The sequence below is a fragment of the Chenopodium album genome, chromosome 21 (genome assembly GCF_948465745.1).
Source record: "Chenopodium album chromosome 21, dcCheAlbu1.1, whole genome shotgun sequence".
Classification (NCBI taxonomy): Eukaryota; Viridiplantae; Streptophyta; class Magnoliopsida; order Caryophyllales; family Amaranthaceae; genus Chenopodium; species Chenopodium album.
The window spans coordinates 9,425,738-9,476,739 of NC_137854.1; the positions used below are offsets into that span (position 1 = coordinate 9,425,738).

Sequence of the window (51,002 nt, forward strand, 5' to 3'; positions counted from 1 at the left end):
GATAATAATCCATAGTTAACAAAAATCTATGCCTGGCTCTCCGATAGTTAACTAATGATCTATGATTACTTCTTTAATTTAGTCGTGACAAACACAACATTATACCTTCTTAAGCTATTCATGAAACAAAACTTCTTTAATTTAGTCATTATACCTTCTTAAGCCATTCATGAAACAAAACTTACAATAAATTGGATATAGTTGGCAATCACTTGAACCATAAAATAGATGAGGTAGGCCATCCATAAACCTCCCTTATCAACACCCTCACATTATGAGTCAATCCAACCATCACAATCAACCCCTATGTTTATGTACCATTACTCAAATCATATTGACTTACAAAAAAAAAAAAAAAAAATGATTAAAATAGTACATCAAAACATGCTAAACCATTACATTAATATGCCACAAATATAGTCAAAGCATTATTTCTCTTAACATGAACAAGTTCCATAATTCAAACATTGTAAACCAATCAGTCAATCACACAAGAACCATTACACCTTATATACAAGCAATACAATGAATTGACGTCATTTTGGTCAATTCTCTCATTTTACAAAACTAATCCTCGTACTTAATATTTTCAGTGGCCTAATTAATCGAAAAGAAATGAAGTTTTTTACAAATTGCTTCATAAAAAACTAAATACTCCATATATTGAAAGAAAATTGTCCTATAAAAACACCATTCGACAACGGTCTAATTGATGACATTAACAAAGATTTGCAAGATCAACACTATTATTGAAACAAAATCACCACTATTTCACACAGTACAAACCATTCACTTACACATTGACATTCCAAATTTTTAGTTCAATTTCTTAAGTCAACGTCCAAACACCCAAAATATCTGTAAGCATAACAAAAAGGAAGGATAAATAATAAAATAAAAAAAAAAAGATAATTTGTACTTCAATTTACGACCATGACATAGGAGCAATGAACTATTTATCAACAGTATGCGAATTTCGTAAAGTGCACCGAGTATAAGTTGAAAATAATGAATATAATCATCAATAATCCGTTGTAGTCTAGTTGGTCAGGATACTCGGCTCTCACCCGAGAGACCCGGGTTCAAGTCCCGGCAACGGAATTTTGTTTTTATTTAATTTATTTTGTTTGCCATATTCAAACTATTACTACCTCCGTTACATATTAGTTGCAACTTTGGAATATTTTACCTCATTCATCCCATTTACACTTAGGGCCTGTTAGTTGCAACTTTGGAATATTTTATCTCATTCATCCCATTTACACTTAGGGCCTGTTCTCATTGACTGAACTCAGCTGAACTGAAATGAATATTTTATAAGAGAAGGAAATTAGGAGCTGAACTGAACTGAACTGAACTCAGCTGAACTGATTTTCAACGTAAGAGAACAGGCCCTTACTCCGTATTTAATATCACGTACACTTTTGTTTCAAAAAAAAAAAAAAATCACGTGCACTTAGGACATGTTCTTTTACGGTGAAATTCAGTTCAGTTCAGGTCCTAATTTCCTTCTCTTATAAAATATTCATTTGATTTCATTTCAGCTCAGCTCAGTTCAGCTCAGTTCAGTCAATGAGAACATACCCTTAGCTTGATTCTTAATCGTTGGTTTTGTTAAATCCAACCTCTAAACAATAATATATCTATCCTCAACCTCAAAATTCACTTTTTTTTTTGAACCATTGTGCTAAAGGCTTTAAGTCCCCATTCAAGCATTAATAATATATTTATCCTCAACCTCAAAACTCACCTTTTTTCTTCTTTTTTTATTTTTTTTTTAATTTTTTTTTTTATTTTTTTGTCTCGAATATAATTATTTTTCTTGGAATAAATTAATGACAGGAGTGGATAAAAATAAATGGGTAGTTAGTACTCTGTATTCGTGGTGAGTGAAATGGTGAAATTTTCTCCATCTTTACGTTAAAAAAAAAAAGTGTATTTCTCAAAAATTACAAATTTTAGAATCAAGCTGCTCATTGTCTCATATGAGCCTTAGAAAATGATTTTGACTATATACTCGTATAATCTTATTTGGTACGACTTTCATTGTTACTCACTTTGAGAGGTGACCTTATCAATTTCCTCATGCTAGTCCTAGCTTGTCTTTTCAAACACCCAAATTATCACCTTACTTAAAAACTTATTCTACTTTAACAAGTTTTCATTGGTCTATATAGATACAAAAACAAAAGCCGATTATCACCTTCCCAAATTGAACATACGTCAAGAAACATTAATTATGATATAGCAAAGAAGAGCATTCCTTATGTTAACAACTACATACATAGACTAATTTATATTAAGTACCATCTTTTCAATCAATGAATTCATAATTCATCCATACTATTAGTATAAATCTTTTGATGTCACGCGATACGACAAGTTCTAATATAGTAATTTCATCACTACATAAAACCACATTGAGGCATGTATTTAGCCAATAAGAGAAACATATTCGATACAAAATCCAAGTATGAGAGTCCAAGCTAAGACATGACCACTAATCATATTTAACTTCATTAATTAAGAGGATGAGGATTAACTAACACAACTTAATTAAATTGTTATTCTAAAGTGACGCAACAAATTAGAAACGTCCAATGATATATGACAAAAATAAGAAAGAGTGACGATTGATAATTAATCTATGTGGAATTACAACATTATCCACCTTCAAATTCAAAGAAGTTTTGGGTGTAAGTTGAGATTTGAGAACTTTTTAGACTTTAATGACAAAAGGTAAAGGTTTTAAATAAGTCAAGTTGCAACTTTATGATGTATATTTGTATGAAATACAGGTTGATTGTTATATTAATCTAGTGGAGTTCCAATCCGATCTCATTATCTAATTGGCTCCACAACTTATCAAGGTACTCGTTTATATTATAATGGTCTTTTAATACTACGTGTAATAAAATACGGAATAGTTTGTATGATAAAGAGCGGCTACAATTAGGGTTCTCTACCTAATTTGGAAGGTCACTTATACAATGGTAAACTGAGCTACAACTACAATTTAAAGCTATGTAACATTCTCATTTTTATTTCAAAAAAATATATATATATATATAAAAAAAAAAATCATCTTATTTTCACTTGTTTTCTATCGAATAAATTCAGATAAATTATATGCTAACGAGTTTATATAATAAGGTATAATATATTTAGATAAGATACTATAAGGTCAAAGATAGGCAAAATTCATTTAAAGTGAATACTATCTACCCCATGTATCTTGTTGGTCACATTTTGGATGTTTTTCTAATTTACGTGCTAATCACTCTTTCCACAAATTGAACAATAATAATAATATACCGTATAGCCCGTCTTGTGTGCGGCCGGTCACACCGTGTGGCCACTTAAAGTAAACCACTATAACATTGATTAAGTAATCCTTGTACTGACCGAGTAACCCCTATAACACTAATCGGGTAACTCTATAACAATGATGAACTAACCCATTTAACATCTCTCAAAAAAAAGTAACCCATTTAACATTGACCAAGTAACCCCCATTATACTAGCACAATAACCCTCATTACGCTAGTGAAGTAACCCTTATAGTGGCTGGCCATACGATGTGGGCATATCACTTTTAAAAAAGAAGATTTGCAAAAATACAACTAGCTTAAAAATTACTTCTACAACAATTTTTGTTTTTTTGAAAAGTTTGTCGTCATCGTTAACAAATATTGTTTGTCAATATTAAAAACAAAATGTGTAATTTTGAGATTAGGACAAATATATATTTACATTCACATAGATTTAACCTACGTATATAAGAAAAATCTACCATACATAACTCGACACAACTTAAATTGGGTTTAGTGATTGATAATGATTTTTGAACCTAACTTATTAATAGTCTTATCTTAATAAGATGTATTGACTATCTATTGGTCGCTCACTGCATATATTGTTAGAGGACCCAATAACGTTAAAAATATACATTGTACATTGTTGAAATGAAGATGGTGATCGGATCGACGTTGAAAGATAAAGACCACGTACAAATTAAATTTCAATTGTATAATGCAATGTTAATTATTAGGATTATTAAATAAATGGATACATACATCACATCAACTCATCAAGTAGTACTTGTTTTAGTTTTAGTGATGGTTTTTTTACTTGAAATTAGTTGAAACCTTAATCCTTTGATCAAATTGCATCCACCCCTAGTTTTAAGTTTTGGCTGGTTTGACCCATGTCAAGCTACTTTTCCGCTTCTATATATATATCTATACATGTCAGCGCTTTTTTTTGGTGTGGTCAACCAAACTGTGCGGCAAGCTAACACACACCAAAATACTGGCAAGGTAACCCCTAAGATATATTGAGTAATTTCTAATCGACTAAGTAACTGGCCCTGACTGAGGGGCCCTTAACCGACCGAGTAACCTCAATCACACCGGGCACCCACATATAAAAATTTGTGTATATTGATCATAATTTATATAATTAACCATGAAATATTAATATAAACAAAGATGTATTTCTATAGAGTTTTGTATGATTGTCTCATAATATTAATTTGACGGGTAGGGAGGAGGGAGTACCAAATTGCATAGCAAATCCATCAAAAGGGGTCAAGGGGACCTTCATAAAAATTCTTTGCAAGTTGTTGTTTTAACATTTTCTTGGTCATGCTCATGCTTATACACAACCCATTTATTCTCCCACTTCAACCAAATTTAATTCATATGATTATCATCCGACAAAAGCATACATTTTTTTTATTTTTTATTTTTTATATCAATTGTACCAAATTTTAGTGGTTACAGCCTCACCAACTGATGAAGGCACAATATCAAGGGATTTACAAAAGCAAAGCATACACACTTGCATAATTAATTAATTAACTGCTAATTATTGCTAACATTAGTTTGAATTCCCATCAAACTTATCAAAGGAATTACTTGATTAGCAAACCATATTAATTAGTATATGATCATATATACTTTGTATATCATAGAGCACATACAAAATCTTCACAGCTCATTTCCAAATCATCAAGGTCAGCATCAAGCTCGCTGTCGTCGAAATCTAAGCTGCCGCCTAAGAGCAGACCTTCACCAAATAGGTTGGACCCTTGTACTGCTCCAGGCTTCCTTGCTTCCTGAATTATGGCTAATATTTCCTCTTCATCTTGGGATGTTACGTCTGTTTCCGTCGTATTTAAGGTGTTGTCTAGCCCACCATCCTTATACTCCGCGGGCAAATTCTTTACAAACCACGGGTGTTTCTTTATTTCTTCCATCGTTATCCTCTACATAAATAACACCAGTACCGTAAATATCAGGAAATCCAATCATAAACCATAACTATTACTATATCACGAAAATGTACAAAATTATGTTAGCATACCTTTTCAGGATTGGCTACGAATATTCGAGACAGAAGATGGTTACAATCATTGGAGACGCGAACATAATCAGGGATGGAGTAATGTACACTCAGAATCCTCTGCCAAAACAGAACACCATAAGAAATCAGATATAATTAATTACTAGAAATATCAATCATACACATATATATGTGAAGTAACATTTTATATATATATTCTACAAACACCAAAGTAAATTAAGAATTAAATACATACTGCAATAGTTGTTTTGAAATTTCTAGGATCATCAGCATCTTCAAAGGGATATGCACCAACTAGCATGACATATAGAGTGACTCCACAAGACCAAACATCTGCAATCTGTAATTCTTAATGAATTACATACATATCACATTAAATCTGAATTGACTAAAATTTAGGCTAAAGATTAAAAGCATGTTTTTATGCAGTATGTATATATCACTAGTTGTTTCACTACCTTTCCATCATATTCCTTTCGAGAAAGGACTTCTGGGGCGATATAGGCTGGTGTTCCTACTGTCGATTTTGGTTGAGAATGTAGCACTGCAGACTGTTATAATTAACAAAAGTTAGTCATCATTGATGATTGATTATACACAAAATGATAGATTCAGAGGAGTTTCCCTGCCTTAGAGTAGCCAAAGTCACAGATTTTGAGACGCGATTCTGAACTGCCATCTAAGAGAGTGTTTTCCAGCTTAAGGTCTCTGTGACATATTTGCTGCATTCAGAATAAACACTTGCACTATTAGCCTTGTTTATGTGTATATAAAGCTTACTTCATGTGAAATTAAGCATTAATAACAGGACAAATATTTAATATCAGAGAAAGAATTAAATATAATGAAATGTACTCCATAATAAATTAGTATATATACCATGGAATGGCAGTAATTGACTCCTGATACTAGTTGTTGGAAATAATACCTTGCCTGAAAACATCAAAGAAAACTCCCAAAGCTCAGATTAACAGACCTAGCCTGTTCAAAAACCACCTTGGTTAAAAACTTATTTACGATTTCATTTACTCCTTTGGTCTAGAATTAGTTGTCACGTTGAAACATACTGTTACATACTTGAACCGGATATAGATAAAAACCCGAACATTTAGTTGCGTTTTCTGTAAGAACAGCATAGCAAAAAAAGATACAAACCTCATCTTCACTGAATCTTCCAGCAGTACAAATTCTTTCAAACAGTTCTCCTCCAGCAGCATATTCCATTACTATTGCCAAATGCGTAGGAGTAAGGAACACCTGCTCGAATAATGTACCGCGTAAATACTCTGAAATTTCCTTAATCATGATATAATTCCATAATTAAAAATTCACTAATCACGTACCAAACTTCCACTTTAACTTTTCCTACACATTACGGCTAATTGAAATTAAAAAACAGCTTATTAATCCTATAACACATTAATTAATACGTTGGCCTAATTCTATACATGTAATTAAGGTTTCGAGTTCACGTGTGCAAACTGTTTAACTATTATACATTTCATCTTTAGAGTGTTTTTTCTTACAAAAATGCATGTGAAGAACATGGATAAACATTGAACATAAAAGCTAATTATAGCGCGATTTTTAGTTAATTAAAAACATTAACAAGTACAGAAATAGAAAGTTTTTTAGGCTTCTTACCTCTTTGAATCTAATAATGTTAGGATGTTTCACCGATCTATGGTTCATGATCTCCCTTTGAACATGCTCATCAATCTAACAAGATACACAACCAAAATAATTGTTAATTCAACTTTTTAGAGTCGAATTTAGCAGGAAATTATTAATGCAAATCAAGTTCCGCCAAAATTATGATATACAAATATACAATGATATCAATAATTTTGTAAGGATTGAAATTAAAGACAAAAATAAAGGAGAAAAAAGACAAAAGAAATAAGAGACCTTTTGTCCTCTCTCAATATATTTGACAGCAAAGAGTTCTCCAGTCCATTTATCTTTGACAAGCTTAGCAACTCCAAAATTTCCAGACCCAATATTTTTCATATTCTCGTACCTCTCCATTATTGTTCGAAATCGATCACTACAAATAAAAAACACGAGTTTTTACCGACCACACCTTATAAGTGTAAGGCACCTCGATATGTTTTGACCAAAACTAAAACAATAATAATACAGGAAAGAATTAAAGAAGATATACAACAAGAAGAAGATGATAATGGTTGAACCGTTGAAATTTTTTTATTTATTTTGAAATGATCAAACTTCAAATAATGAACACCAAACGAAGTTTATAGTAAAGTCTTTATATGATATATCTATATATTGTTGAGCTGTCTCCTTAACAAACATTATACAAGTAGTATATTTTCAACAGGGGTAGTTTTGGAATATTTTTTTTAAAAAAAAATATTTTTTTAAAAAAAAAGGTGATGAAAAAAATGGAGAGAATGTTTATAGAATAGTATGACACGTGGCGGAAAGCGAGAGGATTGGAGAGGTGAAGGTGACAAAGTGTGTTGCCGCCCATCTTACGCACCAAAGTGTAGAGGTGGCGTGTACTCGCGGTTGTGTAAGATTAAAAACAGTTATTTGGTATGATTAGAAGGTGTAGTTGATTGACTAGTTGGTGACAAGTTGCTAATCTTGCTACGCTTTTGTGTTTCTTGTTGATTGTGACTTCTCGTCCTTGTATACCCGTTGTGGATTGCACATTTTTTCTTGATTCTCGTGCCTCAATTATTATATTTCCTTGGTTCCTCCGTCTCAATTTGATTGTCACACTTTCTTTTAACGCGAGGCAAATAAGATAGAGGGGTATAATTTTGAACATGAATTATGAAGACGTTAATCCCTTATTGAATTTATTGCAAACCAACATCACACAAGCAACTTAATACGGAGTACTTGGCACTATAAAAGTCCCAAGATACGCCAATGAAAAGAGAGAAAAAGGGAGAATGAAGGAAAGAGAGGGAAAGGATAGAAGATGTTCGTTAATCAATCTTTGCTATTAATGAGGCAAAGAAAGTATAAAGTATCGAACCACATAAATGCTACCTTTTCATCTATATTAATGACAATAATTCAGGTATTAAACCAAATCTCAAAGGGTGCCTTAAAAATTCTACACAATACAAGAAATTTTCGACATTATACCAAAACTCATCGTTATAGCGGAGGGAAAAGCCTAATACTAGTATACTTTTAAAATTTTCATCACCAATTTGCGTCAAAATGAGCATATCGAGTACAACTCCAATGACAATTCATTTTGTGTGAAAAAAAAAAGAAAAAAAGGATTTTATCATAATACCTCTGTTTTTTATTAGTTGCAACAAAAAGGGTATTTATTTATGAATAATTATCATAATGCCTCAGTCGATTATACTTAATTAACTAAGAGATACTTTTTTTTTAAAACGCGTATGCACTTGTACACCACTAAACTATGCATATGCAATTTGCCATTCTACTTGTATGTACAAGTAAGTAGTTTTACTACCAATTCTACCACTAATGTTTACTAGCTACATACTCGTAGTAGGTAGTATTATTTTACTTGCTTTTATTCATTGTTTATTTATTTTTGGTAATTATGTGATGACGATCATGTGAGTGTTTGTTATCAAACCATTTATTCATGTGATTAGAATTGCAAATTGGAGAGTTGCTGAAAATAAAGCTTGCTGTCTAAAATTCATTGTACTACAAAATAGACGAGGATAATGGAAAGTGGCTACCAAAACCAAATTATATACGTCACATTCTAGCAAGTGGGTGTACGGTGCGGCTACAAAATAATGTTGACGAATTTGTGGCAAGTGGGTGTATCATTCACAATCTTACCATGTTGACCCTTTTTTTGGAAGGGTAAAAAAATAGGGACCCACACTAGCTAGCCAAGGCTGTGCCAAGGACCCATGAGTTCGAGAACCCGCCCGCCCAAGGGACAAGGTATGTTGGGCCGCGCATTACTCGCGGGCTAAGAGCCTAGTATAGTAGTATGTAGCCCTTATAGTTGCGCTCAAGAAGCAAAGTGAAGCACCCGAATACATCGGGTGTCTCACTTTGTGGAAGGCGGGCTAATGCCATATTAGATTGGTTGTCTAGTTTTGTGGAAGGCTAGCAAATGCTGTTGAGCTACAAATCTTAGGCTTAGCCTGTTGTCTTCGTTACGTAGCTTTGGTATGCTACGTGAAATGAAATTTAGTTTTATATAGGTTTGGTATGGAGCACATGAATTTCTCAATGTTCACATGAGTTATTCTTAAAAAATGTAGTTTGGTTGGAATGGTAGTTATTAGTCTACTAGTTTGGCGGCTCAAATTTATTTAAACCTTAGATTAGATGAAGAAATTTTACAGAGATACTAAACATTAACATGTCTTGAGATTCAAAATAGATTATAACCAAACTACAGTTAGGCATTGTATTTGAGAGTTTTAATATTATTATAAGAAATTACGAGTATATTGGAAATATTATACTATCATATATTCCGATACGTATTATGAGTTTGTCATGACTTTGGCTTTTGGATGTGGTCAAACAATCATAATATATTTCCTCAAAAAAAAATAAAACAACCGTAAAATGTGTTTGGTTATTTGGCTTTTAGTTGCCTAAAAAGTTGGCTTTTTCATCAAAAACTAGTAAGACGAGGTTTTTTTGTGTTGGATGTTGACATTGTTGTATAAAACAGTCAGCAACCAACAGTTAAATTTGCCAAACATATACTTAAGAGTCAACAGTCAAACAATCAACATATAAAAATCAATACAAATTGCTGATCAGACTAAGGAGATTTTGGTATAAAATTTTGGTTCATGTAAAATATAAGATAAAAGTTCATGTAAAAAATGAGATTAGAAGTAGAAATTCTTGGGAACTCCAAGACTAAGGAGTGTTTGAATTGTAATGGGAGAAAAGAATTACATTTGGTTACATAACATTGCAGATTGCACTTACTGAAAATTATGAGTTATGATCATTATATTTTTGTACATGTAATCACATTACAGAAAGAAAATTCTCCTCTTTACCGGAATATCATAACATCTCTTACCAATTTGAATCCTTTCCTACTAAGAATTTTCTGCGAAACTGAGGTTCGAACATTCCTTGAACACATACTAGACCAACATACACAAGTACTCATACTTCCCTAATTCCCTATTATGGCTTGTCTTCGTCTTCAGACGAATTTAGAGCAGTACACAGCTTCATTGAGGAGTTAATACACAAATACAACACTCTTAATAGTCTATACTACTGAAAGCATATCTTACAAATTTAAAGTTCATAGCCTGGGAACTTTGATTTTTCTGGATGAAGAAGATCAAAGAAGAAACAAGCAGCTCCTGCAAGTCCTAGGAAAAGAGAATAAGCATGATCCATCCCACCAGAGTTCTCTGCATTTACCAACTGACTTCCTTTATGATACAAGAAGCTTCCAAACGCCTTTGCTCGCTCAGCATATATGGCTTCTCCTGTCAACTTATAGAGGGAGAGGAAAGCATATGCATTTCCAGCCACCCCATCGTCGAGTCCCACCTTCTTCACAAGACCGCTCTTCCAGACCACTTCCCCTGCTTCTATGGCTCCATCACGGAATTCTCTTTCATTGGGGAAAACCTATATACAGTAACCAAAACCAACGTCCATCATACAAACATTCTAGAACACACAGGCTTGCTCATGAAACACGCGTTTAAACTGTATGGTGTGTGGAAATCCAGAGTGTGTTAATATATACACGTCCTCATTATCAATAAAAACTAGAGGATGAGAAATCTAAACCCCATCATGGGGATGTAAGGCGAAGCACACGCCAAAGCTATCATCCACGACTAGCCTCATGATGTCAAAAACTTGGATGACGATATAAAAAAAATGCTAAAGCTACAAACCTGTGAGGCCTTGCACAAAGTGATAGCCATGCTGGTTGCACCATGAGACCACTGGACCAAGTTATCCCTAGGGTTCCCATCACTTGATGGGTAGTTTCCACTCATTGGGAATCTTTTACTCATTATATACCTCAGCGTCTTCTTGACATCCTCAGCATCATCTCCTGAGAGAGGGAAGTGAAGCAAAACGTGCAAGATCCCTGCAAGGCCATGAGCAGCACCAAAGTATCTCGTTCCATGCCATCTGTACATCAAAGGACACAATGGATTATCGGAGGCTCCTGCTCTACCCCCTGCTAAAATAGCTGCAACAACAGGCATCAGCAGATCATTTGGCAATGCTTCTTCTCCAAGGTGCATTTTTATGAACAAAGCTGCCCATAAAAATCCTGCTCTTCCACATAGAAGATCATATGACATTCCAAAACCCCCTTCTTCAGGTCCAACCGGAAGTGCTTTTTCTTGTGCTACCTAAAAATCATAATACGGCATAAGTTTTTTGTATTATCACAAACTACAAGTACAAAACAGACCCAAGTAACAATCATAATCGGAACAAAATTTCACCAATTTAATCTATATTAGACCAATCAAGCTGCTTAGAAGGACTTCATAACAATAATAATATACTGAATAGCCTTACGATGCCCATTAGGCTGTTATTTCTTTCAGAATACTTCTTGCCACTTCAGCAAAGAAATGTAATAATTGTACTTTCGAGGATACTGTATATTATATTTCAAACAAAAATTGGAAGTGATATAATCATTTAAGGACAAATTGGTTAATACGAAATATGAAGTAATATCTTATTAGTGGCATAGTGCTTTCAACTTGAAATTTAGTCAATCTAGTTAGAAATTATGCATAATCATCAACTACGGTGTATCTAGTCATCTAGATGAGGAAGCAAGTACACAACATTTGCAGCTTTTTCATTTGACTTCTTCCTTATTAGTAGTTACTATGACTTTCAAATAGATGATCTTCCAAGCAAGACATGATTTCTGATGCCCCACACAAGAGATGAAAACATCTTTCCAGTGGCCATCAAGTTACTGATGAAGACAAAATATATAGGATGATAACGAAAGAAATGTAAAACATGCTCAGCAAGAGTTAAAACCTCAATAAACATGTCAAGAAAATGGCCACAGCTTTGATGATCCCCCATATAGTTCATGATGACAGCGCCGAGTGCATAAATTCCTCCTCTACCACTCAGAAATGTTACAAGTCTGCACAACAATAGTAAGTCACAGTCAAGATACCAATTTACATCTTTAGCTAAATCAAATATCTACATTAACGATAAGTTAGCAAGTATAACTGGAAAATATGAAATCATCACAAATATATATACGTCGCCCATCAAACACCATTATTATTGATCAGGGCTATGCCACTGTCAAGGCCACACATACGATTCATTGGTCTGTCTGTTCCACTTCTATCAGCAATCTAAGGCAAAGAAATATCTATCAATAATAGTAATTCTATATATCTATTGTTCAACTTCCAACTAAGTGATGCATCTACTGACATGTAATTCAAGTGTAACTAACCATGCATAATAAAGGTGGCAAACTTAACCAATCCTTATTAACCCAAATGACCTCAATGCCAACCAAAATTAACCAAACAGTCCATGTCCTTGATGTCGGCAACTTTACGAGAAGGAACTTTATTTTCTTCTATATGATGGAGACCAGTAAGAAACGGGCCCAAAACACCACCATTCCACCAATATTGTGTCAAGCTCAAGCCCAGCTGGGTAACTGTCAACTCAGCAGTCAGCACCCCTTTTGTCAAGAGCTCAAATCCTGAAATCAGGAGGTAGACTCAGTAGCAAGTTGCCTCAGCCCTCTCAGTTCCCCCATTAAGAAAGACCTTGACCTTATGATCTCATCCCGACTGATTAGATTTCGTTGAAGCCATAGAATTTACCAAAAAGAGAAATAGAACAACTATTTTGGAACAACTCGAAGATGAAAGCGAGACAACTCTCAAAACAGAGTAAAGATAATTATTTCACAAGAAACCAAATCCTCTATCTCACTTCATGTACTATCCAGTATTATTGGTTTATTGGTTGATATTAGCACTATAAGCACCACTTCTTTTTTTTCAAATTCAAATTACAGAGACATCAACAGATTAACAATTTTGGTTCACGAAGATGAGGTTTGATCCCTACCTTACATCAATAGACTAACAATTTTGGTTAGCAAAAGATAAGGTTTTATCCCTACCCTACCTCAATATTCCTTATTCATGTAGACATGTATAACCCATCACATAATGATGAATTATTACAAGCTTGAAAACTAGCATCACTTTTTATGTAGCCCACCCCATGTCCCATACATAATTATGTACGTACACACTCACCAGATCATTAATGTAATTGAAGCACAGTCCTACAAGGCTACGACTCTACGAGACTACGAGTACAGATAATAAGTTTGAGACTCAAAAATTTCGCTGGTTTCTCACGTGGGAAATAAATGATATTTTATAAAATATCAACGCTGTTGGGAAGAAAATTCTATACATATTGGTAATGTCGCTTATTTTGGCAAGGAGTCTGGGACCACGAATATACCAAAACATGAGATACATTTTTTTATATATGGATTAAAGTCGAGGACTTGAAGGAAAGGGTACACATACGATGATACGAGTATTTATTACCGAGTTATTTATTTTTTATGCTCGCAATTGGAGTAGAAGTAGCACCGTAGCTTGTAGAAGAACCTAAATTAACTTCAACCTTTCCACTTTTGGTAGTGTTTAAAATTCACATTAACCCAACTTTTTTTCCTCATTAAAGAAATTTTCTCAATTTCTCAATGCTAAACTTTACATTCACTTTAAATAGGAAAATTACATAAATTACTCCTGGGACTGCATATAAGGAGTTCTAATTGAAATATTAATCAATTAATTGTTTCTATTCACAGGAAAATTTGTCATACATTCTTCAATCAATATTAATTTAAATAATTAATTAATTTAAACAAACGAAGGGAGTACTTCATACACTTTATGGTTGTCCACTAGGTCTAGATTCCTAGTCAATATTTTTTTTTATTGGAATGATTAAAATTTGTCTTTTTTTAAAAAAAAACGTGAATATTTATTAATTTTCATAGATCAAAGTATCTTTTTACCTGTAATTGTAACTTTCATATGACACATAGACCATTAAATCATCTTTTTAATAACATTACAGCATAATTTTTTAAAATGAGAACATTAAACGTGTAAAATAGTATGTATATTAGTATGAAATGAAGTTGTTACTCCAAATCTTTTTTATAGATTAAAGTATTTTTTACCTATATTGGTAACTTTCATTATCCACAATGGACACCATCAAATCAATCCATATTTTAATTTTAAAGGGATTTTCTAATGGGCATATGTTAACACCTAAAATATTCTACAAACATAATCATTCTAACATATCAAATGAAAAATTTGCATTCTAGTTAATTAATTTAAGATTGAAGTTTATAAATTTTCCTTTAAGACTCACCGGCGTATACGAGATTACGAGTATATATTGTTGTTGATTAACATAGGGGTACTGGGTACACGTTAGATAAACCGAATTTTAAAAGAAAGAATAAAATATAGTCGGCAAACCTTGAAGAATGAGCGATGGAGGCACACGCCTTGACAATATCAGCACATAAAAGCAAGTCCTGTTGAGAACTGGTGGCCTGGAATGAGCGGAAGCAGGTGAAGGCTGTCCCCATCAACCCCGTGTGTATCGTGGGATCTAATTCTTGGCTCTCCACTCTTCCCTTGTCCTTCCACGTCACCTCCACAATCTGTTTAATTAGTAAAAGTCAAATTAAATTAATATCTTCCTTGTCATTTGTTTTCTCTACTCTTTCAGATAATAAAATAAAATATCATAATTTTCAGATAAACATGATTTTCTTGCCTCTTGGGCTCACAAGCTCAGGACTAGAAAGGTACCCTATGCGTAAGGACTTGTTACACCATTTTGTCATGTACACATTTTCAATAGGCCAGAGTATTCGATACTCCACCCTTTTTCTAAGTGTACCACTTTAATCGACACAGAGCTTTAAAATCTTGAGTTGAATGTTTAAAAGAATAGAGGGAATATGTACTTTTTTTCTTTCCTTCCAAAATTTGTAACATGGGAAGCACAAGATTAAAGTATTCATAGAAAGGATGAGAGATGACCACAAGATATATGTGAGTTGCCTATAAAAAGTAATTAAGAAAAAAAAAAAATTAAGAAATACTGGTATTAATATGGATATTTTGTCTGTTTAAAAAACAATACAGTACTTATTTTGAGTATTTGTAAACTGAAATAAGATATTGTAACAATTTGCCTTAAATGGAAATAAACGTTGTAATTTTGTGAAACTTGTTACTCTACCTATAAAATGGAGAAAATCAGGGTTAATCAAGTCCAAAATGAAGGTGGTTTCAAAAAAAAAAAAAAAAAAAATTCCAAAATGAAGGCCTCAACGGGTGAAGAACTGGCAATCTCACGACCGAAACCGGCACATCACAAACACGAAATTATTGAGAGAAAACACAAAATCAATACGACACAACACAAAATCAACCCCGAGCACGACCCGTTTAGATAAAGTGGTCAAATTATGCAATTATGTTACAGTTACACGAAATTGACACGAGATCAAACACGAACCCAGGACTTTTTCCAGCTCTTCACCATAATCAATTAGTTAATCACGTCTGATTTGATTTGTAGTCAATTTTTAAAATCAATTTTAAATATACGAAGTAGTTACACTTCACTTTCTACATAACAAAAAAAGAAAAACTAATAAATGAAGGACTGTTTCAAACAAAAAAATGCAGAACTAGTAAAACAATCAATAATGCAAACCTCAATTCCGAAATTTCCTAAAATGTTCCTAATAAGCTCGGGAAATTCGAAGGAAAATTACACAAAATGTCAACAAATTATGACAAAATCCACAAATTTCTGTAATTCCATCTCAGCCATTTCACTAATGTTACACCAATTTTAGTCCGAATTATTCAATTTTGGACCGATGAACAACCCTAATTAGTCCGCTTTCACTAACAAAGTCAAGCTAAAAACAACACCTCCAAAATTACGTTAATTACCTGATTTTTAAGCTGAATAGCAGCACTCAAAAAAGTATGATCATCAGGGATGAACATGAACTGAGACAACTCAGTAGCCGTCCGATCATCATCAGCAACAACAGAATTGAGCCATTGATTATTCCTCTCTTCACGTTGTTGTCGATGATCACCTTCATCAGATGCACACTCTACAATTGATGGTGACATTTTTATTTTCTCTCTCCTCTGTTTTGAGATTGATAGATGAAGGAAGTTTCTAGTTTATTCTAAAATTCTGTAATAAAAATACTGGGATTATATTTCTGTTGGCGTTTAACATAGAAAATGCAAATGAAGTGGTGTGAGTTTATATAGTGAGAAAGGAAAGGTGGGTAAAAGTAAGGGAGAAAGAATATATGAGACACGTGCCTTATTATCTACGCGTTTGGTGTCATTGCTTTAGAGGTTTGGCCTTTGGTTTTTAGATTTTTAGCCTTGTGAATGTTGTGTATGTGTGGGTTGTGGTTCTGGCCTTGTGGGGTCTTATTCTTATGTCTACCTTTGTATTTTTTCCGTCTCATAATATAATGTCTACGGAATACTAACTACGGGTCTATTCTCATTGACTGAACTCAGCTAAACTGAATTGAACTGAACTGAACTTATTAGAGTTGAACTGAATATTTTATAAGAGAAGGAAATTAGGAGCTATAAGAGAAGGAAATTAGGAGCTAAACTCAACTGAAAATAATAGTATGAGAACAAGCCCTTATGTTAGGGTGTGTCATCTAATTTTAGAAGAGTGTTGGTAGTAGAATATTGTACAAATTTTTTAATAAGACCTCATAGATGGTTTGGCCAAGAAAAGATATTAGTATGGTCACATACTCACATGCTTATTATACTTGCACAAATGTAGAATTTAGTTGGAGACTTGAAGTAACTCATTAAAGTAGTTGTATATGGTAAGGTTAAGTATGTAAAAATTAGATATTATTCATAAATACTTTTTGTTAAAATGAGAGGTGGTATATACTTTTGTCTATTTTTGTTGTTCTTACTTTGATTTTTCATGATAAAATCTTAACAAATTTTTTTTTATATACATATTTTTTAAAAAAGTAATGTGAGATTGTGTTAGAATTCGTATCAATGTGTAGTATTTTATGTTACAATAATTAAATAATATAGAACATATGAATCCATAACTGAAGAATAGAAAAGGTACGAATTCTCGCAGGAGGAAAAGGAGGAAAAAAAAAGGATCATTATTATATTACACGTAACAAGTGAGACTTGTTTTTCTTGTTGACAAGACTCAGTGACCCACCTGTACATGGTATTCTCGCACATACACAGGGCTCACATGCATATGATCCAATGACGATGGATTTTCATAATATGAGTTCTCGTTTTCCTCAACTTTAGAAGAAAAACATTTCAGGAGTAGACCTCGTGTTTTCCGCTCATATTTTTTTTTACCTATTATGACTTTTTTCTTCATCATTGAAATTAAAGTGCATGTGATCATTAGTCATCTGTAAAAGTCTGTAAAGTGTGTAACACATTCTTACATTACAGACACATATATGACAGTAATTATTTTGGATACGTAATCTTATCCACAAATTTAATTTGCTTATAAGTCATGATGATTGAAACAATTAGCTAGGAAAATGATCGAATTTATTTAATGTTTTTTAAAATTGGCAATTACTTCATATTTTTAACTATGATTGATTTAATTTAGAGTTTTTAATTTTCCACTCAATTTAATTGTCAATTATGCTAATTGAAGTACTACCTCCGGTCCAAATTACTCGCAACTTTGAGGTATTATTTGTGAGATATAAAATATTCCAAAGTTACGAGTAATTTGGACCGGAGGTAGTATATATAACTTACTACAACTATTAATATGAACTTAGCTATTAACACATACTTATCTATATAGTTAAATTGACTTAACCTGAACTTGGACGCTAAAGACATTTACTACATGAACTTAATAAATAAACATCCCCTCTTCTTCACCAAAAATAATAAAATAAATAATCGCCAAAATTATCTTGACAAAATTTATGTTGTTGAGTGTCTTTTGTATATTGTTTATGTTTCCTGTTGTCTTTAAATGTTAACTAGCTTTATTTCTGGCCCGTGCAATGCTATTAGTCACGGGTTTATAATGTATTTTTTTTTTATAATACGTTTTTAATGTAATGGAAAAACAAATAGTTTACAAAGGAAAAGAAGGGGTAAAAATTAAATAAACTTGAAAGAGGTATAATTAGGGGAAAATGAACTAAACAACATTTAATGTATATTAAATTTTTTTTAATTTTTTTAATATGTTTTTATTAAATGTTAGGAGGGGATAAAAGGATAGGTTAAATGAGATGACATGTGGCATTGTTCAAGAAGATGGTTTGTGTTTTTAAATAGTAGGTATAGAGGTATAGATAGATAGATAGATAGATTTAATTATAAACTTATACTCCCGCTGTTTCATAATGTTAGTCCCATATGGAATCAATCACATAAAATAAGAAAAGATAAATATTTCAAATTACAAAATAATTCATCATTATTTGACCTTAGCTTATTTATTTTTTTGGAAGTATTAATTGCATAATTCAAGGTAGAGATTTCCTTAATTAGATCCATGTCATCAATCCACAACCAATTATTTCCAAAAAAATTAAGTTAAAAATACAAATTCAATATGGGGAGATGTTTTTGAAACGCCGTCCAAAATAGTATATGGGACTAACATTATGAAACGGATGTCATTTTGCCTTTTTTTCCCTCTCAATTTGTGTGAATATCAATTATTTGACCGAATATTAATTGATTTTTTTTAATTCTAACTTGCAATAATTATGCTTTAATTTGTGCTTAATTTGTGGCATGAGACAGCCAAATTTGAGGTAGTAGTATTAGTTTGAGATTAATCATTCTGTGGTTGGTGTAATGTAATCATGTTCCATCCAAATATTATGCCAATTGATTCTACAAAATTTTGAGTCAAACAATTTTAGGCTTTTAGCCTTGCACCTGAATAAATACCATATATTTATATTTATATTTATATTCATATAATATACTATTGAAATGTCACCCACTTTATTAATTATCTGCATGCTGCATTAGAAGCATGAACCATTCTATTTCTTGTTTAATAAGTGTTCGCCTACAAAGATGTTCCATCTTCTCCACTTCTTCCCCTAACACGCCAATGTATACGAGCGCCTCGATTGAGAGTCTATAAGAGCAATACCCTTTCCTAGCTATACGTCGTCGTTTGTCGATCGCACAATTGCAGTTTCTTAGCTTATTGTTGCAGCTATGGATCATAAAATAGTTGTTCATGGCTTAACTACTAATTAATTGTAAGTTTGTAACACTACTTGAATAGTAATATCAAGTATCAAGCATTTGTTGGTACTTAAAACAAGGATTTAGGGCTTGTTCACATTTTTCAGAAGTGAGTTGAACTGATTAGAGTTGAACTGGACTGAACTGAACTGATTGGAGTCAAACTGAACTGAATAGAGTTGAAATGAATATTTTATGAGAGAAGGAAATTAGAAGCTGAACTGAACTAAACTAATTGGAATTGAACTGATTGGAGCTGAACTGAACTGAATTGAACTGAATTTAAGCTGAAGTGAACAGACCCTTATTACATACTACCACTACTCGTCATGAACAACAGGGAGTTTGTCGTGTGTATAGTATCATAGTGTAAGTGTGACACAGTTACATAAAGCCTAATTTATAAATAGACTCAATTGTGCTTTACATATACATGCAACCTAATACTCATAGATCCAATAATGACCCGTTTGATGGCTAAAAATAATATAATTGGCAACTAAGTGGCAATGATAATTATTTTATTAGTAAGCTTATGAAGAAAATTTCATGCTAGCTTAGTCAAGCCAATGCATGTGGTAATGCAATGCTAGTCCCTTTCAAATGACTCGTTTTTTCCATACTTTTCCTTTACAATCCTTTTATCATTTTAGAGGTTGCATTATGTAGTAATGGAAAATAAGCAACAATAGCACGGTATGGAGGTTGAATTTCATTGATAAGGTAATGATCCATGATTATAATGCAAATTTACATATAACAATGAAGAATTTATATTCACCTATCAAACGTACATAAACCTTTAGAAAAAAGGTTGAATTGTTTATTTGACGAATAGGAATTAACAGTTTGATGCTGCCAAAATGCCCAAAACATACCCATTGTGTCGGACCTGACTTATTAGTCAATTGACTTGGGCTTGGCTCATGCCCAATAGAATCCACCCATTTTTTCATGATCAAAAGAAACGAGTTTGGCCATGACCAACACAGTTAAAATAATCCATGCAATAAAAAGTTGAAAATATAACAAAATTTGACCAACACACTAAATAATGTTGCAACATTTGTGTAAAACTGTTTCATTATCATAAGCCTACTTTAATGAGCCATTGTAAAACAAGAAAACATGTGACTCAATCTTAATTTCTCTCTTTCCTTGGCCCAACCCACTTATATAACTTTATAAGGTGGTCTTATAGTGATGAAATGGCTCCCGTCAAAAAAAAAAAAATGGCGTTATTTTAGAATTCGTGTGTTAGTAATGTTATAAATAGGAAAATGATTGCATCTTGGGAGACGTTTGCTAGACATTACATATAGGAAAATGATTGCATTTCTAAATTTATACGGGGTAGCATATATGGACAACCATTAAAAGCTTATTTTTATAATTAGCATTGCATATGATATGATGAAGTAGTTATTGAATAGGAAGAAGGTAGACGTGATAATCGGATTCTTCGGATTATGTTGATTCGAGTTTGTTCATTTTTTGGGTAATATTTGTTCCGGATGATTTCATGCTTGAATTATGTCATAAGGCTCATAACGTTGTTGGTTCAATTGCCAATATGCTTAAATTAATACAATAATCATCTGCTAATGAGTCAGATTGGTCTGATTTGACTCAAATCAGATCAAGTCATTTCAAACAAAGTTTGGATTTCGAATAAGATTTTCGAGTCAATTATTCGGATAGCCTTAGTTGATTCAAGGATAATTTTGTAAATACGAATAAAATTACTCTTTTTTTTGTTTTTTTTTACAGAGTTTATATTTACTCTTTAATGAAATTAAACTTGCATATAGTACTCCCTAAAAGTAATTGGAGAAAATATAAAATAAAATAACAAAAAAACCTAAAAAAAGGACTAAAAGAGAAACCTGAAGACCGCGTGATGCGGTTATATAGCTGGCACCCTGTTCACTTTCTTCCTCCAATTTCTCCGAATCCAAAGACTCCCATTTTTTCAAATTTCAAAATCCCTAAAAATTACACCCAAAATCAAAACTCATAACAAAAAAAAAAACTTCAAACTCCAACAATGGCGGCGTCAACAGCTAGAGATGAGAACGTATACATGGCAAAACTCGCCGAACAAGCCGAACGTTACGAAGAAATGGTAGAATTCATGGAGAAAGTCGTCTCAGCCGCTTGCGAAGGCGAAGAACTCACCGTCGAAGAGCGCAACCTTCTCTCCGTCGCCTACAAAAACGTCATTGGTGCTCGTCGTGCTTCTTGGAGGATCGTTTCATCGATCGAACAAAAGGAAGAAAGTCGTGGAAATGAAGATCATGTTTCCACCATTAGAGGTTACAGATCTAAGATTGAATCTGAACTTTCCAACATTTGTGATGGTATCTTGAAGCTTCTGGAATCTAAGCTTATTCCTGTTGCTACTAATGCCGATTCTAAGGTGTTTTATCTCAAGATGAAAGGTGATTATTATCGTTATTTGGCTGAGTTTAAGACTGGATCTGAAAGGAAGGAGGCTGCTGAGAATACTCTCTCTGCTTACAAAGCTGCTCAGGTATTTTGTTTTTTTTATTTTTTTGATTTTTTCTGTTCATTTTCCGATTTGATTTGCGAATTGATTGATTTGGATTTTAGTTTTGATTTTGATTCATTTTTTGGTGGAAATTTGGTTGAAATTAGCATCGGATTAATGTTATTTTGTTTAGATTGTTGATAATTTCATCGGCATTGTGCCAATCGCAGTTAATATCGTAAATGTTGGCCGATCTAATTGTTAATTTGAATTAATTCTGCAATAATGTGATTGATTGATTCATATTTTGATTCTTTGTCTGAAATCTTGTTTGATATGACACTGTTGATTGGTATAAGGAAACGTTGAAGGAGATCATCAGAATTATTGATGTGAAAGTGATTGGAAATCTTTGTTTTGTGTTGTTATGGGACCTTTGGTGATAGTGACATTGATTTTTGTGTTGGAATTTTGTCAATTTGTTCAATCTTAAGATGCTAATTGCACTAATCTTTACAAATTGAGGCAACATGTGTTAATCTTATTTTTGTTTCGTAATCGAATTTGTTGCTGTGTAAAGGTGTAACCAAAGGGAAATAGGAATTCGAAAAGAAATGTTTAAGCGATTAGTACTGAAAAATGTATAATTGACCTTTAGGGTTGGCAACCTTAGAAGAATATCTGAATTGCTTTAGAGGTAAAATGTGATGAAAGTGATTTTAATGTGTGTGACTAATTATAATAAGAGTATATGTTTATGGGGATTTTCAAATTTGATGGTATAATGGATCACTGTCCCGGTGATGGCTTTGTTTTGTTCTTTGTTTGACGTATTTTTGTTATTGATTGTGGACTTGTGGTCGCTAGTTAGAATATGTTGTCTTGAACTTTGAACGAATTCGTTTGTTGAATGTCCTGTTTGGTTAATTGTTGTGAGTTTGGTTGTTGATTGGCATGGATCAAGGGTATTTAATGTTGTTTGCCATCTTATGAGTTGTGACTAATGCCTTTCTTTTTCATTTAGCAGGATATTGCGAATGCTGACTTGCCTCCAACACATCCTATCCGTCTTGGTCTTGCACTTAACTTCTCAGTTTTCTACTATGAGATTCTCAACTCTCCTGATCGTGCCTGCAACCTAGCTAAACAGGTAATTTATAACTAGGGCAGAGATACCCCTTCTTAATTTTAAGACCAGAAAGAGATACTATGTTCTCGCTTGATTTTCAGTTTTGTTTCTCATCTTCTTTTCAATTCAGCATGTCACAAAGTTTGTCTTCAACTAGCAAGCCTAACTTTCATTCTCTGAAGTCTGAACATCATTTAACCATATGCCATGTACTGATTAACTACTTAGTTACAATGCTTTATGTCTTGAAGTGTTGGACACTCATCAATTACATTCGTTACCTACATTATGCAATAATCAACTGGGGGTAGTATTTTTCACTACAGATTTTATTGTATAATAGAATGGTATGCTGTTTTCGACTTTGTAACATGCTGTTAACATATATCAGCAGTATCTGTGTGGCTCTATTCGAAATAATTCCGCAAGATGTATGCTGACATGCTACATACTATGAGCTGTATCTTTCATTTAACATTGTCATTTCTTTCTCAAGGCCTTTGATGAAGCAATTGCTGAGTTGGACACCCTTGGGGAAGATTCCTACAAGGACAGCACTCTGATTATGCAGCTTCTCCGGGATAACCTGACTTTGTGGACCTCCGACATGCAGGTAGGGAATAGTTAACTCATTACTCGAATCTGAGTGATAACATGTCTATGTCGGCCATTTCGTTTCTTAATGGGTCTGTATTTTCTGTTGCAGGAGGATGGAGCTGATGAGATCAAAGAGGCATCCAACAAGCAGGATGAAGAAAAGTGAAAGCTCTGAAAGCTCATTGTTTAGAATTAGGATTTGCCTTTTGATTTGCGATGGTTTAATTTTTGAATTGAGGGTGCTGCTGAAATATTTGACAGTTCCTAGCAGTTATCTTGATTCTTATTTCTAAATTATATCAAACAATATCGTATTTTTAATCTCTATCTCAATTGGCAGCCTGCCTACCTCTATCTATTTTTTTATTGTGACGCGACAGAGTATTCGCTTCTTAGGGTGTGCATTAGTGCATAGGATCCCACTAGATGGGTTCTGATTGAAATTTTGAACAAAGCATGAAATTACAAGCCAAGTTGCAAGAAATTTAATGGTTACAGATCAATTTGTTTCTTTTGGTTGATTCTGTTTAGCTGCCTTTTTGCCAATGTCAATTCTGTTTAGCTGTTTTTTTGGTTTTACATGTTTACTAGGGGGATCTTTTTTGTTTTGTGAAATTGTGAACTTCTTTTGACTGTCTCATACTAGTCATAGGAGATTAGGAGTACTTTAATGCCAAAATCAAACCCTGTAATGTTCACATTATTTCAACTTATTCAAGAAAATTGCGTTATGATTAGGAAAATTGAGTTTTGATAAAGTTTAATAAGTTTTTATGTGAGCTATTCAATTCTGATAAGTGAAAATAATGTGACTATAAATATATAATGCACTTGCTCGTCATAAACTCAATGTTGATTGACTAGAGTAGTAGAGTACGATATAAAACTTGTATTTTCTCTATCTTTCCTTGATAAAATGATCTTATTCTTTGAAGTACTAAATTCCAAAAAAAAAAAAAAAAAAAAAAAAAAAAGTAAAATTAGCTGAAAGTAAAAAGTGTCAGTTTCAAAATTACAGACACACGTAGTTTTAGTATTTTCAGGCCATGTTTGGATTGAAGGTAATACATGTATGTAAAATAGGGCGAGATGAGGATTTGAAAGATGTCTTTAAGGCGATTGATTACTATATGGAACTAGAGCTGTCAAAAACTAACCCGATCCGAGAACTCGACCTGAACCGGTAATGATCTGAATCCAACCTGTACCCGGACAATGGGGTGAAACTAGTGACCTGTTAACCGACCTAAACCTGACCATATGTTAACCGACAACCGCTTTGATCCAATACTTTTTGACCTAAACCCGAACCTACTCCCGACCTGAGAGTAACCGTCAACCGATTTAAACCGACCCAACAATAATCTGTATCCGAACTAGTACCTGACCTAATTATAACCTGTGCCCGAGTCATGGAAGGTTTAATAAAATTTATATGCCTTTTGTTCAATTTATATACTAGTACAAATCTGTAAACCCACAAACTGATTTAGCTTGTATGCCTTTTGTTCTTTATCACTCATATATAGGTTTAATTAAATCTTGGTAAAACTGATTAAATTATGGAAGACGTAATTATATAGGTTCAACTTGAGCACATCGATATTTATTGGAATTGAACTTGAACAAAACCCAACTCAACACTAACTCGAACCTGAATGTACCATCTATTAACCCACTCAAACCTGACTCACACACAACCCGAACCTGAAATTGAATCCGGTCTAAATTTGGCTCGAATTGAACCCGACATATATCCGGAAAGGTGAACGACCCTAAATAAAATCAACTGAAATTGGCCGGACCCGAACTTGAACCTGATAGGAGGCTATATTGATCCGATATAACTAGATCCTAATTTAACCCGAGACATGATTTGACCAACCCAAAACCAACTTGAATACTTAAATCGACAACTCTACGTATAATACACGAAATCAGAGCGATTTAGGAGGTGATGAGAGCTGGTGTTGGAATTTCACGGAACACTACGGGATGAATCCCGGGATCATATAATATTGTGTGGACCCATATATGACCATTATCCGACAACGTAAAGGCCCCGTGAGAGCTTATATCCAATACAAGAGGCATGTACGAAAACGGGTAAAATGACCATTTAAAGGCAAATTGGATGGTTCCACCCACCAAATTAAACTCTCGGAGGGTATTAGAGACCATGGTAAACATCTCGACAATTTTTATTTCCGGGCGAAAAAAGGTCAAAAAATTTGCAAAATTGAAGTTTATATAATCCACAGTTTTTGAGGAATTTTTGAGGTTTTGGGGCCCGATAGCGAAAAGTGTTGAGACCCTAAAGCTGTCAAAAACTGACCCGACCCGAGGACCCAACCTTAACCGACAATGATCTAAACCCAGCCTATACTCGAACAATAGGGTGGATTATACCCTTCAATTTTGCCGCATTTCGCCACCGGGCCTCAAAACCTCAAACTTTCTTTAAAAAGCGTGGATTATAGCCTTCAATTTGTAATTTTTTGACCTTTGTTCGCCCGGAATTAAAAATTGCCGAGATGTTAACCATGGTCCCTAATACCCTCCAAGAGTCCAATTGGGTCGGTGGAACCAGGCCATCAAATATGCCCTAAAACGGTCATTTTACCAGTTCTTAACTTGAAGTGATTTCGTAAAATCAAGCCTACCATGGACGTTTATGACAACATATAATGATTATATGTGGTTTCAAACGGAATTATATAACCCCGAGATGTATCCCTTAGCCCCTTAGGGTCTCAAGGCTTTTCGCCATCGGGCCTTGAAACCTCAAATTCCTCAAAAAGCGTGGATTATTGCCTTCAATTTTGTAATTTTTTGACCTTCTTTCGCCCGGAACTAAAAATTGCCAAGATGTTTACCATGGTCCCTAATATCCTCAAGGAGTACAATTTGGTCGGTGGAACCATCCAATATGCCTTAAACGGTCATTTTACCCGTTCACAACTTGTAGTGATTTCGTAAACTCAAGCCTACCACGGACGTTTATGACAACATATAATGATCATATATGGTTTCATACGACATTATATGACCCAAGAAGTATCCCTTAGGGGTTTCAAGGCTTTTCGCCACCGTGCCCCGAAACCTCAAAATTTCCTCAAAAAGCGTGGATTATAGCCTTCAATTTTGTAATTTTTTTTACCTTTTTTCACCCAAAAATAAAAATTGCCGAGATGTTTATTATGGTCCCTAATACCCTCCTAAAGTCCAACTTAGTCGGTGGAACCATCCAATATGCTCTTAAACGGTCATTTTACCCGTTCACAACTAAAGTGATTTTGTATACTCAAGCCTACCACAGACATTTATGACAACATGTAATGATCATATGTGATTTCAAACTGAATTATATGACCTTGAGATGTATCCCTTAGGGTCTCAAGGCTTTTCGCCACCGGGCCCCGAAACTTCAAAATTCCTCAAAAAGCGTTGATTATAGCCTTCAATTTTGTAATTTTTTGACCTTTTATCGCCCGGAAATAAAATTTGACGAGATGTTTACTATGGTCCCTAATATCTTCTGGGAATCAAATTGGGTTGGTGGAACCATCCAATATGCCCTTAAGTAGTCATTTTACTCGTTCACAACTTGCAGTAATTTCGTTAACTCAAACTTGCTACGGACGTTTATGACAACTTATAATGATCATATATAGTTTCAAACGACATTATATAACCCTGAGATGTATCCATTAGGGATTCAAGGCTTTTCGCCACCGGGCCCCGAAACTTGAAATTTCTCAAAAAGTGTGGATTATAGCCTTTAATTTTGTAATTTTTTTACATTTTTCACATGGAAATAAAAATTGCCGAGATGTTTACCATGTTCCCCAATATCCTCTGGGAGTACAATTGGGTCGGTGAAATCATCCAATATGCGCTTAAACGGTCATTTTACCCATTCACAACTAGAAGTGATTTCGTAAATTTAAGCCTACCACGGACGTTTATGACAACATTTAATGATCGAGTATGGTTTCAAACTGATTATATGAACCCGAGATGTATCCTTTAGGGTTTCAAGGCTTTTCGCCACCAGGCCCCGAACCTCAAAATTTCCTAAAAAAGCGTGGATTATAGCCTTCAATTTTGTAATTTTTTGACCATTTTTTGTTCACGAATAAAAATTGCCTAGATGTCTACCATGGTCTCTAATACCCTCCAGGAGTCCAATTGGGTTGGTGGAACCGTCCAATATGCACTTAAACGGTCATCTTACCCGTTTACAACTTGTAGTGATTTCGTAAACTCAAGCCTTCTACGGACATTTGTGACAACGTATGATGATCATATATGGTTCCAAACGACATTGTATGACCCCGAGATGTATCCTTAGGGTCTCAAGGCTATTCGCCACCGGGCTCCGAAACTTCAAATTTTCTTCAAAAAACGTGGATTATAGCCTTCAATTTTGTAATTTTTGACCTTTTTCACTCGGAAATAAAAATTGCCGAGATGTTTACCATGGTCCCAAATAACCTCCGGGAGTCCAATTGGGTCGGCGGAACCATCCAATATGCCTTTAAACGGTGATTTTTCCGTTTACAACTTGTAATGATTTCGTAAATTCAAGCATACCACGGACGTTCGTTTATGACAACATATAATGATCATATATGGTTTCAAACGACATTATTTGACCCCGAGATGTATCCCCTAGAGTCTCAAGACTTTTCATCACCGGGCCTCGAAACCACAAAATTTCCTCAAAAAACGTGGATTATTATAGCCTTCAATTTTGTAATTTTTTTGACCATTTTTCGTCCAGAAATAAAAATTGCCAAGATGTCTACCATCTTCTATAATACCCTACAAGAGTCCAATTGGGTCGGTAGAACCGTCCAATATGGCCTTAAATGATCATCTTACCCGTTCACAACTTGCAGTGATTTCGTAAACTCAAGCCTATCACGGACGTTTATAACAACATATGATGATCATATATGGTTTCAAATGACATTATATGACCCCGAGATATATTCTATAGGGTCTCAACCCTTTTCGCTACCGGGCCCCAAAACCTCAAAATTTCTTCAAAAAGCGTGGATTATAGCCTTTGATTTTGTAATTTTTTGACCTTTGTTTGCCCGGAAATAAAATTGTTGAGATGTTTACCATGGTCCCTAATATCCTCTGGGAGTCTAATTGGGTCGGTGGTTACCAGACGGACGATGTTGCAGCTCCCACCTGATGCATGAGTATACCACCTTGTAGGACGATGGTTCTGACACTGCTGTATGTAGTGCTAAACAAACTGTAAGCAACCTGAGTGAGCACTTCCATCAGCATTCAGCGCGTTGGAATTTCTTATGAGCTCTGCCAACTTGATATTGGTTCATTTGCAAATTATCAAAGTAGGCTATAAATTCAAAATAGTGCTGCCTTTTGGAATGGATTGGTGTCAAGTTGCAGCTTGAATGGGTGCAGAATCCTAACAGTTGTTATAAGTAGATAAAAACTTACACTGACCAAAAATTAAATTAACTCCTTATCCTGTAAGTATTTGCATGGAGTATTACAGGTTATTGAATGGTATATTCTTCTAAAATCTACAGTATGTGCCATTTTTTCCTCCGATCACCCCCAAATAGTGGGCGTCGACAAAATGAGAGATCTAACACAAAAACAGACACTGAGACTACTAGCAAAAATATGGATGTTTAAATCGTAAATAAGGATTCAGCTAACTAACTAAGCTGCTATCTCCTTTGGTGAGTGTGCTACATCTTTTGCTGGATGAGGTAAGTCCTTTGGTGGGTGAGAATTTTTCCTCCGCAAGAGGTCACCAAACCTCCTTAGCAACGCCTTCCTCTTCCCTTGTGACGCTCTATCCATCTCCATATCATCAAATGGTGCATCCTCGTCGAAATTATCAAAAACCAGATTTTCTTCACTACTGCAAGGTGATGCTGATTGCCGGTGGTAGTCCTTCGCTGGGGATCCTACGAGGTCGAATATAGAACCCCCAAGGGCATCATCCTCATCTGTGTCCTCATCAATGTCCTTGCTCGATTTGCATGCTATACCAGGAATCGAAGGCCAGAACTGGTTGAGATCAAAACTGAATGTGCTACTCAATCTTCTGCCTTCTTTTGCATCCTTCTCTGTGCTCTCTACTGCAGTTTCTTTCTTTGCCACTTTTTTCTGCTCTTTGTTCTCTTTTTCCTTTTTCTGATCTTTGTTTTCTTTCTCCTTCTTCTGCTCTTTGTTCTCCTTCTCGAGTTTTGCAATTTCTTTTTTAGATCCTGAAATAATTAACCGTTTCAATTCTTTTATAGTGTCATTTGACTCGGCCTCATTGATTCGAAGGCGCTCAGTTTCCTGAGCAAGGGTAATAAGGGCTTTATCCTTCTCAATAAGGGCATCCTTGAGGTAAGAGTTCTCAGCTCTAGCAAGACTAGAAGCCTCTTTAGCCACATTAGCTTCACTCAGAGCTTGCTTAAGTATATCTCTCAAATTCTTATTCTCTTCCTTTGATTTTTCGCTCATCCCTTCAGCCTCTGTAAGCAACTTAGCCAGTTTATTGCATTCCTCTTGGGCAGTATTTTTCTCATCATCAGTCGTCTTTATACAGTTTACGAATTGGATTTCTCTGTCATTCCAGGCCAAAAGAGACTCCTCTGCCTCTAATCTTAACCTGTCAACTGTATTTTTCAGCATATCATTCTCTTTCTTTGAGGCTTTCAAAAGCGCTTCATATGCCTCTTCAGTGCTCTTCACCATTTTTTTTAAATTGGCTGCTTCCTCATTCATTGCTTCAAGCTGCTGCTCTGTAGATGTGAGTTTTTCCTTGGCCTGGTTGGATTCGATGGCTACTTCTTTTAAAGCCACTGCAAGGTCATCCATGGCCTTCTTACTATTGTCTTCTGCTTCCATGGCCAGCTTCAGCTCATTCTTTAGAATATCAATCTCATCCAACAAAGTTTTCGTCTCCACAGATGCAGTTTCATACCTCCCATAGCCACGCAAGGCCTTTTCTTTGTGCACCGAAACCTCATTTTTAAGCCTCTCTATCTCTTCCCCTACCTCTTTATCCTTCCTTTGTCTTTCCTCTTCCAACTCCTGAATTTTCTCTTGAAGTGAAGTAACTTGCAGCTTTGATTCTTCTAGCAAGACATTCGACTGCTCAATCTGGCTTGTTTGTGCAGCAACCGACTCAGACAACTTTTCTTCTGAATCTTTCCTTCTGCCCACTTCAACCTCCAACTCGTCCACCTTCTTCCTGCTATCGGATAATGAGGCCTCTGCCTGAGCGAGAGAGGATTTAAAACTGATTGTCTCTTCTTTCACCGTCTGTAGTGAAGCTTCCGTCTCAATCAACTTAAATTCCAATTGCTTCAGCTTATCAACCTCAGATCTCAGGGACTTGATGGTTTTATCCTTTATCTGTAATTCCCTGTTTGCCTCTCTGAGGGCTTCTTCAGATTGTTTATATCTGCATTGTCCATCTGCATCTTGATTTCTCTCATCTCGTTAAAAGCGTGGTCTCTCTCCTTCTCCGTTAAGCTTAATCGAGCCTTCACCGCGTTGAGCTCTTCTAGGATGTCATCATGGCTTATCATTTGCTCCTGCATCTCTGAACGGCTGACAAATTTATTCTTTGAAAGGATTGCATGAGAATCAGCATCCCCCTAAAACTCAAGATAATATAAATCAAACTCAAAAAGAAACAAGAAGATAAACTAATATGCCATGCAGTTGATTACAATACCTGAGAAGATTGACCACCTTTGAGTTCCTGACAAGTTTTGCATAAAATTCCAACAATATAAAAGGGTTATGAATTTTATTTGTTTCCCCTTCTTTATTAAAAATTTATTCGAAAAGTCGATGTCAAGTATCTTGACCTGCTAAAAACAATAGGGGAAATGTAATACCAGTAATGAAAAGTAAACCAATAACCCCAGAATGAGTAAAGCCTGAGAAATGAACAAACTCCAGCCCTACCCAGAATTTTATTTTTTATTTTTTTTATTTTTTGTTTTTTTATTTTTTTGGTTTTTTTTTTCCTCGTTGAGAGGAGAATCAGATCAGTCAAAAGAGGATGACAGAGAAAAATGGGACATATACTTAACAGGGTAATTGTCTTAAATTTAGGCAAAGTCTATGGTAATGTGAATCTTCTATATTTAGAAAACAAGTATGAGGGTAGAAAAGAAGCCTAGGAATACTTTGAATGTGGAACACTGCTAAAACAAGAATGAGATCTCCTACTTGTGGCCATCCAATATATTTTCCAAACTTGGAGGATTTCCTTTCCTAAATAACCACTGCCTCAAGATTATTACCAATTTAGCGCGATATTAATACATAGGAATAATGACCATAATCATTGCTCTCAAATGGATGCAATAAATTTGAAATAATGAGGGAAATCAGCAGAGATAACATGAGATAAAAACTGATAATATGAGATGAAAGGGACTTGCGTCAACTGTCGAGATGGGGTTATCATGACCTTGGTGATTCGCATAGCTATACATACTAACATACAGATTGAGAATACATATAACTCAAATTGTATTATATTCACAGACGTTAGATTAGAAACAAATGTAAAATACAAATTTGAATATTTTGAAAAATAAAGAAATTTCCACTGTTTGAAAGGTTCAAATCAGCTCATACGACCAACGAACATATTAGTTTGTTTGCCGTCAGTGATGTCATGAGCTGCTTATTACGAGTTCTTTTACTTGTATTGATATTCACAATTGGAAAGGGGGAAAAAGGTCAAAAAAAAAAAAAAAAAAAAGACCTATATTTATCCTTGTTTTAGTATAGCATGATTATGAGCAGCAGCCAAACTTCTAAATGTTTAATACAGTCATACGGGACCTTCATGGAACTATCAAATAACATCACCCATACATGAATTATAAATTTCGAAGACAGTTCAGCTTTGACCAGGAAGAATCAAGACAACGAAATCTCTAATATTGCTTACCTGATAACAACTCAGGAATCATGAGCATCAACTTCATACTCTAGAGCTCTGCTACAGCACTAGTAAAATATGGAGCCAATTAGCCAAATGTGGCAATTTACGAGAGAAGTCTTATTTGGCCCTCACTGAAAATGGAAGTCTTCAGGAATCACACAAGCTCATAGAATTATAAATATTGACATTCCTGCCATAAAAAATTCTCTAAATGTAGTCTTCCTGCAGATATACCATTCTGCTCGAACTACTGAGATATTGAAACCATTTAGGATTCAAAATTTATGACCAACAAACCCCGGAAAAGAAGAGTAATATACCCCCTTCCCTTCATTTGCAGTTTTCAATCTCTTATTCAAAACCATGTAGAGTTGAGCAAGAAAGACCTGATAGAAATGTTTTTGTATATTTTTTTCCCCCTAACGTTTACAGAAGAAGTGAATAACCTGGACCTCTGGAGCAATTACTTCAAACCATAAATGTCCCAGGTTCAAATTTGTTATCAGCTGGGGACAAGAAAAGTGATACATAGAAGACTCCATGCTTGGTACTCCAAATATCCATTATCTTTGCCATACACATGACATGGCTAACACGTATCTGAAACCTCAAATTGATACAGATACTTGGGAATGATAACACATCCAAGTCTGAGACTTCTAACAAGTCCAGCATATATGAAGGGTCCGAGTGTCAGAAATTCTGGCACAACCTATTAAACATTCGACCCACAATGTTGAGTTAGTTAGGGGTCCCAACAATAGACCATCAGCTAACATCAAGGTAATTCCCCCTTGAATGCAACCATGATTTCTTTACCTCAAACATAAAAAATCCTCAAAATTTGTCCCGTAGTTGCAGGCTTGCAGCAATTGCAAGATCCAGCTCCTGATATCAGAAGCTCTGGAGATCCCTCACTCTATTTTGCAAAGTGCATCTAGAATTTCTTATCAAAATATTCCAGAACACCCATGAAAGCGCCACTATTATCAAACCGTCAATGAACAACCTTATGAGTTATGAGCCAAAACAGGTCACTTCAGAAACCAAGTCTGTAACATCTTCAGCAGTTTTAACATGTAAGTTGATGTGCTTTAGAGCTGTACATATTTTATCAATCTCTGGGTGACTAACAGCCCCACCCACAAAAATGTGCACTTTATTACCAAGTTCTGTCCAGCTATATGCACTCAATTTCTTAACACCCTGCTCTTTCATTGAACGCCTTACCTTAGTAACCTCCTTCCACATACCACGTCTAGCATAAATATTTGATAACATCACATAAGCCCCAGAATCGTTAGGATCCAACTCCAGTATTTTCGTTGCAGCTATCTCCCCGAGTTCTACATTCGAGTAAACATGGCAAGCTGCAAGAAGAGCTCCCCAAACACCAGAATTACCTTCAAATGGCATTTCTTGAATAATTTTGTAGGCCTTTTCTAATTGGCCCCTTCTACATAATATATCAACCAAACAAGCATAATGCTCAGAGCTGGGAGACATTTTATAGTCCTTTACCATTGAATCAAACCAAGCCATACTATCCTTCACCTTACCAGTGTGACCACAAGCAGACAACATACTAAGAAAAGTCATTTCATTAGGAGTGAAACCCTTTGCACACATCTCATTGAAGAGTCTACAAGCTTTCTCAAAGAAACCATGTTGTGCAAAACCAGCAAGAATGGTATTCCATGAAACAACATCCGGGCTGTGAATTTCTGTAAAAGCCAACTCTGAATCCGCAACAACACCACACTTACTATACATTGACAATAAGGCATTGCAAACAGATAGGTTTGACCCATATCCATACTTTACAACAAGTGAGTGAGTTTGTCCGCCTTCTGGTAAGGATGTCAGAGAGGAGCAAGCAGTCAGAACAGAAACAAAAGTTCCCTTGTCTGGTTGAAAACCCAGTCTAAGCATCTCTGAAAATAATTTCAGAGCATCCTCTCCAAATTCATTTTGAGTATAACCAGCAGAGTGCAGAGCAAATAATCAATTTCTACGGACAGTAACTCGATACGCCATAAAATTCACTTGTCTGATATTAAGATGCCTTCTAGTACCAGCAGGTTGTAGAGAGTCAAGGCTGTCTATAAACAGGACAAACTGATCGTTTAAATCAAAAATCTAACAAACTACCAAGATTGTATACCTGTGATCAGAGCATTCCAAGCAACATTATCCTTCTGCCTAAGATGATCAAACAAATTCCTGGCATCCTCCACCTTCCCCTCTTTACAGTAACCAGTTATCATCGCAGTAGTTGCAACAACAGTCTTATCTGGCATCTGATCAAACAACTCTCTAGCTTCCGCGAACATTGCATTTTCTACATACCCACTAATCATCACAGTCCAAGTTACACCATTCTTCTCAGAAATCTGATCAAACAAAGCCCTTGCTTCACTAATCATTCCGTTTTGAAGATACCCATCAATCATGGCAGTGCAAGAGACAACATTCTTGTGTGGCATCTCCCTAAAAAGCCGAATCGCCTCCTTAACTCTACCATACTTAACATAACCTGATAACATTGCATTCCATGAAGCTATATTTCTCTTGGGCATCATATGAAAATACTGAAACCCCTCATCAATCAAGTCATTCTCAATACAACCTGCAATCATTGAATTCCAAGACACCACATTTCTTTTGGGCATTGACTCAAAAAGTATTTTGGATTCATGGAAAAACCCATTTTGCCAATACCCAGTAAGGAGAGCATTCCAGGTGATAACATCTCTCGTAGGCATTTTATCAAACAGTTGGCGGGCAGCCTCAATGTTGCCAGCTCGTGAAAGAGCAGAGATCTTGGCATTGCAATTAGAGACATGTTGAGTTGAGTAGAGATTAAATGGGTGCAGAAAATGGCGAAGATAGAGGAAATCAGGTGAATTAAGCAGTGCACTGCGAGTATGGTAGATTGTTCGAAAATGGCAGAAAACAAACATTTTTCATAGTATACGGTAAAGACAAAGATGGGTTGATAAAGTTAATAAAGAGCGCAGTTTGTAGATTGTACATGTTTGTTGTAAACTCTTGTAAGTACAGAAGTTACCTGAGTCCATTGTCTTTTATTTTTTTTGACGGGCTGACCAATTGTCAATTGCGCGGTCTTTGATGGCTCATGGGTGTTACTCGTACAGTCGTACGTACTCCCTCTATCCCTTTATTACATGCATATTTCTCATTTTGTACGGGAATTAAGAAAGCTAAAAATTCCTTAAAACTAAAAATTGGAAGTACAAATATGCATGTGGGGTTAGAGAGAGAGAAAGAAAAAAATTGTTGAGAATTAGGAGAGAGAAAGTATTGGGAATTGATGTAAAGTACAAAAAAGAAAAAGAAAAATGATGACAATTCATCAAAACAAAAATAATATTGATAAAAAGTACAACCTATAAATAAAAATAGGCACTTAATTTTAGTCACCTCAAAAAGAAATACAGGCATGTCATAAAGGGATGGAGGGAGTATTAGAATATTAAACACCACAATAAAATTCTCACGAAAAAAAAAAAAAAAGTATAAAAAACCATTATTCATTTTATAGGGTGTTACTCGTATGGGTTAGTGCACTAAATGCCGCAATACAATGACCCTTTTGCCACTATGCTCTACCTTTCTCCAATTTCTTCATTGGCGAGGGGTGATAATAACTCTTAACACTTTTAAAAGTAATGATATAAAAGATACTAAAATAAGGTGAATTAAACATAGCCTTAGGGCCTATTCACATTTACTTAATTTTCGTTCAGTTCAGTTTCAATCAATTCAGTGCAGTTTAGTCCAGCTCAGCTCCTAATTTCCCTCTCCTATACGATATTCATTTCAGGATTTTCAGCTCAGCTCAGTTTATTTTAATTTAGTTCAGCTCCAATCAGTTTAGTTCAGTTCAGTTCAGCTCAACAAATATAAACAGGCCCTTAGTAAGCCATGTAGTAGCAGCAACAAGTAAATCTCAAACTCTCATTGCACATAATAAGCTTTGACAGCAATACTGAACTCTATTACACAAAACAAATGAACTTAATCCAGCCACAATACCTAACCAAGGCCCTGAATGATGGCCTCCACGGCTCTACTCTCCCAACTCCATCATTTTCACCCAAACACTATGTTGGGCCACCCATGAGTATCAGCAAGGACTACCCGCAAGCACCATATCATTTATCTATCCACAACCAGCCACCAGGCCCACCACCACAAATTTATTCTTTCACCCATCTCTCCTCACTTCCCCCACCACCATACCCGCTCATAGCCAACACAACTCAAGATCTACAGCAACAGCCTCCGCCATGGAGCAGGCAATGGGGGAGCTAACACACACACTGCCACCATGGTTGGGGAAAGGAAAACCAACCCTACACCCTTAAAAAAATATCCTAAAAATTTATCTCAAGTCCACCCAACAAATAATAGTTGGGTAGAGAGGTCATACATATGGTCCTCATAGTAACATGGAATCAGATACAAATGGAATACTAAATACATAAGCTAGAGAAATAATGACATTGAAATAAATGCAGGGTCTGTTCACATTTACTGAATAAAGCTAAGCTGAACTTAACTGAATATTTTATGAGAGAGGGAAATTAGGAGCTGAGCTGAACTGAAAATTAAGTAAATATGAACAGGCCCGCAGTCTATGCAGATAATTGCAATGGACAGTAATTTGCCTCTTCCACTTCCAAGTTGGAAGTTATACAGATAAACCAATTGACAATGCTGTGAATACAAGGTGCATATGTTATGAAGACATATGGGTACCAAGGGGCATGGGTCGAGGCCATAGCAGGTTAGCAGCATTAATAACTTAGAACTGTACAAAAGGGAAACAACACCCACGCTTATCTTTCACATCTCCCCCTAAGGCGTAATTATCTAAACAAATTGAAAAAATTCATTATCCATCGCTTTATGTATCCTAAAAGTGGAGACAAGAATCGAATACAATACTTGAAGATTAAGGTAGACAAAGATTAACCTTCAATCTCAACACCTAAGTACATTACATGGACATAAAGTTTCACATATATATCCTCCGAGAATCTGGATACCAAAATTTATATCAATGGCATAAAAGTAACACAACAAAATAATCAACATAAGAAAACAATAAACATAAAGGTCTGAATACATATCAACTACATTAGATGAATGTTTCCACACAAAATCAGTGTGACACCAACAAAAACAGAAATTAAATACCAAATATACCAAAGTTTGAGTTCCTTAGCTCTGAAAACACACCACCCATCATCACTTTTAACTACATCATTCACCAGAAAACCCCTTCTTCCCCAAACAAAAAACAACCCCTATTTAAGTCCTGCATTAAGCCTAACCAAGAACACCAAACTAATACTATTATAGTAGTAAAAGCATTAACAAACGATAAGGCGAGCTCAATTACTTAAGCACGTTCACCCCTGATCCTGCGGGCAAGCTGAATGTCCTTAGGCATAATGGTAACACGCTTGGCGTGGATGGCACACAGGTTGGTGTCCTCGAAGAGACCAACAAGGTACGCCTCAGCAGCTTCCTGAAGAGCCAATACAGCGTGACTCTGGAAACGAAGATCAGTCTTGAAGTCCTGGGCAATCTCACGAACCAACCTCTGGAATGGCAACTTCCTGATCAAAAGCTCAGTACTCTTCTGGTACTTCCTGATCTCACGAAGAGCCACAGTTCCGGGACGGTAACGGTGAGGCTTCTTCACTCCTCCGGTGGTTGGGGCAGACTTACGAGCAGCCTGTAAAAGCATTACACAACACAACAATCAGATTACCAATTGAATTGCAAATTTGAGTACAATTTATCAAAACATCATCTCAAACAAGAGAGGCAAAGAGATTGATCAATCAAATACCTTGGTAGCAAGTTGCTTCCTGGGAGCCTTTCCTCCAGTACTCTTACGAGCAGTTTGCTTGGTACGGGCCATATCTAGAATAATTACATATAATCAACATTAGTAAATAGAACAAATCAACATCTTCAGACGAAATTAAATAATGCAATATAGCCAAAAACAGTTCCTATGAACATTAAACCCTAATTTCATTCGAATTCTTCAGGAAAATTTCAAATACTTCACCTAATTCGAAACCTTGACTGACAAAGACGAAAACCTAATTTCAAATTTTGAGAACGAACACAATTTGAAGATCCAAATATCCAATCCAAACGACATATAATAGTATCTCATATGCAAATATAGCTTTAGATCAATTGATGATTGATTTGAATTACATGACAAGAAAATTAGAACAAAAACACATGAACAGCTCAAAAACTTAACAGAAAACTACATAAATTGATCGAGATTGTAAAAACCTAGGTGTCAGAACCCTAATTATAATTTCTACATCAAATTAAATCAATACGCAAACTAAAATTATCATGAATTGTTACAAACTAGATATTAGAACCCTAATTATGATTTCTACAACAAATTAATTCAATACACAAACTAAAATTATCATGAATTGTAACAAACTAGATATCAAAACCCTAATTATGATTTCTACAACAAATTAATTCAACACGCAAACTAAATCAGGAAGACGAAATCTCTAAATTTCGAATCACAAAATAACAAACAAATCAAAGCAAATTAATCAAAAGCATCGAAAACATTGATTCAAGACAAATTAAAGAAGATCAGAGAAACGAGGTTTACCTCAATGAAACTCCTTAGCTAGAAAACTTCGACGATTTCTTCTCTTTCTCTCTCCTCTTTCTCTCTCTAGAATGTGAAGAATAGCAGAAATTTGAAAAGTTAGGTGGTAAAGGGGTTTATATAAGATGAAGGGGGTGAGCAAATGATAAGAGGATCGGACGGCTGATATTGGTGATCCGTGTGATTTTACAGTTGTATGATCTAACGGTGGGTAATAGCGAAGGTTGTGTTTTCTCCAATGAAGTGGATGGTTGTGATTTGATGTACGGGTTTGCTTCGGATTGAGGGTTGTTTGTAGGTTTCCTATTGGTTGACATATTCCAACTAACACGTTTTGTAGGGTTTTTTTTTTTTTAAAAAAAGGGATTGTGATGTAAAGTGACGCATATACCCTTGCATGAAGAAGATCAATTAATTAGATTATCTATAGTCTAAAATAATCTAAAAAAGAAATATTATCTGTATTTACTTGTAATCTTGTATGGAGGATTGGACTCATTGGAGGGCCTTTAGGCGTGGGCATGGACTATCGAGCTATCGAAAATATACCTGACTTAGGGTCTGTTCTCTTACGTTGAAATTCAGTTCAACTCAGCTCAGTTCAGTTCAGCTCAATTCAGTTCAGCTCAATTCAGTTCAGTTCAGTTCAGCTCCTAATTTCCTTCTCTTGTAAAATATTCATTTCAGTTAAGTTCAGTTCGGTTCAATTCAGTTCAGCTGAGTTCAGTCAATAAGAACAGGCCCTTAGTAAATCGCCTTGTATAGGCAATGACCTGAATAAAGAGGTTTCATTTTTATTTTGGATATGGTCCATTTGGGGAAGCTCTAATACGGTGTACAATCCAAAATGCTCGTAACACTTGAAGCTAAAAAGGCTACTCAAAATATTTAAATTGTGGTTGGACTTTAGTTAAGATTGTGCATCACATTAAGTATTAGTTTTAAATAGGAAAATTTGGATTTTGGTACCTCAAATATGGGGCTAATTGAATCTTAGTACCCATCTAAAATTTTATTTTAAATTGGTACCTCCAAAACATCAAAACTGTAGATATCAGTACCTCCGTTAAGGTTCTGTCATATTTTCCGTTAGTGGGTCCCAGTTACCTAACTTCCCTCCCTTTATTCTTTCTCTCTCTTTGATCCTAATTCAATTCCCTCCCTTTTACTCTCTCTTTGCCCTGTTCCTCCATAATCAAACTCCTCAACCACATGCATTTACTCCATAGTTTAACTTCAACCACAATTTCTTTCTCTCTCCACTGTCAATTGTTAGGGTTTAGTTTTTTTTTGGTTTTTTTCTCACTGTAATTTCTGCAATTGACTAAGGCGCGGATTTTTACTGGAAGCTCACATCAGCAACTAGGAAAGGCTGGAGCTTGGGAGTCGTCATCTCCATTGACACTTAGGAGAATCTTCTGACAACGACCCAGGTATGGTTTCTTCAACTTTTTGTACCTTTCCATTAATGGTTCAAGTGCAATTAGGTTCAATTTTTTGGGCAATTTTGGAAAACAATTTTGCAAACCCTAGAAATGTGTGTGTGGATTAATTTAAGCTTAAATAATCAATTTTATACAAATTGATTTACAATTCATTGTCACTGTATTCGTTAGTGTGGTATATGTGTGGTACTGTGTGACTGTATGCTTAAGTGTGGTAAATGTGTTGTTGCATGTTCTGTTTTATTTTGTTTAAGTGATATGAACTTAATTAGGTTAGATTATGTTTGTTAAAGTGTTGGTACATGATTTAGTTGCTTAATTTGTAGATTAAACAAATGGATCAGCTTGATAACACTGTTGACATAAAGCTAAGGTTGTTTGGGGGTTTTGTGTTTAAGAAAAGAAAAAGAAAGGGGAGTGAGTATCAAGTTTATGAGGCTGGTTTTGTTTACTGGAGGTTGGGTGTGCCTTTGTCTTTTATAACATTGGGTTACTTGAGATATTTATGTGCTGAAGGGTTTAGGGAAAAGGGCTGGGCAGTCCCTTACATCTATGTGTTGTGGTATAAAAAGAAGGGAGAAACATGGATGACTGGGAAAACTAGATTAGAGGATGATGAGGGTGTAAAGGGCTTCCTTGAGGCTAAACACAAAGATGGCTACTTGGAGTTATTCTGCACTATTGTTGAACAAAACCCATCTGACCAAACAAATCCAAGTCAGAATGAAGGCCCAAGTGTAAACCCAAACACAAACCAAAACCTGAGCCCACCCAAAGACATTGAGAGTCAGTCTAAAGTCAGCAAACATGTGCCCAACCCAAACCCGAGCCCACCCTAAACTTCTCTTACTAAGAAAGTGTCAAAACCCACTGTCAAAGCAAAAAGATCAGCAGAACAAACTCCTAAAAAGGCTTCAACTGCATTAGTTGTGAGGAGGAGCCCTAGGTGGCAGCAATCCAACCCAACAGAAACTGCTTCTGTAGTGAGTGAGGTATTACTTAGGAGAAGTCCTAGGTTTTCTGATGGGAGTGATAAGGTGAAAACTGTATTAAATAAAGGGAAAGGGAAGATTTCAGGAGAGCTTGAGTTGGGTAGAAGGACAGAAAGAAAGGAGGGGAAAGGGAAAGGCAGGTGTCAAAAGAAGACGTTCATTGATGATGAGGATAGTGAATCTGGATCTTCAAGTGAGGATTTGAGTGACATAGATCTAGATTGGAATCCAGGAGAGAAGGAAAAAGGTGATTCTGAAGATGAGAGATTGGATCAGGGTACAGGTCACATTTTAGGAGAGGTAGAAAGGAGCTTAGCAATTGTGCAGCCTGGTCAGAGCAGTAAGCAGAAATTGGAGCAGCTTGTGAAGGATATTGGGCAGCCTGAGGTTGAACTTCAAGAAGAAGACAGTGAGGATGATGAGCTCAGAAGTGAGCATGGGTCTGATGAAGAGGCAGATGATAGTCCATGGTTTAGAGAGAAGACAGATTTCAAAAAACCAGTTGTGTTATTGAAGGGTCAGAAATTTAGCAACATTTTGGTGCTTAGGAAAGCTTTAAGAACTCATGGAGTTGAGAATAGATATGAGTTCTATTTTTTGCACAACAATAAGGTGAAGTTGACCACTTTCTGTAGGAGGAGGTGTGGGTGTGAATGGGATTCTAAGAGGAGCAAGCTTCCTGTTTGTCAGTGTAGTGAGGAAGTAAGGAGGTGCAGCAAGGTGATAGCTAGGCCTTTGTTCAAAAGTTGTGCCTGGCAAATTCATGATCTTAGGTTAGAACATAACTGTATGAGGAGCAACATGAATGCAAATGTGACCGCAGAATGGTTAGCTGAAAAATATGTTGAAGAGTGGAGAAGTAATCCACACTGGAAGACTAACAGCTTCAGGGCTAGAGTGTTAAGTGATTTGGGTATCAAAATTGGGTACTACAAGGCATGGCTAGCTAGGGCAAGGGCAATATTCATGATATATGGGTCTGCATCTGAACAGTATGCCAGAGTATGGGATTATGGCAAGGCTGTTCAAAAGTATAGCCCTGGGACTGTAGTTAATGTTGTGGTAGATCAGCTGGAGAGGCCAGAGCCACCTTTGTTCTTGAGAATGTTTGTATGTCTGTCTCCATTGGTGAGGGGCTTTTTGAAAGGGTGTAGGCCACTAATGAAGGAGTTATGTCTTCGTCGTGTGCAATTACTAGATATATAATTGGATCAAATTATGGAGATAATTAAGTCCGGACATTTGGGTCGTCGTTTTGCCATAGCTAGAGGTACTTACGATCTTTGGACTAGTAAAATAGGCCAAAGCCCAATTGGATGGATCCTATAAGGTCACACAAAGGGGCTAGATCGAGCATTAGAGGACGAGGCCCATCATGGGCCTCATCTCTCTAGGTGGCCGGCCATGTAGGGGCTTTGAGAGGCTATTGGGCTTCGTGCCCTAGTCTAAATATAATGAGATTATAAATAGACTAGGTGCCTAGGTTTGCAGGTAAGGAATTAACTGATCAATTAGATCAAACCCTAATTAGCAAACACGAAACCAACCCCCTCTCATACTCCCTCTCTCACGGCTCTCTCCTCCTCCTGGCGCACGGTGGTGTCTCGTGGTGGTGGTGGTTCGTGCGGTGGTCGGTTGTCCGAAAAGGTGGTGATCGCGGTTTTCCTCAATCACTCGACCAATCTAGTATTGGTGGACGGCTCGTTCGAATCTCGTGGACTAAGTAGAGGAGCAACACTTGGGGCTCTATTCTCTCCCTGATTTGCCTGTCGAATAGCTTCGTGGAATTCACGCTTCAAAGGTATGATTATGTGTCTTGTGTGTTATGCATGCGATTCTTGGGATTAGGTACTTTATTGAATATGATTCATGTATGTTATTTCCGCTGCGTAGTACCTATAGAACCCTACAGTGGTATCAGTTAGCCTCTTGCATTAACGCGCTAGATCATAATAATACGATTATTTGATGTCCACGTTAATTTTATAATCAATTAAGAGGGAGAAATTAATTTAATTATGGTTCAATTATTATATTTAATGTGATTAAACTTTTGGAATCGGTTAAATATGATTTAATTATGCTCAAATAGCCATAAAGAGGACCGAATTATGCCTAATATTTTCGAAAATTTCGAAAACCCTAACCCTATATTTCGAAAATTTCAAGCCCTAAAATATGATTTTTGTGCTTGACTTTGGTTTTATTCGATTTGTTTTATGTTTCATAATTTTAATTGGTTTGATTCATGCATAAAAATGTTTTATGTATGATCATAGATTTAATTTTAAACGTTAAAATTAAATTGGGATTAATTTTATGATGAACCCTATTTTAAAATTGAATATGATTTAATTTTAATCTTATGGACTAATTTAATTTAATTAGGATAAATGTTATTTTAATTAAATTAAAACACAAAAAAAAAAAATTTATTTTGGCCGGCAACCGCGGCTGGGTGGCGCAGCCACGGCGGCTGCCGACCAGGTGGCGTCCAAGAGGGAGGGGAAGGGAGGGCGGTGGTCTAGGGTGGCTGTGGCAGCAGCGTGCAACCGTTGCACGGCTGCTGCCGCGGCGCCAGCTGGGTGCTGCTGCTGCCTTGCGCAGCAGTGGCTACTGCAAAGCAGCCAGCCACCGTGGCTAGCCTCGGCTGGCCACGCACGGTGGCCTGCAGCCCAGCAGTAGCAGCTGCCACGCTGCTGCCCCTTGCGGCAGTGGCTGCTGTCACGGCAGCCAGCCACCGTGGCTAGCCTCGGCTGGCCACGCACGGTGGCCGGCGTTGTGGTGGTTGCGGAAATTAAAAAAAAAAAAAAATTCTGTTTTAAAAATTTATTTCAGGATAATTACGAATTATTTTGGGATAAAATTGGTTTCATTTTGGATAAGTTAAAATATTTTCAAAATATGATCTTTTATTTTAAAAGATAAAGTTGGTTTTATTTGGATAAAATCTTTTGTTTTAGGATAAAATCAAATATTCAAAAGTTGTTATATTTGATATTATCCATATTTAGTTTGTTATTTTGATAATTCTCCTAAATTAAAGTGGTTAATTAAGGATAAGATTGATGAGGATATTCTGAGCATATTCCAAAAGGATAATAATTGATTTAAATAATGTGATTATCCCATAATTAGATTAGGATGTAATTGATTTTAAAATTATTTGATTGGCTAGTAATTAGGATAGAATCTCCTAAATTAGGATAATCATTGAAGATTAAATATGATTTTATCTTTCTAGATTAAAATATGATTTGATTCTATCTCATGACTAAATTAAATATATGATATTTTATAAACAGTCATGAATAATATATGATATTATCTAATTATGATTAAAATATGTAAGATATTTTAGGAAATGCGTTGTCTTTATTATGATCATCAGATGTTATAGTTTAGACAAGCATGTTGAGTGATTTATTATATGGCACTTTTCTAATATATGATATTATGTTGCTATATATAGACTAGTATGGCCCATAGATTCTTAAATACGATCTGCGTATCGTGATGTATTTTTGTAATCTAAATACGGTCTGCGTACCGTTGAGTATTTTCATAACTTTTATTTAATGTAAATAGAATAGTTATTTAAATGGTGTTAGCCCAAAAGAAGCCCATGAAGTGAAGGCCCAAAGGAGCAAGGTGGATGAAGATCCATGATGGTTCAAGTGGGAGCATTTTTCATTTCTAGTTTTTCTTAGGACTAAGGGGCCATACTATGTCATGTTTTATTGCATTAGTAGATTATGCATGTTTTAGGTTTATTTATGTTGTTTGATGATGCGCTAAAGTTCACTATATAATCACAGCATAATAAATCTAGATCCCAGCAATATTGATGCAACTTTTCCAATTAAAAACCCGACGAAAACCTTGATCGTTTGTGATGGGTCAGCTCTCAGCAGAGCATCATAATATATCTTGGGGAAGTGGGGGTAGAACTGCATAACTACACTTTTAATTGGTTATATTCAACAATAAATCGTTTAGAACCTTGAAGCTAAGAGTAATAATTAAACATGCGATGGTTAATTATTCAACCAAGAATTACAAGAGTTGTAATCAGTAAAGAGTTTACTCACCTTGAAAATGTAATGGTTGATGTGGGGAATCACTCTGGTTAATTATTGCACAAATAAAGGATCTTGGAATCACTTAAAATTCAATTGGGATCATTTAATTATTGAATAAAGTGTTTTAAAGTTACCAAATGAATATGTTTTTATGGTACTTTAATTTATTAAACATAATTATTAAACTTTGCCTTATTTTGACATAGATGAGTAGCCGTAATAACAATGACAACAGCGTTTACAATTTGCGACCATTCCTTGAGAAGGATAGGTTGACAGGGGAAAACTTTTCCAACTGGGAAAGAATGCTAAGACTTGTTCTGAAATCTGAAGGTAAGGAGGATATCATTGATACCCCATTACCAGGACCTCTGCCAGAAAATCCAACTGCGGCAGATATCAAGAAGCACAAGGAAGCTCATGATAGAGCTATGCCTATCACTTGCTTAATGATTGCTACTATGGAACCTAGTCTTCAAAAGCGTTTTGAGGACCTGGATGCCTATTCAATCATGGAAGAGCTCAAAGTTTTGTTTAAGAAACAAGCTAGAGTTGAAAGGTATGAGCTTCATCGTGAGATTATGGATTGTAGAATGGAGAAGGGTGCCACAGTTCATGATCATGTTTTCAAAATGATCGGCCTAATTCAAAGTATGGAGAAACTGGGGTACCCAATTAGTGATGATTTGGCAACAGACATCATTCTCCATTCACTTCCAGAAAGTTTCAACCAGTTTATCATGAATTTTAACATGACTGCAAATGCAAAGACTATGAGTCAATTGCATGCAATGCTGGTTAGTGCTGAGAAACAAATCCCTAAGGAACCTAAGAAGGAAGTTCTTATGATCCAAAAGGGAAAGGGGTTCAAGAAGAAGGGGCAAAAGGCTAGTACCAAGAGCAAGGGCAAGCAAGTTTCCAAGGCTCCTGAAAAGCCTAAGGCGAATCCAAAACCCAAAGTTGCAAGTGAGAGTGAATGCTTTTACTGCAAGAAGAAGGGGCATTGGAAACGAAATTGCAAGAAATACCTTGATTTCCTCAAGAAGAAGAATGGAGCATCAACCTCAGGTATTATGTTATAAACATTTTAACCTTCACTAAGGTATGTGATACCAAGTTGCAGTGCTTAACATTATGATGTTGCACAGGAACTGCAAGCAAGTGAAGCTAGCATGGAGATGGAGCTTGAAGGTGCACTAGAAGTATTTGAGTGGCCAGAGATAGCTTCATAGTTTTAATTTCTGATTAGTTTATCATGACATTTAGAACTATTTCCAGTTTTTGATGAGACAATATTTCGGTTTTCTTGTTTTGAATACTGATTTGTTTTACTTGGCTTGGACAAATGTTGATCCATGACCAAGGTAATAAATTGTTTTCATTTTGCTAGATATGAGTTAATTTTATTTATGACATTGATATATGTAGATCACAAAAGTAAATTTAGATGATTCAAAGCAAACATACTTATAACAAAGTAAAGTTAGGTCACATAAACCATTTGCACATCCAAAGTTATGGATGGACTCTTACTCTTATATGATTATGAATCACTTAAGAATTAGAAGTCATACTTGATAAGTTATAATGACCAAGCTACTTTTTAGTTGAAAGGGTAAAAGAGCTAAAATGACGTTTTAGAACACAAACATATGATGTGTGTGTACCATAAGTTCAAGATATAGCAAAAAGATTAAACTATTTCATTGCTTTTATTAACGATTTAAGTAAATATGTCGATACTTACTTAATGAAATAAAAGTTGGAATCATTGAAATGTTCAAAATTCCAAAAATGAAATGTAAAATCAAGTTTGAGATAAACAATTTAGCACCACAATATGATTGTTGTGATAAATGTTTAACTCAAAACAAATGATCATCTAAAGGAATTGTTGAATTTGTTCACAATCCAGGAACATTACAATTAAATTGTATGTATAAAATAGGAATCAAACTTTGCTTGCCATGGTTCGATCCAAGATTTAATGATTTACAAATATCGTTTTGAGGATATGCATTAGAACAACAACAATTGCGAATATACTAAATAGAAACTTAACCAAAGCAATAGAAAGGATGGAAATGTTCCAAAATAATCTTTTCTAAACAGAATTGAGGGAATATGAAATCTATGTAAAATGTTTACAAAGATGACATCATAAACCCTAAATCAGAGGTATTATTCCTACAATCGCGTAAAAACAAAATGTTTGTTGCTCGCGATAGTGTCTTTATAGAAAGAAATGTCTTCCTACAAAGCCAAGTGGGAGTAAAGTTAGATCTCGAGACGAGCAACAAAGGGATGTAGATAACACTACATCAGAGACGAATGCGCATGAAATCAGCTAATTTGAACAAACATGTGTCGAAGCAAGCTAATTCAACTAGCGAGACTTCTATCGTCCTACTAGAATGAAATGCTTCAATGAGTTGAAGAGAATAATTCTATTGTCGCTCATACCTATCGTAGGTTACTTAGGATCGAAACAAACAGTTTGTTGGAATTCTAGTAAAAGGTGGATTCTAAAATTTTCTTATTGGAATGGTTGGAATCCATACCTACAAGCAAGCTTTGGACAAGTGCCAACTCAGGAAGTGGCTTGAAGCCAAGAAATCCAGAATGGACTCCATGTCTGTAAAGATATGCTAGTCCATGATAGTCTTACAAATAGGGTTAAACCTATTAGTCGTATTCGGATTATTTCTAGTTATGGAAATCAAAATCACCTTCATGAAATGTTCTTGATGGATGGGATGTATATGATACAACCTAAGATTTGAAATCCAGGAATTCCTAGAATGTTTTGCAAACTTCAGAAGTTCATTCATGGATTGAAGTAAGCATTAGGGAGTTGGAATATTCATTAGGAAATCAAATAGTTTGGTTACCTTGGAAGAATGGAAAAGAAATCTTGTAGAGACAAGAAGTTTAGTGGGAGCAATTGGTCTTCTTAGTCTAGTATGTAGTTGACATATATTTCATATGAAATGATATATCAATGCTTGAATAAGTCAAGCAATGGTAAGAAAGATTGTTTCTATATGGGAGACTTAGGAGATGTTGGATACATATTGGGAATCAAAATCCACAAAGTGAATCTTGAAGGATAACTGGACCCAATCAAGAGACTTATGTTGATAAAGTTCTTGACAAGTTCAAGATGAAAGGTTCTAAGAAAGGATCTCTTCCCATGTCTCATGGTTATACACTCAGTAAAACTCAGTGCTTTAAAAGCTAGTAGAGTTGAGTTGTAAAGGTAATATACCTTATGCTTTTGCAAAAGGGTCCATTACATGTACCATGAAACATACAAAGCAAGTTGTTACATATGACTTGTACATGTGTAGCAAGTTTCAAGCAAATACAGAATAAGCATACGGAAAGTTACCAAGAACAAATCCTTGAGTACTTGAGAAGCACTAAAGGAATTTGTCTAGTTTATGGTGTTAAAGGTAAACAAGTTGTCAAAAGTTTTACGAATGCGAGTTCTCTCCAAACAGGCAAGATGACTCTAGATTTTGATCTAGACGCACAATTTTGTCAATATGGAGAAATACAGTGAGCTTGAAAAGTTCAAAGCAGAGCACTATTGCATGCTCAATGTCAGAATATGTGTATTAAACTATAGTCGGATAGTTTTAGAGGAAGTTTGGATTGAAATGTAATATGACTAAAGGGTTACCTTTGCCCAAGAACAAAGGAGCCAGGGTCACATCACAAATCCAAACAAATGGATATAAGATATCGCCTCAGTTATGAGATCATTGACCAGCGGAAGGTCACGTTCTGCGAAGTTTTATTATGAGTGAGAAATCACTAAACCCCTTCCATAGACAAAGGTATGAAAGTCATATTAAAGTCTTGGATTGAAGCAAATTATGTATTTTAAGTTGTGTATGTTTGTGGAAACATATTACATGAGAAAATACATCAATTTGCAGAATTATGTTTAAAATAGAAATTATTATTTCTCTTATTTAATTATGGTTTTGAAATTAAATAAAATGTCCAAAATAATTATGGATTGATGGCCTCATTAGGTTATCTATCAGATAGAGACCTGGTGTATGAAACTCCACAGGTGAACAAAATCCGTATATTATTTAAGTTCCTAGTTTGAAATCATTAAAGTGGACATAAATGATTTCAATAAATGGACTAGCATGTAAGATTGATTGGATAGCTCGGTTTCATGGGCTATAGGGGCATAGTGATGCTCGATCAATCACTTGGATATGCATGAATGATGCATGATTGAACTATTGACCTACTTTGAAGTTCAAGTATAGAGCTTCCGTATATATTAGTGGATTCCTTTGACATGAGTGGAACATTGATTTCATTCAATGGATGTTATAACTGTGGTACATTCAAACGTCTACCCGTAACTGGAGATTATAAAGGATGTTTCCCGGTCATTTCAGAAGTTGAGTGGGAGGCTTGTTGCCACAAGATTGGATAGAGTCTACCTATTAAATTAGGAAATGTGTCATGGCCGCTTGAAGAGGGAGAATTCAGGAAAAACGTGGCCGCGTTCAAATGCATTACTCAGTAATCATTTGGTTTTGTAATTCTAACTCAGATTTCAAGAAATGATTTGTAGATTAATATGATCTCGACATGTGATGCAATCATATTATCAAATCGACATATACATTGACTTAAGGAATTTGAACATTGCACCCTTGTCTCAGACAAGTGGGAGATTGAAGGAGTTATGTCTTCGTCGTGTGCAATTACTAGATATATAATTGGATCAAATTATGGAGATAATTAAGTCCGGACATTTGGGTCGTCGTTTTGCCATAGCTAGAGGTACTTACGATCTTTGGACTAGTAAAATAGGCCAAAGCCCAATTGGATGGATCCTATAAGGT

The 51,002-nt window shown here is 35.3% G+C and overlaps 5 protein-coding genes and 1 non-coding gene across 8 annotated transcripts; 2 read left to right on the forward strand and 4 right to left on the reverse strand.

Moving 5' to 3' along the window:
* The first annotated feature begins 1,028 nt into the window (after positions 1 to 1,028).
* Positions 1,029 to 1,101, forward strand: TRNAE-CUC (transfer RNA glutamic acid (anticodon CUC)). Its single transcript has one exon. It is a non-coding gene; the product is annotated as a tRNA-Glu (tRNA).
* A 3,717-nt stretch (positions 1,102 to 4,818) lies between these two features.
* Positions 4,819 to 7,631, reverse strand: LOC145602973 (serine/threonine-protein kinase SAPK2-like). 2 transcript variants are annotated; one of them, XM_081659109.1, is made up of 10 exons: positions 7,532 to 7,631; positions 7,276 to 7,414; positions 7,012 to 7,086; positions 6,523 to 6,624; positions 6,247 to 6,300; positions 5,997 to 6,089; positions 5,826 to 5,918; positions 5,603 to 5,707; positions 5,368 to 5,466; positions 4,819 to 5,269 (listed from the first exon to the last, which is right to left on the reverse strand). In XM_081659109.1, the coding sequence occupies exons 2-10, from the start codon at positions 7,393 to 7,395 to the stop codon at positions 4,970 to 4,972; spliced, it is 1,041 nt and encodes a 346-aa protein (XP_081515235.1). In that variant the 5' UTR covers positions 7,396 to 7,414; positions 7,532 to 7,631; the 3' UTR covers positions 4,819 to 4,969. The 2 variants fall into 2 exon arrangements, with proteins under 2 accessions (XP_081515235.1, XP_081515234.1); XM_081659108.1 differs by having other exon boundaries at positions 7,276 to 7,615.
* Positions 7,632 to 10,206: 2,575 nt separating this feature from the next.
* On the reverse strand, positions 10,207 to 16,700 carry LOC145601232 (lanC-like protein GCL1). Its single transcript, XM_081657203.1, has 5 exons — positions 16,395 to 16,700; positions 14,895 to 15,082; positions 12,370 to 12,481; positions 11,244 to 11,714; positions 10,207 to 10,968 (listed from the first exon to the last, which is right to left on the reverse strand). Exons 1-5 carry the CDS (start codon positions 16,581 to 16,583, stop codon positions 10,627 to 10,629), a joined length of 1,302 nt encoding a protein of 433 aa, XP_081513329.1. The 5' UTR covers positions 16,584 to 16,700; the 3' UTR covers positions 10,207 to 10,626.
* Positions 16,701 to 21,697: 4,997 nt separating this feature from the next.
* Positions 21,698 to 24,301, forward strand: LOC145601499 (14-3-3-like protein). 2 transcript variants are annotated; one of them, XM_081657525.1, is made up of 4 exons: positions 21,698 to 22,263; positions 23,246 to 23,371; positions 23,847 to 23,963; positions 24,057 to 24,301. In XM_081657525.1, the coding sequence occupies exons 1-4, from the start codon at positions 21,778 to 21,780 to the stop codon at positions 24,111 to 24,113; spliced, it is 786 nt and encodes a 261-aa protein (XP_081513651.1). In that variant the 5' UTR covers positions 21,698 to 21,777; the 3' UTR covers positions 24,114 to 24,301. The 2 variants fall into 2 exon arrangements, with proteins under 2 accessions (XP_081513651.1, XP_081513652.1); XM_081657526.1 differs by having other exon boundaries at positions 21,704 to 22,263; positions 23,249 to 23,371.
* Positions 24,302 to 33,923: 9,622 nt separating this feature from the next.
* Positions 33,924 to 35,924, reverse strand: LOC145600318 (putative pentatricopeptide repeat-containing protein At3g01580). The gene is made up of 2 exons (XM_081656234.1): positions 35,074 to 35,924; positions 33,924 to 34,891 (listed from the first exon to the last, which is right to left on the reverse strand). The coding sequence occupies exons 1-2, from the start codon at positions 35,867 to 35,869 to the stop codon at positions 33,924 to 33,926; spliced, it is 1,764 nt and encodes a 587-aa protein (XP_081512360.1). The 5' UTR covers positions 35,870 to 35,924.
* Positions 35,925 to 38,020: 2,096 nt separating this feature from the next.
* On the reverse strand, positions 38,021 to 39,690 carry LOC145600911 (histone H3.3). The gene is made up of 3 exons (XM_081656778.1): positions 39,604 to 39,690; positions 38,794 to 38,867; positions 38,021 to 38,676 (listed from the first exon to the last, which is right to left on the reverse strand). The coding sequence occupies exons 2-3, from the start codon at positions 38,863 to 38,865 to the stop codon at positions 38,338 to 38,340; spliced, it is 411 nt and encodes a 136-aa protein (XP_081512904.1). The 5' UTR covers positions 38,866 to 38,867; positions 39,604 to 39,690; the 3' UTR covers positions 38,021 to 38,337.
* Positions 39,691 to 51,002: the final 11,312 nt, after the last annotated feature.

Coding starts and splice junctions, on each gene's coding strand:
- LOC145602973 (XM_081659109.1), bottom strand. CDS start 7,395: ATGGAGAGGTACGAGAATATGAAAAATATTGGGTCTGGAAATTTTGGA. Junction 5,919..5,996: donor GTGACTTTGGCTACTCTAAG/GCAGGGAAACTC, acceptor TAATTATAACAG/TCTGCAGTGCTACATTCTCA. Junction 5,270..5,367: donor TCGTAGCCAATCCTGAAAAG/GTATGCTAACAT, acceptor TTATTTATGTAG/AGGATAACGATGGAAGAAAT.
- LOC145600318 (XM_081656234.1), bottom strand. CDS start 35,869: ATGTTTGTTTTCTGCCATTTTCGAACAATCTACCATACTCGCAGTGCA. Junction 34,892..35,073: donor TGCTTGGAATGCTCTGATCA/CAGGTATACAAT, acceptor CTCTGCACTCTG/CTGGTTATACTCAAAATGAA.
- LOC145601499 (XM_081657525.1), top strand. CDS start 21,778: ATGGCGGCGTCAACAGCTAGAGATGAGAACGTATACATGGCAAAACTC. Junction 23,372..23,846: donor CCTGCAACCTAGCTAAACAG/GTAATTTATAAC, acceptor TTCTTTCTCAAG/GCCTTTGATGAAGCAATTGC. Junction 23,964..24,056: donor TGTGGACCTCCGACATGCAG/GTAGGGAATAGT, acceptor TTTCTGTTGCAG/GAGGATGGAGCTGATGAGAT.
- LOC145600911 (XM_081656778.1), bottom strand. CDS start 38,865: ATGGCCCGTACCAAGCAAACTGCTCGTAAGAGTACTGGAGGAAAGGCT. Junction 38,677..38,793: donor GGAAGCAACTTGCTACCAAG/GTATTTGATTGA, acceptor ATGCTTTTACAG/GCTGCTCGTAAGTCTGCCCC.
- LOC145601232 (XM_081657203.1), bottom strand. CDS start 16,583: ATGTCACCATCAATTGTAGAGTGTGCATCTGATGAAGGTGATCATCGA. Junction 12,482..14,894: donor TCCATCGCTCATTCTTCAAG/GTTTGCCGACTA, acceptor ATTGTTGTGCAG/ACTTGTAACATTTCTGAGTG. Junction 11,715..12,369: donor TTCTTGACATGTTTATTGAG/GTTTTAACTCTT, acceptor TATGATTTTTAG/GTAGCACAAGAAAAAGCACT.